At 45.8% G+C, this 70,487-nt stretch overlaps 4 protein-coding genes and 1 pseudogene across 9 annotated transcripts in view; 4 read left to right on the top strand and 1 right to left on the bottom strand.

The window, feature by feature from the left end:
* The window catches only part of plcg1 (phospholipase C, gamma 1), a 40,820-nt gene extending 35,765 nt beyond the window's left edge, over positions 1 to 5,055 (top strand). Inside the window, exons 27-33 of one of the 2 annotated variants that reach the window (XM_031803632.1) lie at positions 1 to 78; positions 223 to 371; positions 1,036 to 1,150; positions 1,465 to 1,626; positions 1,777 to 1,865; positions 2,227 to 2,498; positions 2,626 to 5,055. The exon at positions 1 to 78 is cut by the window's left edge and continues 147 nt beyond it. In XM_031803632.1, coding sequence (XP_031659492.1) covers positions 1 to 78; positions 223 to 371; positions 1,036 to 1,150; positions 1,465 to 1,626; positions 1,777 to 1,865; positions 2,227 to 2,498; positions 2,626 to 2,668 — 908 coding nt within the window. In that variant the 3' untranslated portion in view covers positions 2,669 to 5,055. Of the gene's footprint in view, positions 79 to 222; positions 372 to 1,035; positions 1,151 to 1,464; positions 1,627 to 1,776; positions 1,866 to 2,226; positions 2,513 to 2,625 lie in introns of both variants that reach the window. The other variant, XM_031803633.1, reaches the window with a different exon arrangement.
* Positions 5,056 to 5,257: 202 nt separating this feature from the next.
* Positions 5,258 to 17,508, bottom strand: zhx3b (zinc fingers and homeoboxes 3b). Of its 4 annotated transcripts, none has more exons than XM_020476723.2 (7): positions 17,232 to 17,508; positions 10,336 to 11,306; positions 10,029 to 10,145; positions 7,986 to 9,728; positions 6,972 to 7,796; positions 6,283 to 6,551; positions 5,258 to 6,166 (listed from the first exon to the last, which is right to left on the bottom strand). In XM_020476723.2, the coding sequence occupies exons 2-6, from the start codon at positions 11,122 to 11,124 to the stop codon at positions 6,288 to 6,290; spliced, it is 3,738 nt and encodes a 1,245-aa protein (XP_020332312.1). In that variant the 5' UTR covers positions 11,125 to 11,306; positions 17,232 to 17,508; the 3' UTR covers positions 5,258 to 6,166; positions 6,283 to 6,287. The 4 variants fall into 4 exon arrangements, with proteins under 4 accessions (XP_020332312.1, XP_020332314.1, XP_020332313.1 ...); XM_020476725.2 differs by lacking the exon at positions 17,232 to 17,508 and adding an exon at positions 12,213 to 12,488; XM_020476724.2 differs by lacking the exon at positions 17,232 to 17,508 and adding an exon at positions 12,300 to 12,488.
* Positions 17,509 to 20,340: 2,832 nt separating this feature from the next.
* rab5if (RAB5 interacting factor) lies at positions 20,341 to 24,373 on the top strand. The gene is made up of 4 exons (XM_020476728.2): positions 20,341 to 20,690; positions 21,341 to 21,444; positions 21,722 to 21,851; positions 22,723 to 24,373. The coding sequence occupies exons 1-4, from the start codon at positions 20,583 to 20,585 to the stop codon at positions 22,762 to 22,764; spliced, it is 384 nt and encodes a 127-aa protein (XP_020332317.1). The 5' UTR covers positions 20,341 to 20,582; the 3' UTR covers positions 22,765 to 24,373.
* Positions 24,374 to 31,139: 6,766 nt separating this feature from the next.
* Positions 31,140 to 47,526, top strand: dhx35 (DEAH-box helicase 35). Of its 2 annotated transcripts, none has more exons than XM_020476727.2 (20): positions 31,140 to 31,243; positions 31,904 to 32,031; positions 32,123 to 32,215; positions 32,743 to 32,820; positions 33,025 to 33,129; positions 33,232 to 33,293; positions 33,428 to 33,497; positions 34,042 to 34,101; positions 34,583 to 34,695; positions 35,301 to 35,397; positions 35,478 to 35,636; positions 40,376 to 40,586; positions 40,742 to 40,866; positions 41,108 to 41,353; positions 41,528 to 41,605; positions 42,482 to 42,611; positions 42,703 to 42,784; positions 42,897 to 42,968; positions 43,206 to 43,317; positions 45,102 to 47,526. In XM_020476727.2, exons 1-20 carry the CDS (start codon positions 31,183 to 31,185, stop codon positions 45,138 to 45,140), a joined length of 2,121 nt encoding a protein of 706 aa, XP_020332316.1. In that variant the 5' UTR covers positions 31,140 to 31,182; the 3' UTR covers positions 45,141 to 47,526. The 2 variants fall into 2 exon arrangements, with proteins under 2 accessions (XP_020332316.1, XP_031659789.1); XM_031803929.1 differs by lacking the exon at positions 45,102 to 47,526 and adding an exon at positions 44,926 to 45,057.
* LOC116357091 (uncharacterized) lies at positions 45,493 to 45,596 on the top strand (annotated as a pseudogene).
* Positions 47,527 to 70,487: the final 22,961 nt, after the last annotated feature.

Here is a 70,487-nt window from a genome sequence, read left to right as displayed (position 1 = left end):
TGGACTCCTCCAACTACGACCCTCTGCCCATGTGGCTCTGTGGATCCCAGCTGGTTGCGCTGAACTTCCAGACTGCAGGTACAGAGGGAAGGATGAGTTGTTACTGAGTGAGAAGGGGATTTTTCCTTTTTCTAAACTATTATTATTTTATTTTTTTACGGTGACTGGTTTTCCTTGCATTAACTTTTTGAAGATGACTGACTGAACTTCTCTCCTCTCCAGACAAGCCCATGCAGATGAACCAGGCTCTGTTCATGTTGAACGGGAGAAGTGGCTACGTCCTCCAGCCACCAATCATGAGAGACGACAACTTTGACCCCTTTGACCGACACACACTGAGGGGCCTTGAGTCAGTGACCCTGCAGATAGAGGTGTGTGGTCTTCTATCCTCGTGGAAATCCTCAGAGGTCCCCACAAGGATTGTAAAACAAGGAAAAATCTCCCTCAATGGGACATTTCCCATGTCCCCATGAGGACATCGGCTATCTTAAGCTTAGGGGTTGGGGTTAGGGAAAATGTTAGGTCCCCACGAGGACATCGGCTATCTTAAGCTTAGGGGTTGGGGTTAGGGAAAATGTTAGGTCCCCACGAGGACATCGGCTATCTTGAGCTTAGGGGTTGGGGTTAGGGAAAATGTTAGGTCCCCACGAGGACATCGGCTATCTTGAGCTTAGGGGTTAGGGAAAATGTTAGGTCCCCACGAGGACATCGGCTATCTTGAGCTTAGGGGTTAGGGAAAATGTTAGGTCCCCACGAGGACATCGGCTATCTTGAGCTTAGGGGTTGGGGTTAGGGAAATGTTAGGTCCCCGCGAGGACATCGGCTATCTTGAGCTTAGGGGTTGGGGTTAGGGAAATGTTAGGTCCCCACGAGGACATCGGCTATCTTGAGCTTAGGGGTTGGGGTTAGGGAACATGTTAGGTCCCCACGAGGACATCGGCTATCTTGAGCTTAGGGGTTGGGGTTAGGGAAATGTTAGGTCCCCACGAGAATCTAAAAACGTGTGAAGGTGTTTAAACGGTCTGTCCTCTCCAGGTGTTGGGTGCTCGTCACCTGCCTAAACACGGTCGTGGCATCGTGTGCCCCCTGATCGAGATCGAGGTGTGTGGTGCAGAATATGACAGTGCCAAGCAGAAGACTGACTCAGAGGGTGAGTAACACATCTTACACTAATACTTAATTCAACCAATCAGGTTCTTTACATCTAGTTGGTTAGTTGAACCAAGTGTTATTTCGAAGAGAAGGGTCCTAGGTTTTAGGGCCAGGGCAAGGATGTAGTGATGGGTTTGGAATTAAGCTTGTCATTTCCTGTCCAGTTATGGGAAAACAAAGTTGTACAAATAACTAAGGATTGTGTGGCAACCTGATGGACAAAACATCCCTGAGTGTCTACACACAATATATGACAATGGGGACTTGGCTGATCTAGTCTTCTCTCTCTCTCTCTCTCCATGTTCTCCTCAGCGGATAATGGTCTGAACCCCACGTGGCCTCGGAAGCCTTTCCAGTTCACCGTGTGTAACTCTGCCTTTGCCTTCCTGCGCTTTGTGGTGTATGAGATTGACATGTTCAGCGACCAGAACTTCCTGGCTCAGGCCAGCTTCCCCATCAACAGCCTCAAGACAGGTAGGTGTCATATCGCACCAACATCCACTTGGATTGACTGAGACAAGTATGATGAGCTGGCTCTCTGACTAGCAGAATAGTTTGGCATTTCAGATTATCATTCTTTTGGCATTACTAGACTCATGTCTGTGTGTCTCTGTGTGGTGTCAGGTTACCGGTCAGTCCCTCTGAAGAACAGCTGTAATGAGGATCTGGAGCTGGCCTCTCTGCTGGTGCACATGGACATCACCCGGAGCAGGGTGGGTACTGGTACACTCACTGGACTGACTCCACCACCACTGTCAGTTCCCATCAAACATTGACAGTTATTCACTAGGGCCGGGATGGTACCAGTATCACGTTACTCCTTAGTATCCTGGCAAGGAAACAAAATACAGAGGATCTAACTTCTTTAGAGGAAAACATCCCTAATGTTGGAAAAAAATCTCATTATGTTGTCATCCAGAATCACATTTATTTTCCAAGCTATAGTGCACAGTATTTTACATACAGCAGGTTTTTAAAGGACCATAGTGTTATCTTTGTGTTGGAAAACACATTACGTTACTGGTATCATCCCTGATATTCACTCCTCCAACTTATTTTCTCTCCCTCTACTAGGCTGAAAATGGGGAGGTGCTGAGCCCGTTCCTGCCGGTAGGAGGTGTCTCTGCAGCGGTGGTTACCCAGACAGGGCGTGAGCGTCTGGGGGAGACAGGCTCCACGTCCTCAGCCTCCTCCATGTCCCCTCTGCCCCAGTCCCCAGCAGCCCAGACCCAGACACAGGCCTACAGAGGCAGGGAGGGCTCCTTCGAGGCCCGCTACCAGACACCTCTGGATGACTTCAGAGTATCACAGGAGGCTCTGCTGGACCTGGACCCTCAGAACAGGAGGTATGTGTAAGGAGGTATGTGTAACTTCTATCTGTCTGTGTTGGTGCATTTCAGTTTTGAGATTTTAGCGTGTCCTTGCTTGCTCTCTCTCTCTCTCTTTCTCTTTCTCTTTTCCTCCCCCCCTCAGGATGATGCGCAGGACCAGAGTAGGCGGAGAGAACCGCGTTTAGGCCGGACCAATCAGGGCGTATTCCAACCACCCCAGCTCCTCCCCGTACCGATGATGTCACTGACTGCTGTGAACACTGTTTCTATGGAAACGCCCACCACCGCTTTGGCCTACATTTCAGGCAGCTCTCCCTTGCTCTGTTCTCTTTCTCTCCTCTGTGTCCCCCTCCTGGAGTGAGTGTGAGGTGGAGGGGGCGGGAAGGGAGAGAGAAGACAAGGATGACAAACAAAAAAAATTATACGTGAAGTTTCAGCCCTCGGCTAAGATGTCGGGAGATGGGGAATTTTGGCGTGCTCGACTCGAGCGCAAAGGTTTGCGAGGGAAAGAAGAATGGAAGAGGGATGGATGAGATGAGGGAGGGAGCTGTGAAGGTGTCAGTTTGAAACTGTTTTCCACATTAGGTTATTATTTTTCTCTTCTCTCTGGCGTATATGAGTATATATATTTATTCCTGCTGTGCTGTTGGCCAGACGACGGCAGCAGCCAACCTGCTCTTAAAGAGCTTCTGTCTCCATGGTTTTTTAATTATTTTTATTTAAACTTTTAAACATTCATGTGATTTCTTTTTTAATGTGTAAAAAATGAGGGCTCTCTGTAGAGTAACTCAAGCCTTTATATACACACATAGGCTTTTCTTATTTTGCCAAACTTGCATTCTGAAAACTACGGATCATTCCGTTGCCTGCCTTGTGATGTAAAAACAGTCACACTCTTACCCCCTATACAATCTGGAAAGCTGAAGTGTAACAGATTCCGTGATAGAAATGTAAAGGTAATTGAGCTGACAAATGCAGCATTTATAGTGAAAGCAGCCTGTGCTCACGCGAGAACATTGCCTTTAAATTCTAATCACGCTGTAAAACTGAACTTCGGCGGTGTGTCTTGAATAGAGCCAAAATTACCCCCCCCCCCCCCCCCCCCCCAATATAGAACTTTATCAAAAGTGCTACCCTATTTGGAGATTAGCATGGCATTATTTTCCTTTTTTAGGATGCCATACTGCATTGTAGAGTGCTGGAACTGTGCTAGCCTGTCTGTCCCTGAAAGCAATGCTGTGAGTTCAAATGCTAGTGATGAAGTCACATCCTTAATGTTTTATCTCTGTTTCAATGTGGATATATGGTGGAGGGAGGAGAGGCAGTGTGTTGTATTCAGTTCTGCCCACACGTTTACAAGACGGGCTTGGTATTAGCAGACATTCCGGTGCCAGCGCAGAGCCATGTTTTTGTTTTTAAATCATGTTTTACTGTAGCAAGTGTCTACAGTTTCTGCTCTGGACTTCATTACATTTCCACTTGGAATGAAAGGCATTAGTTATCTTTGTTTACCTTTGTGTTAAAGTTGTCTAAATTGTAGACCGTCATTCCTCTTAAATGTACTGTCTTAACTGGTTTTGAGGGGCTTGCATGTAGATAATCTTAGAGTAGAGCGCGCTAGGAAGTCGACTAACCTAATTAAGTGCAGTATTGCTGGCCGAGAAGGACCTAACTGAAATCCCATAGATAGTATCGATTGAAAGGCTATTCTTAAATGTTTGTAGGTCGGTGGTTCTTGTATGCATATTATTCAGCTGAGGGGATGTTTGTCTTTTCCATTCCGGAGATTCCAGATCCCCCCAAGATTTTCTGAAGATTCTTTCAGTACTGCTGATTGATAGACTTCTGTATTAGACGTGCAGAGACATGAAGGGGTTAAATCACTGGTCTATAGTGACATGACTCAGCCTGCAGGGATCATAACAGCACATTTATGTATATCGGTGTTGTTCCTGAAAGCTCAATTGATCATTCCTGACTGACAAACGCCCCCAGTCGGTGGTTTAATGGAAGTTGCTCTCAGCAACCAATCTGAGGTCATGCACTTTTGTGCTTACCCCCACAATAGTTTAGGCTGGGAGTAGGGGATGCCGGAGTGATTTCACTTGAAATGCAATGCCCCTCTTGAGCAGACCATACACTCGAAAACCAGTATTTAGAATGTTATGCCATGGAGGGAAACTCATTTTGAAGCCATATGGAACATGGGGGTTGGAACTGAATATCTAAGGTCTGAATCTTGCCACCTTTTGTTTTGCTGCCAGTGTTTCACGGTAAGGTTGGGGGAACGTGTACACACACACACTTTGTATTGCTCCTAATGCTGACCAGTGTGCTTTCTTCCATGGGCCTCGATGTACACGACTATATATCTACATTGTTCTTTCAGAAATCCTGTTATGTTTCTTTTGATCTAGACACATCACAATTGTGACTGATGGTCTCATTTACAAACCAAGCCTTTCTGTATTGTGCCTAAGCTATGGAGAAAAAGTACAAGTATTCCTTTTCATTTTGCCTTTCATATGCAACATATTCAAGCCTGAGAATTAAAGTACTTAATCAACTATGATTGGCCTGATCTTGTGCTTGTTTGATTATAATGCATCAACAGACCTATGAATAAAAAAAACTCAGTGTAGTGCACATTCACATCAGGTAACTGTAGGCCTACAGTTTACTTAGGTTTGAAGTAATGGCTCAATTATTAACTTTTCTGATCCACACTGAAACGTCAACCTCGATCATTGACTTTGAAAATAACTGACAGGAAACCAATTTGTTACATTGTTTATTCTGCAAATATCTGTAAAAAGTATACAACAGGCCTAAGTATGTTGGAACTTTTACAGTCAGTCGATGTTACAGTTTAAGAAAAAGATGACCATGACATACAGAACAGAAGCACTTGATGTTAAAACAAGGACACATCTAATATTCACCTCAAGTCTCCTTTAAAAATAAAAAAAAATAACCTGTGCAATTTCTCCTACCCCAGTACCAAAAACCTATTGTATACAGTCAGTCTCTTCCCCTCCCACTGGAGGATTGGATTGGTCGACATCTGTCCAGTCAGATTTTGATAGATTAGATTTTTAAACAACCCACATCTGCTGGAGTCAAAATCCCAACCACACCTCTCCCCTTTTCTCCTCTCCCTGCATTTGCAGGAGAGGATGGGGAGAGAGAGAAACACCCCCCTTCCTCAGCAAATTCTGCACTTGAGTCTCAACTGGAACTAGTTTTGAAGAAAATGGCAGATTAGATGATGTGGGGGTGTAGGAAAAATGGAAAGCAGGCAGGAGGCCATCTTCAGTATAGCAGAGGGTTGGGGGTTCAATGTCCATCCCCAGTAAAAGGGATGGTTGTGTGTGTGGGGGGGGGGGGGGGGGGTTCAGGGTCCATTTCTAGTGATCCAGTTACAATCACATCTGCTGTCATGCACTCAAGACCACCTGCATTGTCTCTCTGGGTTACCCCGAGACCAGGGTCTCCCAAATTCGGTCCTCGGAGGAGCACACGTTTTGGTTTTTGCCCTAGCGCTACATAGCTGATGGAAACAACCAACTCGTCAAGCTTTGATTATTTGAATCGGCTGTGTAGTGCTCGGGCAGAAACCAAAACGTGCACCGGGGGAGGGGTTTGGGAAACCCCCATCTAGACAAAGGCCCCTCAGTCTGTTCCTGTGACAGAAAGGAAAAAAGAAACACAATAAATGAACCTTGTTTGTAGTGTGCTACTTTATGACAATGTCACGTGCCAACATTCTAAATACATATACCAAGAAAAACAACACTACCTTTCTCAGGATTCACAGCCTTGGGGTCCACGCTCCTCATCTTTCGCTCCTCCACACACAGACTGTTCCATCTTCTCCTCACCTTGAACCGGCTCTGACGATCCTTCCACCATGGGTGCTGGGTTGTGTGTTATTCCCCCTGCCACGGGTGTCTCCTCTGTGGCTGCAACAGCACTGTCCTTCCCCTGCAGCAGTATAGGAGCCTGGGTAGAGAACCAGCGTCGTACCAGCTCTTCGGTCAGCCCACTGGCCTGGGCCAGCTCCAACACCTGGAGAGGACAGAGTCTTACTAATCACTACTGACAGGCAACATGATAGTAGACACTACATCCAGGTGCACAAATGCTATGTCATTTAATAATGATCATTTCTTGGTGTTATTACATGCAACTTGAACCAACTCAGTGGCCTTGTGGTTATAGTATCCGCCCTGAGTTTGGAAGTTCGATCCTCAGCGGAGTCATCCCAAAGACTAAAAATGGGACCTGAGGAGTCTGCTTGGCACGCAGCATTAAGGAGATAAATTGGGGGCAAGGCCCTGCGATAGACTAGCGTCTTGTCCACGGGGTGTACTTGTGCCTCAAGCTACAGAAACAGGATCCTGCTCCTATGAGCAGCTCGTGCAAGGGTACTTCAGAATATGAAGATTAAAAGAAAAACAATTAATCCCAGATAATTTTGAGTCCTACCTGTTCTTCCTCCAGACTCCCGTGGGCCTCCAGATGGGCCTTGAGCATCTGAGTGTCTCCCCTCTGGAAGTCCTCCTTCAGGACCATGGTCTGGTAGGCCTCCAGCCACTTAAGCTGGCCGTTCTTCTGCACGTAGCGACAGTCCCCGAACCAACGCACTACCTCAGGCCTGGGCAGCCCTGTCGAAGAGATCAGCTCGTCATACTGGGCTGCGCTGGGCCACTGGGTCCGGACAAACACCTGCTTCAGGAGATGGAGCTGCTCTAACGTCTTCTTACCCCGGATAGGGGATGGTTTGGGGGACGCGGAGGGCTTGAGAGCAGGGGTGGAAGATGGTGCTGTAGAGGGGGAGGGTTTAGGTGATGGAGATGGCTTTGGGGTTAGACTTGGAATTGTGGATGGAGCAGGGGTAAGGGTGGGGGTTGATGTTGAGTCTGTGGAGGGAGACAGGTTAGGCATGGTGGGGCTATCTGCCTGCCCTCCCTCAGACTCCAGTTTGCCATCTGACTCAGTCACTTTGAGCATCTTCAGGTTGATCTTAATGGGGTTCACCTTCAGCTCGGAGCCTGAACCATCCTCCTCTTTCTTCACCCCGACATCATCCTTACTCTTAACTCCCTCCTCCCCTCCCCCTGCTTCCATCTCATCCGCTTGCTCCGCCCTCTCCAACTCCTCTTTCTTCTTCTCAGCAGCGACTCTCTTCCTGCGTTCAGCGAACCAGCCGTGGATCTCTCTACGGGTCATTTTGGTCTCGGCCCGGAGGCGGTCCACCTCCTCTCCAGGTGGGTCAGGGTCCTGGCTGAAGCTGGCCTCTAGCGCCCTCACCTAGTGGGGTAGAGAAGAGATTAGTGTAGGGTAGACGAGCATAGGTTTCTCATGTCCCAGTGAGCAATTTGATTGGCAGTAAATAGACACTAAAGGGATACTTCACCTATAATTGAAAAAAAATTATCATCTTATGGGGAAAAAAAGGCTGTGTGCAAAGTCAATCATCACAGTCACACCACCACTCACCTGCTGAGGGTCCCTCTCTTTGTAGCGGATGGCTGTGAAGTCTGGGGAGGGTGGTCTGGGTGGCCGTCTGGACGGGGTGGTGGGGGAGGTGGGTGTCTGTGAGGGAGGGGGGCTGAGGGCTGCCAACCCCTGCTGGGAGGTTTTAGTATTCTCACTGGGAGTGGCAGTGTCCGAGAGGTCCATGGGGGTAGCACTGTTACCACGGGGAGTCCCGGGTGTGGTTGTTGCGCTAGCTGACCCGGGTGTGGTCGTTGCGCTAGCACCCCCCTGACCGCCTGTGCTCGAACGCCCCCCCTTGAGGTTGCGGAAGTGGTAGCGGCGGTCACTGAACCACTTACGGACCTCGCGCACGGTCAGGCTGGTGAAGGAGATGAGACGGTCCACCTCTTCCTGGTTGGGGAACTGGTTGTTGGTGAAGCTCTCTTTGAGCGCGCTCAGTTGCTCCACGGTCTTCTTGCTCTTGTAGAAGCCGGGGTCCAGGAAGGTGTTGGGGAGCGTTCTGGAGCTGGGAGTTCCACTGGCGTCTGTGCTCCCGCTTTGCGCCGGAGAAGATGAGGAGGAAGGTTTGGTGGCGGGGGAAGATGTCGCCTCTGTTTTGGTGGTGGTGGGGTTACTGGTAGGATTACTGGTGGTGGTGGGGTTACTGGTGGTGGTGGCAGTAGGGGTAGATGTGGCTGTGGGGCCACTGGTTGTGGTGATTGTTTTCTTGTTGCTCAAGCTGCTGCTGTTAGTATCTTTGCTGCTGTTGGGTTTGTTGTCCATGGTGCTTTTAATATCAGCGGTTACTTGACTTTCACTTATCATTTTACCAATTGTACTGCTGCTGTTGCACCTACTGTCAGTGCTGCTGCTTTTAACCATGCTGATAGCATTGCTGTTGCTTTTCCCACTGAGATTAGCAATAGCATGGTTGATTTTACCATTGGCGTTGATGACTTTTCCATTGCTATAAATGCTGTTCCCCCTGTTGTTGCCAAAGCTAAGGTTAATAACACTAGCATGGCTGCTGAAACTACTGCTATTGTAACTACTACGGCTACTACTAGTACTCCCTCCACCATTACTAGTACTACTAACACTACTCCCTGCACCATTTCTGCTATTACTAGTACTACTGATACTACTAGTACTCCCTCCACTATTACTACTACGGCTACTGATGATGATGTTTCCAATACTACTGCTCTCCACCACCATGCTGATCCCCTTATCGGCCACTAGGGCAGCAGCAGGCCGGGCCTGCATCATAGGGCGGGCTGCAGCCTGGTGCTTGGGTGTGACCGCCAGGGCCATGGGGGCACTGTTGACCTGGATGCTGTTGGCCATCATGGGCTGGGTGACAATCACCCCTCCCTGACCCACCAGAGAGCCCTGGAGGATGTGAGGGATCCCTGTAGGCCCCAGAGAGGCAGGCAGGACCCTGATGGTGTGCTGGGCTGGACTGTGGTGGGTCTGGCTCAGTGGCTGGTACTGGGTGCTAGTAGGGGGAGCTGTCTGTATGATGGTGTTGAACATCTTCTTCCTGGCCTCCTCTATCTCCTCTGGAGACCAGCTGATGCCCTGCTTCAGTCTCTGGGCGGTGAACCAGATGTTGATCTGCTCCTCTGGGAACTTGGTGACCACGGTGAGGTAGCAGAGCTCTGCCTTGGTGGGATAGGGGAACTTACTGAAGGACGTCTTGAGGAAGGAGGAAGAGTCCATAGAGGCGCTGTAGGTTGGGATGCTGCTCAGAGGGATCATCACCTGCATCACAGACAGTAGAATATATATTTCATGTCGTACCAACATCGGAATTACATAGAATTTACACTACTTCACATAAACTAGGAGAAGATTTACACTGACAGCTCAAAGGGCACTGAAACCCATGTATTTCCATGGTAAATACCATGTAATAATGTGTACATACACTAATTACACTTGAACTGCCTAGCACATCTTCATAAAGCTGGACTGACACTAGTCAATCACCGGACACAAATTGGTATGTTAAGAGCTGCTGGCCTCTTGGTAAAATGACAGGAAGTAAATCAATGTTTGTACCTTGGGCATGTTCTTGGAGGAGGTGGATGAGGAGGACGCGGAGGAGGAGAGAGCAGTGGACACTGTAATGGGAGCTGTCTGATGGTAGACGTTCCTGTTCTGGACCACTGACACCACCTGGTTCAGAGAATAGAAAAAAACGAATGTTATTGTCCACAGTCTGATATGAAATGCATTCAACTCCCCGAGGAAACTTGTACACATTCTGGCAATGTAATTCAATGAAGTTAATTGAGCACCAATTGTAATTTGCCGTAATGGACTGACCAAGACTTGAAACACAGAAAAGATTAAATGCACAAAGTACCTGTGTGATGGCAGTTTTGAGCATGGGCAGAGCCCCCGAGCCATTCACTATCTGGATAGCAGAGGGGAGCGTGACCTTGGTGGCTGTCCCGTTGTGCACTATGGTTGGAACGTGAGTAACAGTCACTGTGGGGGTCTCTTTTCTCTCCATCTCCTTGGACTTAGAGATGGGGAGGGGGTCTGGGGAGTGTTCATCAGGAGAGGAATGGGACACCACAAACCTCTTGGACTCTGACTTCCCTTTCATCATCCTCATGATGGGGGTCTTTGTGATGGTGATCTCTGTGTCCCTCCCGGTCTCTGACCCTGTCACCAGACTCTGCTCCACCACCACCCTCCTGTCCCTCCTCCTCAGCTGCAGGGTGGTGCACACTGTGCTGGGGTGGACCTGGGCATTGTGCAGGGCCAAGCCCTCAAACTTGGCCGCTGACACCCCACAGTCCACGCACTGGAAGCTGGGGTCAGCTCTGAAGTCCGGGTGGCCACTGTAGACGTGGTCCAGGAACAGGTTTAGGTCCTGGGTCTCAAAGTTACACGGCCTGCAAGTGTAGGTGCCACACCCATCTTTGACATCATTGCCCCCCTCAGGCCTGGAGGATTTGCCTGGGGATCGCTCACGGGGGCTCTGCCCGTTACCGCTCGCACCCATAGATGGGTAGCCCTGTTCCCGGGCCTGTCGGAGGAGGGAAAGAGGGTCTGACAGGCATGAGTCCTGCTCCAGCTCCTCCCGGAGGTGCATGGTCTTATGGGGGATCATACAGGGTATGGTGGATTTCCTCTTGCTGGCCATGGTTGGAGCGGATGGTATGGGGAAGGGGGGGGGGGGGGGGGGGGGGTTGTGGTAGCCGGCCAAGGAGTACAGCAGTCAGTTTGTAGTTCAGTTGGGGCCCTGACTATGGACCAGCCATTGGGAGGGGAGTGTGGGGAAACAGGACCATGAGTTGGGTTTGCTCACGTCTCAGTGTGTTTGCGCTGAAAACAAGATGGAGAGAAAAAACAAACATAATTAAGCTTCAAGTCATCATTATGAAACTATACTGTATACTATACACATGCTGTAAGAGGTCAAGCATTTTTATACTGAGTCCCAGAAGCATATTACACCACGTAATGAAATGCATTTGATACAAAGGAAATGCCAACATGCTCTGATATGAAATATGTGGTTTAAAGACGTCTTGAATTTTGGTACAATGTTCTATCATTTTCAGTGTTGTGTCTTTGTCAATAAATACAGTCTGTTCCTTTAAAAACTCAACTCACAAGCCAAGTAACTCAAGGCTGTGTTTTATTGGCCTATATTGGGTGTTTCTCTCGGCTCCCCTCCTAGTGTCTCACTCTTCTGTAAAAACGTTTTTTTAGAGAGCTATCCCAGGCCACCCCCTCTCCTCCACACCATTAACTTCCCCAGCTTCATACACAGTACACCCTCAGAGGGAACACAACCCACTCTGGACAGACGCAGCACAGCGCATGACAGATCCACACTCATAGGCTGGCCAAACAATTCACACCAAAGAAAACATTAGTGAATATTTTCAAATCTGTAGCGGGACATTCACTCCACAGGATTTTGGTAGCCTTCATTTGGGGAAAGGTGGGATTCGTATTATGCGGACCAATGGCACACACAGATTCAATCTCTACACTATCCAGACTTTTCCTATGTTATAACTTCCCCCCCAACAACAACAAAATGGCGTAGCTTCCTGTTAGGTGTGCGACTTCTCCCTTCCTTCCCCTCACTTCCTCCCTCCCAAGATGCATTGGTGAAATACTGGAGGACAGCTCTAGGGCAATTACTCCCAACGGCACCACACACACACTACCAGTCCTTCAACCCAAAGCCTCCTCCATGAACACAATGAATCCCCCTACCTTATAAGGAGCTTACACACCTCTGTCTCTCACCTCTGCCACATGGCAGACATGTCCACTGTGCAAATTAGGTCAGCGTCATCTTACCCCCTAATCCAAGTTCCCTGCATCCACACACAGGGTGGAGCAGAAACCATAGTAAGATGAAGTCGGCCCTACACACTGGTCTAAGACCCGTTGTGTTTCCCTCCTGATGGCGCCGAAGAGCAACATGTTATTTTCTAGTCCCAACTGACTGGACCCAAACTGCCGACCAAAGTTCCAGTGAGCCTCTGAGCTATGGACTAAATGGTGTAGGGGTGTAGAGTTTCAAATCTCTTAAAGGTGCAGTGGCTTTTGGAGGACTGAGGTGGCGGATGTTTTGCGAATAGGACATGGTGTTTAAATGGAGTTATGGGGAAAAGGTTGGCGTAACTTACTAATCAGCGCGTCTGTATCGAGTCTATCAATGGGGGAGTCTTGTTCAATAAAGAGAGTGGGTCATGTGTTGAAAATACACAATCACTGAAGACGATATAGCAAATGCCAATCTGAAAACAATGTTTCATCTTTTGTTGCTACTGTGAGTCTTCTATATTACGCAGCAAGCCAATGACCAGTCCCTTCCGTAACATATTCACCAACAGCAATATCTTATGTTTGTTATGCCTCAAACTTTGTGTTAAACTGTAAACCTGATTGGAAAGACTTTCCGGGCTTCTCCAAAGCATCGTACTTTTCCTCTACACTGGTGTCTGGTGTACGAGTGGTTAACAGGCAGAGCAGGCCTTTGCCACTGTGGGGGGAACGCGATCCCCCCCAGAGGGAGTAACTGCCCTCCGTTTTGGCTATTCTGCCCCCCTCCCTCTCTCTCTCTGCAACCCGCCACTCCCTCTCCCCTGCCATTCAGTTCTGCATCAGGGGGCACAGCTTTGCCAAGGCGGCCAAGTCACATGACAAACACAAAGGCTTGTGGGGGGGTGGGCAGGCCCTGCCATCCATCACGTGGGCCTGATGGGGAGAGAGGGGGGGAAAGAGGTTGGTGGGGGATGGGCAGGAGGGTTGGGTGAGAGTGGAGAAGCGAGGGGGGGGGGGGTGTTAACGGTCTCGGAGGAAGCAGTTAGGTGTTTCAGCCAGGAATTTTCTGCCCCAATACCACCCCCCCCCATCCACCCAACCCCCGCTCTCTTGCTCCCTCTGCCTCTCTTCGCACTACAATCACATCAAGTCATTTCTCCTCCCCCTCCTCGGCTGCAAAGACTGGAATGTTCCGCTGCAAGCTCGTCAGCCAGTGGACACAACCTGAGAGTTGGGCTGCAGTGTGTCTGCACATGTGTTTTTCTGAATGTGCATGATATGTGCGTGTGTGTGCCTTTGTGCCGAGTACCACACATCAGCCCCCGACTGGCTACAACGAGCAGTTAAAAGACACAAGATCACAAACTGTGTGTGAACCCCCCATTACACCTTGGAGCACCACCGTTAGGTTAACTTGACTACTGTAGGCTCACACAACAACACACACCTGGGAGGAGAGCTTATTCTCCAGGTGGACTTTTGTTAAGCAGTATTTACACCAAGTATGTCAGAGAGGAACATTTCACAGAGATTACATGAACAAAGAACCTGCTTCACAGGATTTGAATAGATACACGTATCAGTACAACACTGGTGAACCTCTCCTCTCGATCTCAGCAGATCTCAGACAAGCCCTGTTGACTTAATATGGGAGATCCGCTGAAAACTAAAATATGGGTCAGAAATGTTTTTCCATGAGCACAGCAAGACTTACCATGAAGCTTGATTGTGTGTCAGTGTGGGTGCTTGTGTGCGTGCGCACATCAGTGTGCCTATGTGTGAGCATGCGGGGTATGTGTGAGCACGGGGGAGTGTGCTTGTCTGCATGCCTGTGCGTGAGGCTTGTTTACCGAAGCAGTAGGGCAGCCATTTTCCCACACGGCGGATACTACTCGCTGTGACCCACAGACAGAATGTGGTTATTGTCCTGACACTCAAATAATCTATCAGAGGTAGAGCGCTCAAACTCACATGCCCACCCTCCGCTCTATCATACCCTGGACTTGCTTCTATACTCTCAGTGTATAGGCCAATATTAGCCCCCACACACTAGAGACCAACGCTCCAAATATTCTATGAGCGTAGCCGGCCGGGTGCGTACGCCATCCCAGCCAGCATGACATCCCTGACTATGGCTCCTGTCCCTCATCCCTGCTGTATGCCTGTCTGTCCACGTGACAGTACCCATCTGTCTGTCCTCTCTGTGTCAGAGAGACTCTCCCATATCCCCTAGCCGTCCCATGTTTGCCTCCTCACCCCCTCCCCCTTTTTATGTCCCCTCTTTCTCTCTGACCCAATCCCTTTCTGAATAAGTTCGGCCAAGAGACAGGTCGGCAGTGCCACTGGTATGTTACTGTCCCCATGGCAACTGCCCCCCTGTTCCCTCCCACTCTCCTCATTTCACTCACTCGTGCATCCACCCACAAGCTCACACACAAACAAACACACCTCAAATGCCTTCCAGGTCCTGGCTCTAGTGGGCTTGTTTTTTCCACACACTCCTGTGAGTGGTGACTGGAGAGTCCGTGCCCTGCTCCTATTTCAGTGCCTCACTCACGCGGTGTGCATGTCTTCTAGGTGTGGTCGCCCTCGCCAGCGCACGCTATTGGCTGGGGCGAATGGCGTCCTTTCCTTTCCTGCTCACACTCTGTACAGACAGACGCCTGGGTCACTGCCCAACGTTACTGAGAGACAAGCTGGGAGCACAGCAGCCAGTTCTCTTTGTTGTTTCCCTGAGATCCTCTACCATACTCCCACCATACTACCCCTACAGTTACCCTTCTACATCCCCCTCAGCTCCCTCTAAACCAGGAGTATGTGGTAGTAATCTCTCCTTCCATCACCACCTCCTCCTCCTTTTCCTCCTCTGGCACCACAGCAGAGGCTTGTGTATGTTTGTCTCTGAGGTTTCCCTTCATTCTGGCTGTATCATTTGTTCTTCACTTTTGGCAACAGAAACAAAACCCTAATGACACTGTCTCTACACATTGTCACAGTTCAGCTGCTGCTGATTCCCAATTGGGCTGTGTTCAAGTCAGGGAGCGCAAACGGCTGCAAAAAGGTTGCGAAAGCCTGCGTTGCTGTGGCCACTGGCAGTGCAGGCTTTAATGCTGGATTGTTAAGAGGGTAGGGAGAGAAAAATGGCGGAGCACCACCATGCTCTGTGCTGGCCAACCTAAAATGGCTGACATCACAGGCTGTTAGCCAGGCAGTGCTCTGCCGGTTACTGTTGACCTAAACCTGCTGGCTCTGGACACAGGCACACACGCTCTCTTCCTCTCCTTTCTCCTCTCACTTCCAATCCTCTCCTCCTATAGAAAAAGGGGTCTTACAGCAGACAGCCTTAGTGGGGTTTTGTGGAGAATAAAAGTTGAACAGTGGATAAACGAACGCAGGCCAAAACAGAAAATAGTCCAAGTTAAATTTGAAAAATGAGGATGGGCAAGAAAATGTTTAACTGCTACCCTTGCCAGACATGTTGATGAAATACAGGCAAATAGTTATGTTTTTATTTATAAACCAATAAGGGTTTGTTTAAACTACCACGTGCATGCATCAGCTAAATTATTCTGTATGGCCTACATCTCACAATAACAATGCCAATGGAGCAATTGGGGACACTTTTCAAATCTGATGGTAACAGAGTCAGTTATTAAAATGCAACCTATGCTATATTGAATTACTGTCCATATACAATCAAGCCTTTGTGCCAACACCAGGCCTGGCAGACTGTGCCACAAAGAGAGAAAGGGAGGGTGTGTGTGTGTGCGTGTGCGTGATCAGGGAGATAGGCACACCACCATGACCTCAGGCAATCAAGTCAACACAAAACACAGTTGCTGACTAAATGCACACGCACCAACAAACCATTAATAAATTATTGAATGAATCACATCTGAAACACTGAACCCACCCCTTCAAATCATAAATGACTAGTCTACCTTTTTCTCCCCAACTATTGTATGGCAATTGGTATGTCAGGGGTGAAAACTGTGACATGGCTGATGAATAGATTAGAGTTAGAGCTCTATGGCTGTTTTATCATGTGGACATCAGACACACATTAGCCTTTTGGGAACAGCTTTCAACTAATATGTATCATGCACAGAGAGCATGGCAATGTTGACATGTGGTGGGAGTAACCTAAACAGCTACTGCTGCTGCTGCTGCGTGCATACATTCATATAGCCTAGGCTAGCAGGCATACACAGTACATTAGTCGAGATATGAATGTAAATATGAAGAGACAGAATCGTGAAAATTATATTCTGAAAACATTTATCATCCAAATACATTTGATAACTATGCAGACAATTTCTGTAATATCTAGAACGGGAAAAATATAGTATATTTAGTCTTCTACTCCAATAATTGTAGATAACAATTTGCATAACAGCGTACTAAACTGCGATGGTCAAACGATTTTTATGACATCTAGATATCTTGAAGTTAAACTTTCATAGCCCATCTTCCTCAAAATCGTGCACGAGGATGCAATATGATGGACTGATTACAATAAAAACATTCTACATAACCCACAACGCCTAGAGTGCGTCAACGTAAAGCAAGTTGTTATGATAACTAACTAGATTAGTGAACTGAGAAAACTGTGATTAATTAAAATTGGGAGAGTGATTTTAAGAGGAAAGCCTGTAAATTACATCTCGTCAATGAGACAGTCAGGAAAATTAATTGATACATTGTAACAAAACTGGCGCGTGTTGTTCTTCCGCTCAATTGCGGAGTGAGCGATAAGTTAATAGGCTGGCTACATACATCTTTGTAATATTGTAACCAATTCAGAACAGGGGAAGAGACAAGCCTCCAAAAACTACTCGCCCCTTGCTGTCGCCATTTTATGCGAGCGACATGCAGCTGGCTAACATTAGCACCATAAAGGTAACGCTCGCACAACTTTGAAAAGGTAAAAACTCGTTAAGAGTAAATTCACAGAAACCTTACCTTATTTGATAGAGGTGGAGTTCAGATTGTGGAAAAAGTCAAAAAAATAAACGTAAGCATATGTAACAAAATAAATAAATAATGTGAGATTTGGGGCTTTGTTGATGCCAACTTAGGTAGGGTGGTACCCCTCTCTTCCTCGAATGGTGATAAACGTGATACTGGCCACTTGGGCTAGTGACACAATGGCCCCCGTCGTTCTTGTTTATTTCGAATGGCTCTCACAGCTTCTGGAGGCGTGTGGAGAGGGAAATACGACGCACGTAGTCAGCATAGAAACAGGCACGTGGTACAAAACGTCACTACCGACCTCTAACACCTCAGATCGTCTTGAATTTAGAGAGAGAGAGAGAGAGGTTTCATAATAAAGAAAAGTGAACTTCACCCTTCAATATGGTAGTCTAAATTACTCATGTTAAAGGCTTTCCTTTCAGTTGGTATAGGCTAGTCTATACCTCTATGCCACAGGAGGTTGGTGGCACCTTAAATGGGGAGGACTGGCTCATGGTAATGGCTGGAGCGGTTTTGGTGGAATGGTATTAAATACATCAAACACGTGGTTTGATGCCATTCCATTTGCTCTGTTCCAGCCATTATTATGAGCCGTCCTCCCCTCAGCAGCCTCCACTGCTGTACTGAGTTAGGCCTAATGTGTTTTCATACCCTAGGTTTTTAGCCTAGGTTACTTTTCTGTTATTATGTCTCATGAGGTGTGAATGCGAAACAGCTCTGATCATGCCACCACAGCCTCACGGTTATCGGACACATCAGACAATATTTCCAGTTGCACGTGAACTCATGCACACATCACTTTCAATGTGGCGGATGGGCTAGAAAATCTGTAGCACAGTAAGGTCCAGGTGATCAAATGGCTGATCATTTTTATAGGGATGTATTTAAGCCCTACTTTACTTTATCAAGATTATGCAAAGGAAAGCACACAATCTCAGATTCCCTAGTGAATTGATTGAGACCGTTCATCCATGTTGTTCTTGTAATGAAGCCTTCAAGGCTTACACTCAACCTTAGAGACTATGACATTTGTAATCTGCCTCCTTCCTAGTCTTGACCTTTATGCACAGGTGGTACAGTGCTGTGTAGTGTTTTGTTCAGTTGGTTCACAAGTGGTACAGTGCTGTGTAGTGTTGTGCATCTGTAGTGTTGTGCAGCTGTTTCACGGGTGGTACAGTGCTGTGTAGTGCAGGTGGTGTAATGGAATAACACGTTGCCTTAGACCGGCAGGACTCAAGTCTGCTCCCAGAGCCTGATGGCGGACTAACACAGTCTGAATCTGTATTTACACATACCGCACAGGTTACATACTAGATCGGCTGCTGGGGTTCATGCAAAGAGATGGAGGACAAGAGTTTACTAATGGTAGCTCCTCTGACCAAGCTTAATATCTAGGGTTAAGCTCAAGGGGCTAACACAGGCTCAAGTCCTTCAAACAACCCAAGTTTGATACCAAATTGGTCACACTAGTTTCCCTCTAACGGTGTATTGTGCCCCACTACATCAGTGGTGGTTGTAGTGGGATGTCTGCAGTCTATGTAGCAGTTCGCTTTGGGGGTTGGATGCAGACCTGTCTAAGGTATGTGAGGTCTGGACCTTTATGGCACATATGTCTTTGCCCTGTAACCACAGATCAGTGGTGGGACAGGTACCCAACTGTCATACTTGAGTAAAAGTAAAGATACCTTAATGGAAAATTGACTCAAATAAAAGTAAAAGTCACCCAGTAAAATCTACTTTAGTAAATGTATAAAAGTATTTGGTTTAAAATATACTTCAGTATCAAAATAATACTATAAATCATTTAAAAGCAGATGGTACCATTTTCTATTTTTTTTCTCTTTTTTTTCTGGAAAGCCACGGGCACACTCCAACATTCAGACATAATTTACAAACAAAGCATGTGTGTTTAGTCAGTCCTCCAGATCAGAGGCAGTAGGGATGACCAGGGATGTTCTCTGTTTAGTGAGTCCTCCAGATCAGAGGCAGTAGGGATGACCAGGGATGTTCTCTGTTTAGTGAGTCCTCCAGATCAGAGGCAGTAGGGATGACCAGGGATGTTCTCTGTTTAGTGAGTCCTCCAGATCAGAGGCAGTAGGGATGACCAGGGATGTTCTCTGTTTAGTGAGTCTGCCAGATCAGAGGCAGTAGGGATGACCAGGGATGTTCTCTGTTTAGTGAGTCTGCCAGATCAGAGGCAGTAGGGATGACCAGGGATGTTCTCTGTTTAGTGAGTCTGCCAGATCAGAGGCAGTAGGGATGACCAGGGATGTTCTCTGTTTAGTGAGTCTGCCAGATCAGAGGCAGTAGGGATGACCAGGGATGTTCTCTGTTTAGTGAGTCTGCCAGATCAGAGGCAGTAGGGATGACCAGGGATGTTCTGTTTAGTGAGTCTGCCAGATCAGAGGCAGTAGGGATGACCAGGGATGTTCTCTGTTTAGTAAGTCTGCCAGATCAGAGGCAGTAGGGATGACCAGGGATGTTCGGTTGATAAATGTGTGAATTTGACCATTTTCATGTCCTGCTAAGCATTCAAAATGTAACGAGTAGTTTTGGGTGTCAAGGAAAATGTATGGAGTAAAAAGTACAATATTTTCTTAAGAAATGTTGTGAAATAAAAGTAAAAGTAGTCAAAAATATAAATAGTTAAGTAAAGTACATATACTCCAAAAAACTACTTAAGTAGTACTTTAAAGTATTTTTTCTTCAGTACTTTACACCACTGCCACAGAGTCAACTTAACTTCAGGCATAGTCCAGTTCTGGACCTGGATGTCTAGAGAGACTACTTCAAGCATTTTTACCCATCAATTGCTACAATAGTGATACATTGTGAGTTGCATTTAAGTATCTATTCCAAAGACTATTCCAAAGACTTCCACATTGAAGAAAGTACACCCTCCATTCCATAATCTACATCAGCCATACTCAAAGACACTGAAAATACTGCTATGCATCTATGATTAGAACACAGCTCTATCATTTGAAAGGCCAGAGGAGCCGAACAACAAAACCAGAAAGACAAAAAGAAAGAGGCAAATAGCATGACTCCACCTCCAGAGGGCGCTGTCTTTTATTTTTGTGTGAAACTTGTCAGTTGGGTGAACGTAGCATTTTCTTATTGGCTCTTACCGACAGGCTAATTTCGGGTCAAGTCCTTCCTGCGCATGAAGTCTGTTGGGTCAGCAGTGCGGTGGTTCCTTTAGCCCTTTGTAAACATTTGACAATAATAATCGATTGAAATAGACGACGGAAACCGTATAATAATAACATTATTGTAAGGTGTGTTGCACGCGGAGCTAAATTTAACGTCTGCAGAGCAAGGGGGTAACAGCAGAGAATGACGAACGGTTCAAAGAGAAAAGAAGAAGTTCATTTCGCCAATGGGGGTGTAAAGCAGTCCACATGGAGCAAAGTCTTAAATAGTACCGCTGTATGGGAAGAGAAGGTTGGTTTAGCTCATCTGATTATAATGATATTGTTGTTTTTCATGTATATTTTTAACAAAGCTGGATATTTAGCGTTTTCATATTGGGCCCTCACTTGATTGGCCAGACAGCTAACTTTAACCAGCATGCTAACGGTGCTAGCTGGCTGTCACCAGGAATCAGGATCGGGTAACGTCGGGGTAGGCTAACGTTAGCTATTTAGGTTGGGGACATGGTTGAGGGATCTGATTTCCATGTCTAAAGTGCCAACGATAGTTCTGACTCGTATGACTTTGTATTTTAGCTAGCTACATTGAAATTGTGAAGATAGGGCCCGGGAGTTGCCGTGGCCTTTGTTACAGTCAAGATTAATGCAAATGGTAATCCGTCAAACCCACTGGTCTTTGAGTAGCCATTAGCTTCACCCCTCAGTGACTTCTTCAAGATTAATCAACCGTTCGCTAGGTTGTCGGCATTTAGCACAGCAGCTCTCAAACGTACCACTGTTTACACTACGCTCGTACATGAATTTGTGGAAATTTCTGGATACTGTCTGCAGGGGAAACTTGCCAGTGATGAATATAGAATAATTTATGAATGTGACTGACATTACTTGCTCCTCTTTGAAACAACTCACTTACTTTTATCCTTTTCTTCTGCTACTCTCTAGGATGAGTTTTTAGATGTGATCTACTGGATTCGACAGATTATCGCTCTCATCCTTGGCGTGATATGGGGTGTTGCACCACTAAAAGGCTTCCTAGGAATAGCCATGTAAGTATCATAACGCCTACTCTCCTTTTGCACTCATTGTGGACTGCAGGGCCAGGAGAGTACACTGGTTCGATGAATCTCTCTACGATACATCCCCTTAAAACAACTACCTCTTGCAGTGTTAATCATTTATTTTTCAACAGTAACATCTTTGTGTATAGATTCCCTCTCCCTTGTTCCCTTCCTGTTTTTTCCCAAACAACTATAACAACTGTTCCTTAACTTCAATAACAACGACGGCTCCATCTCTGTCTAACACTACCCTCTCGTCCTCCAGATTCTGTGTCATCAACGCGGGGGTCCTGTATGTGTACTTCAGCAGCTTTCAGCAGGTGGACGAGGAGGAATATGGAGGAACGTGGGAACTCACCAAAGAAGGCTTCATGACATCCTTTGCATTATTCCTGGTACGCACACATCTGTTTAACCTCTGTTGAAGTAATGTTCCAGGTAGTATTTATTTTGTGGTCAGTGGTCACCAACCCTAGTCATAGAGAGATTGTTTAGTCTGGGGACATGGCTGAGGGATCTGATTTCCCTGCCTCAAGTGCCAATGATAGTTGTGACTCCTATGATTTTGTATTTTAGCTAGCTACATTGACATTGTGAAGACAAAGCCCAGAAGTTGTTGTGGCCTTTGTTACAGTCAAGATTAATGCAAATAGTAATCCGTCAAACCCACTGGTCTTTGAGTAGCCATTAGCTTCACCCCTCAGTGACTTCTTCCTCAAGATTAATCAATCCTTTGCTAGGTTGTCGGCATTTAGCAATAGTTGTGACTCCTATGATTTTGTATTTTGTTCCTTGTTAGCAGTAGCACTAACACATGTTTTATTTAAAATAAAATAAAAACTTTATTTAACCAGGCAAGTCAGTTAAGAACAAATTCTTATTTTCAATGATGGTCTAGGAACAGTGGGTTAACTGCCTTGTTCAGGGGCAGAACAACATATTTTCACCATGTCAGCTCAGGGATTCGATCTTGCAACCTTTTGGTTACTTGTCCAATGCTCTAACCACTAGGCTACATTCCGCCCCCATCTCATTGAAGTTAAAGCCTGATACGTGATCTATTAAGAGTTCAATTGGATATTGCAGTGATGTAAAAAAGAACCTGCACAACAGCATGGATTCAGTACCCTGATATGGTTCTGAGAATTGAACAAAACACTGTTTTCACAAGAACTGAAAATAGCCAAAAGTCTCTCAATCTGTATCAGTTTCTGATACTGTATGTGAAAATGTCCTTTATCCATGGCTAACCCCTTCTCTTTCCAGGTGGTGTGGATAATATTTTACACAGCGCTTCATCATGACTGAAGACCCGAGGGGAATACAATCCATTCGAGAAAAATATGAACATTTCAGTTGAGGTTAAAATGTCAAGACATGAAGTGTTTAGAAATTGTTTTTAAGACAACTCGGAAACTCCGAACCTCTTGAGTTAAAATGTACATACGTTTTTTTTTTGCGTAGAGCTTCCTATTGGTTGATTCTGATATTTTCCAAGTGGGGAAGCTGAGCTCATTTTTTTTACAATGAGTTTCTAAGTCGGAAATGTCAGAGTTTCCGAGTTGCTTTGAAAGCGGCAAAACTCCACCGTTTCTGGTGTGTCACCACCCACACCTAGGACCCGTCTGTATGCAGTGCATTTTGGGAGCCATAGTTTGACATGAATGGCCTTGTAAGACCATCAGGTTAACATTAAGTTATGGCTCTGTTTGAATACTTTATTGGTGCATCTCAATCCTTTAACATTGCTTCTTCTCTTCATCTCCTTTCCTTTATCTGAACTGACATGTAAACACAGCACTGGTGAGGGAATGTGGAGGATGCCATTTAGAAATGCTCTCACCTGTCCAGTTATTTCATATCAATGCAGATAAAGGAGATGAGGAAAATAGGTATTTTTTGACTATTGAGATGCAACCTTTCCATCCATCTGTATTTCTCCTTAACGTTCTAGAGTTGATCACTAATCTGACAGAAATGGGTTGATGAAAGCAAGTGCTCAGCCAGATTGTTTCCACCTACCCATCCCATAGAGAGTGATAGAGGCCTCTAGTGGCCAAAAGGCTGTATTACCCTGGGCAGCACCATTGAGGGCTTCCACCATTTTAATGTAATCAACTGGGTGGGACTTTTAACTTCATTGGCTGATCCCTCCTGGTGACTCTGATGGAGTAATGTCCAACTGGGTCATCAGAAGGGATCAGCCAATTGTAAAGTAGAAATTTGACTACTTAAGAATGGAGATTGCCTCAATCGTGCTGCCCATGCTGTCACAAACGCTATAATTGCACAGATACAAAGATGAGTCCTCTGTATATCTTTGACCCAAACAGCCTAGATCAGTGTAATCTTCATGGAGAGATGGAAGGAAACCTTAATCTCTGAAGTGTTGGAACTCTGTCCAACTTTTAAGCTAAAACTGTTCTACAGCCATAATTTGTTATTGTTTTTCTTTTCACTTAGTAATGGCAGTATTTGTATCTAGCATTCAGAACTGGTTTTAATTACAACTTTTTTTGTTTGTTTTCCCTCACACATAGCTTCCAAATCAAATAGTCTTACCTAATGTTCCGAGATTATTAATTTAAAACATCTGTAAATTCTGTAAAATGTTCCCTTTTCTCAATCTGCATTGTATTAAACTGATTTATTTGTACTCCTTTGTTATATCTTGTTTGATGTAACATACATTTCAGTATTTTATAGTTCATTCAATTAATTGTTTGTGCAAGATGTCTGTAATGACTACTGTACCACGTACATGATTGGTTTTTGAGAGTAATGTATTTTCTGATTTGGGAATCACATTAAACATGGGCTTTGTTTATCATCCAATTTCAAAGAGATGCTGTGTCACTGATTTAGTATTTGTTAAGAGCATGTCAACTCTTTTGCTGAGTAAAATCTTCTGCTTTCACACAGGTGCAGTTCTTTGAATATGAATGGTACAGTACAGGTGACTCAAGTGTGTGCACATCCTTGTCTCAACAGCTAGTCACTAGTACATCATCTTGCAAGCATACAGTCTTTTGATTTTAAAATAAACTCTCCATAGCATGGACAAAAATGTCAAATTTTGGGAGACTCACTTGCAACTCATTGTGTCCTCGCCTCCTCAAAACCCATTGGAGGAGAAGGTCAGAGGGGTGAGACCAATGGGTTTTGAAAGGTGGCAATGAGTATTCATTTGAGATTAGCCCATTGTATTATTAGTATAGTATTTTATATACAGTACCAGTCAAAAATGTGGACACCTACTCATTCCAGGGCATTACTTTATTTGTACTATTTTCTACATTTGTTGAATAATTAATTATGAAAACACATTTCGAATCATGTAGTAACCAAAAAAAAAAGTTTAACTAATCAAAATATATTTTAAAATGGAGTTTCTTGAAAGTAGCCACCCTTTGCCTTGACAGCTTTGCACACACTTGGTGTTCCCTCAACCAACTTCATGAGGTAGTCACCTGGAATGCATATAAATTAAAAGGTGTGCCTTGTTAATTTGTGGAATTTCTTTCCTTAATGTGTTTGAGACAATCAGTTGTGTTGTGACAAGGTAGGGATACAGAAGATAGCCCTATTTGGTAAAAGACTAAGTCCATATTATGGCAAGAACATCTCAAATAAGCAAAGAGAAACCAAAGTCCATTACTTTAAGACATGAAGGTCAGTCAATGCGGAACATTTCAAAAACTTGGAAAGTTTCTTTGAATGCAGTCGCAAAACCCATCACGCGCTATGATGAAACTGGCTCTCATGAGGACCTTCCTTTCCACAGGAAAGGAAGACCCAGATTTACCTCTAATGCAGAGGGTAAGTTAGTTAACAGACTCAGGAATATCAGCCCAAATAAATGCTTCAGAGTTCAAGTAACACATCTAAACATCAACTGTTCAGAGGAATCAGGCCTTCATGGTCGAATTGCTGCAAAGAAACCACTACTGAAGGACACCAATAATAAGAAGAGACTTGCTTGGGCCAAGAAACACATGCAATGGACATTAGACCTTTGGTCTGATGAGTCCAAATTGGAGATTATTGGTTCCAACCGCCATGTCCTTGTGAGATGCAGAGTAGGTGAACAGATGATCTCCGCATGTGTGGTTCCAACCGTGAAGCATGAAGGAGGTGTGATGGTGCTTTGCTGGTGACACAGATTTATTTAGAATTCAAGGCACACTTCACCAGCATGGCTACCACAGCATTCTGAAGAAATACGCCACATCATCTGATTTGCGCTTAGTGGGACTATCATTCATTTTTCAACAGGACCCAACACACTTCCAGGCTGTGTAAAGGATATCTGACCAAGAAAGAGAGTGATGAGTGCTGCATCAGATGACCTGGCCTCCACAATCCCCAGACCGCAACCCATTTGAGATGGTTTGGGATGAGTTGCACTGCAGAGTGAAGCAAAAGCAGCCAATGAGTGCTCAGGAAATGTGGGAACTCTTTTGAGACTGTTGGAAAAGCATTACAGGTGAAGTTGGTTCAGAGAATAGCAAGAGTGTGCAAAGCTATTTGTTTAACACTTTTGGTTACTACATGATTCCATGTGTGTTATTTAATAGTTTTGATGTCTTCACTATCATTCTACAATGTAAAAAACAATAAAGAAAAACCCTTGAATGAGTAGGTGTGTCCAAACTCTAACCAATAAATTACACTAGTTGACTTTTTTGATTAAAATTAGATTGTGTCACTGGCATACACACATACCCTATAATGTTAGTGAAATTATGTTTGTAGACATTTTTCCAAATATTTAAAACTGAAATGTCCTAACTTAATAAGTATTCAACCCATTTGTTATGGCCTAAATACGTTCAGGAGTAAAATGTGCTTACGAAGTCACACAGACTCACTATGTGAAATAGTGTTTAACATGATTTTTGAATGACTGCCTCATGTCTGTATCCGATACATACAATTATCTGTCAGGTCCTGCAGTTGAGCTGTGAATTTCAAACAGATTCAACCTCAGAGACAAGGGAGGTTTTCAAATGCCTCGCAAAAAGGGGACCTATTGGTAGATGGGCAAAAAAACAAAACAGACATTGAATATCTCTTTGAGCAAGGTGAAGTTATAAATTACACTTTGGATGGTGTATCACACCATGTCGAAGCATCAAACAGGCAAAGCGTCAGTACAGGACTAAGATTGAATCCAACTACACCCTGGTTCTGATGCTCGTTGGATGTGGCAGGGTTTGCAAACCATTACGGACTACAAAGGGAAACTCAGCCGCGAGCTGCCCAATGATGTGAGCCTACCAGACAGGCTAAATGCCTTTTATTCTTGTTTCAAAGCAATCAACATTGAAGCATGCATGAGAGCGCCAGCTGTTCCGGACGACTGTGATCCCTCAATCCTTAGCTGATGTGAGCAAGACCAAAACCTGTTTGGGATAGGGGGCAACATTTTCACGTTCGGATGTAAAGCGTGCCCAGAGTAAACCTCCTGCTACACAGGCCCAGAAGCTAAAATCTATAGAAAACACTCTGAAGTTTCTAAAACGGTTTGAATGATGTCTGTGAGTATAACAGAACTCATATGGCAGGCAAAAACCTGAGAAGAATCCAACCAGGAAGTGGGAAATCTGAGGTTTGTAGTTTTTCAACTCATTGCCTATCGAATATACAGTGTCTATGGGGTCATATTGCACTTCCTAAGGCTTCCAATATATGTCAACAGTCTTTAGAACATTGTTTGAGGCTTCTACTCTGAAGGAGGGGGGAATGAGAGCTGATTGAGTCAGGGGTCTGGCAGAGTGGCATGAGCTGATCACTAGCACACATGTGAGAGTGACCTGCGTTCCATTGCAATTCTAAAGACAAAGGAATTCTCCGGTTGGAACATTATTGAAGATTTATGTTAGAAACATCCTAAAGATTGATTCAATACATCGTTTGACATGTTTCTACGAACTGTAATATAACTTTTTGAACTTTTCGTCTGAACTTTTTCGCCTGGACTTGCCCGCGCCTCATGAGTTTGGATTTGCTTACCAAACGCGCTAACAAAAGGAGGTATTTGGACATAAATTATGGACTTTATCGAACAAAACAAACATTTATTGTGGAACTGGGATTCTTGGGAGTGCATTCTGATGAAGATCATCAAAGGTAAGTGAATATTTATAATGATATTTATGACTTTTACTGACTCCACAACATATCTGCATGGCTTGTTTTTGTGTTGGAGCGTCGTACTCAGATTATTGCATGGTTTGCTTTTCTGTAAAGCTTTTTTGAAATCTGACACAGCGGTTGCATTAAGGAGAAGTATATCTATAATTCTGTGCATAATAGTTGTATCTTTTACCAAAGTTTATTATGAGTATTTCTGTAAATTGATGTGGCTATCTGGAAATTCACCAGATGTTTTCGAGGCACAACATTACTGACCATAAAGCACTAATGTAAACTGAGATTTTGGGATATAAATATTAACTTCATAGAACAAAACATACATGTATTGTGTAACAGGAAGTCCTATGAGTGCCATCTGATGAAGATCATCAAATGTTAGTGAATAATTTGATCTCTATTTCTGCTTTTTGTGACTCCTCTCTTTGGCTGGAAAATGGCTGTGTGTGTTTTTGTGACTAGGCTCTGACCTAACATAATCATATGTTGTGCTTTCGCTGTAAAGCTTTTTTGAAATCAGTCACGATGGGTAGATTAATAAGAAGTTTATCTTTAAGTTGGTGTATTGCACTTGTGAATTTATGAAAGTTACATATTTCAAAAAAATATTTTTGAATTTCGCTCTCTGCCTTTTCTGCGGAATGTTGACGAGGTGGAACCCCTAGCCATAAGAAGCTGCCCCTATCACCTCCAAGCCTATCTCTGACCTTTTTAACCTGTTTCTCCTCTCTGGGGAGGTTCCCATTGCTTGGAAGGCAGCCACAGCGCATCCTTTATTTAAAGGGGCGATCAAGCTGATCCTAACTGTTATAGGCCAATTTATATTTTGCCCTGTTTATCAAAAGTGTTGGAACAACTTGTCAATAATCAACTGACTGACTTTCTTATAGTATTCTCTCGGGTATGCAATCTGTTTTCCACTCAGGTTATGGATGTGTCACTGCAACCTTAACGGTCCTAAATGATGTCACCATTGCCCTTAATTCTACGAAATGTTATGCTGCTATTTTTATTGACTTGGCCAAAGCTTTTGATACGGTGGACCATTACATTCTTGTGGGTCTGCTAAGGAGAATTGGTGTCTCTGAGGGGTCTTTGGCCTGGTTTGCGAACTACCTCTCAAAGAGTGCAGTGTATGAAGTCAGAACATCTGCTGTCTCAGCCACTGCCTGTCACCAAGGTAGTACCCCAAGGCTCTATCCTAGGCACAACGCACTTTTCAATTTACATCAACAACATAGCTAAAGCAGTAGGAAGCTCTCTCATCCATTTATATGCAGATGACACAGTCTTATACTCAGCTGACCCCTCCCTGGATTTTGTGTTAAACACTCTATGACCTAGCTTTCTTTGTGTCCCACAAGCTTTCTCTGCTCTTAACACCTCCAAAACAAAGGTCATGTGGTTTGGTAAGAAGAATGCCCCTCTCCCCACAGGTGTGATTACGGTAGTCACCTTTACAAGTACTTGGGAGCATGGCTAGATGGTACTCTGTCCTTATGTCAGCACATATCAAAGCTGCAGGCTAAGGTTAAATCTAGACTTGGTTTCCTCTAACGTAATCACTCCTCTTTCCCCCCAGCTGCCAAACTAACCCTGATTCAGATGACCATCCTACCCATGCTAGATTACGGAGACAGAATTTATAGATTGGCAGGTAAGGGTGCTCTCGAGCGGCTAGATGTACTTTACCATTCGGCCATCAGATTTGCCACCAATGCTCCTGATAGGACACATCACTGCACTCTATACAATACTCATCTGTATACTGGTCCTCTCTGTATACATGTCGCAAAACCCACTGGTTGATGCATTTTTATAAAAACCCTCTTAGGCCTCACTCCTTCCTATCTGAGATACCTACTGCAGCCCTCATCCTCCAAATACAACACCCATTCTGCCAGTCACAGTATGCTAAAGGTCCCCAATGCACACACATCCCTGGGTAACTCCTCTTTTCAGTTCGCTGCAGCTAGTGATTGGAATGAGCTGCAAAAAACACTCAAACTGGACAGTTTTATCTCCATCTCTTCATTCAAAGGCTCAATCATGGACACTCTTACTGACAGTTGTGGCTGCTTCACGTAATGTATTGTTGTCTCTACCTTCTTGCGCTTTGTGCTTTTGTCTGTGTCCAATATGTTTGTACCATGTTTTGTGCTGCTACCATGTTTTGTGCTGCTACCATGTTGTGCTGCTGCCATGTTGTGTTGCTATCATGTTGTGTTGCTATCATGTTGTTGTCATGTTGTGTTGCTACTATGCTGTGTTTTTATGTGTTGCTGCCATGCTATGTTGTTGTCTTAGGTCTCTCTTTATGTAGTGTTATTGTGTCTCTCTTGTCGTGATGTGTGTTTTGTCCTATATGTGTATTTTATTTGTTATTGTTAATACCAGCCTCTGACCCTGCAGGAAGCTTTTTGCCTTCTGGTAGTCCATCGTTTTAAATAAGAATTTGTTCTTAACTGACTTACCTCATTAAATAAAAATAAAAAATAAAATAAAAAAGTTATGGAAATATATATTGATCTATTATGAATTATTATTCGGCTGTATGGATTCATGAACTTTTTTGGAGGCCTTTTTTGTCAACAATGTGGCCTCATTAACCTGGACAGTGGTCTCGAGTAGAAGGCCTCGAGCAGAGCATGGGGGGTTCTCAAGCTGAGAAAATATTTTTTTTTAAATGATTGCTAATATTATTATTTTTAAATTATGCCCAGCTCAGGAGGCCCCTTGATGATGTGAGCCCTGAGCCAATTGCCTCTTTTGGCTACTGGTAAGTCTGCCACTGCTTGACAGAGCTTGAAGAATTCAAAAAATAATATTACACAATCCAGGTGTGCAAAGTTCTTAGCGACTTACCCAGAAAGACTCATAGCTGTAATCACAGCCAAAGGTGATTCTAACATGTATTGACTCAGGGGTGTGAATACTTATGTTAATGAGATACATCTGTATTTAATTTTCAATCAATTTGCAAAAAGCTCTAAACTTGTTTTCACTTTGTCATTATGGGGTTTTGTGTGTAGATGGTTGAGAGAAAAAAAATCTTCATGCTTTAACAATAAAATGTGAAATAAGTCAAAGGGTATGATGAATACTTGCTCAAGGCAGGTATGTACTTTATAACTCATTTAAAAAATGTTATATATATATAGCATAAAGCATTGACTTAACCTATGGTCATTTGTGCCATATTGTGGTCAAAATAATAAACACTCAAGGAATCGCGCCGTAAACATGACGTCATTCACAACACCGCGTTTTATGTTTTTTTTTTCTCACTTTTTTTATGCCGCGTTCAAAACAACTAGGAACTGGGTACTCGGAAATCGAAATCTCTGACATCCGACCTTAGTGCGTTCAAGACAACTGGGAACTCGTAAAAAAACGCGCACAACCTGGATTTTTTTTTTGAACGGTCATCCAACTCGTAATTCCAAGTCATAAACTCGGGCATCTTGCTTAAACTCCGACTTTCTGACCTGAAGATCACTGACGTCATGATTTGACCTCGTATTTTTCCTTGTTCTCAGTTGTGTTGAACGCACCATTAGGCTAGAAAAAATGTGTGACGTAGAAGCCAAGATGGCGGCCCCCCTCTCCACGATGAAATTTTGGAAACCGGGTAAGCGCAATATTGTTAAATTAGACAATGATTGCATGCATTTGGTCGTTTCACGTAAAACGTGTATTAATTTGTGCATGTGAATTAGTGCGTAAGATATTTATTGCAGATAACCAACGTTTTTTTCCCGCCTGCGTTGTGTTATGATCGCTAACGTTACTACTGTGGTCCATTGTCATTGATACTAGCTAGTAATAACGTTAACTAGCTAACGGTAACATTAGTAACCAGTTACTGCTATCTTGAGGATTGTGAACGTATTTAAGTTTCCCAACATGACAAAATATACGTTGTCAAGCCACATTGGCTAGGATGTAAAGGGGTATAGCTAGCTAACTAGCTAGCTAGTTACTATCATTCGGTTCCCGCTCGGTTATGCATAAGGAGGTAAGGGGGATTTTGCACGTCCCTTTGCAGTAACAATATATCTATAGCTATATTGGCCTGTCATCATATCAGGCGTTAGTTATGTAAACGTTAGCTGAATCCAAGCTGTCAGCAGCATTTCACTATGCAGAGAAACAATCTGTGGTATTAGGTCGTCTTATCAATGTTGTATTTGTTTCATTGCGACGTTCATTATGGTTGATCATGAATTTACGCCGTTCTTTGATTATACTACATCTGATTATACTACATCATCATCGTCTGTGTCCTAAGGTTCGGAGGCCCCCGGGATATCAGAGGAGCGGCATGTCACGACAGAAACGACAGGCTCCCCCATCATTTTCAACCCTCACACCGCGCTGTCCATCGAGAAGCAGCGACAGAAACTTCCTGTTTTCAAGGTTGCTCATCAACTCTCATTAGTAAAGTGTTTTTTATTGTTTCTACTAAATCATAGGAGCCCTGTTGACATGTCTGCCATGTTGTTTTCAGCACAGAAACAACATCCTCTACTTGGTGGAGAGTTACCAGACAGTGATCATCGTAGGAGAGACAGGATGTGGGAAGACTACACAGATCCCCCAGGTTTGGATAAGCTAATATACAGTAGCCAGGCTTGACAACGACAGAGTTGGCTCAAGCAGCAGTTCATATCTGGCTAGTTGTAACTTAATATGAAAGATTTTGACCATTCTCATGAAGTAGGACAGATTAATATAGAAGTTGGGGTTGGGGAACACTCATTACTGTGGAGAATACTATGGACACCCCAGTCTTCCACTAGTGAAGCTGAGTTTTTTTCCAGACAGTAGAACAGCCTCCAGGCAGGACACTGCAGCAGTGGACTGATACCCTTCACACAGCTTCCTTCTTACAGAGCGGGAGAGTGACCTTGTCCTCTGCTTACTAGCCATTTTCTCTTCTATGCAACCAGGGTTCGGAGCAAATCAAGTGGGACTTAATTTCTGCTGAGTAGGCTGTCCTAGACTTTATATTGATGCCCCTCGCTCTCTTTCTCTCTCACACTCCCCCTTGTCCTCTGTCTTTCTCTTGCTCTTCTGCATCCCACTCTTCCCCTCTCTCTTACCCCTTCCTTTCTTTCTCTACCTCAGTATTTGCTGGAGGCTGGCTGGGCAGCTGAGGGGAAGGTGATTGGTGTGACACAGCCTCGTAGAGTGGCTGCTATCTCAGTAAGTGCTCCTATCTCCCTCACATTCTCCTTAAGCTCTGCTGGCCCTTTGGACCGCTTACTGCCCTGAATATCAAATAGTCCCCTTTTATCATTTTAAAGAGTTGCAAAAAATTATATAACTTCATTAAAATAACTGTATTTTGGCACTTTTTTAAGAGACAGTTCTGCCTGGCTGAGGTTGTTTCCCCTCTCTTCCTGTCAGGTAGCCAATCGTTTGGCAGAAGAGCGTGGAGCCCTGTTGGGGCATGAGGTGGGCTATACCATTCGCTTTGATGACTGCTCTGACCCCCATGCCACCCGCATTAAGGTACTACACACAGCCTGCCGCCATGTCCCCTGACACATAGTGGTACCATAAATTCCTTTTGTTGGCTGTTTTCCTTATGTGAATTTTCTCTTTCTCTCTCAGTTCCTGACAGATGGGATGCTGGTGAGAGAGATGATGGCTGATCCTCTACTGAAGAAGTACAGGTGAATAACTTCACTAACAAACTGACCTAGTATTGGCTACGCAATACTAGCCTCAGACTGAATATCAATGGTGGATTCATAGTCTGGGTTCATCCTGTTTTAACCCCAGGGATCTGTCTATCTTTCCTCCTCAGTGTCCTAATGCTCGACGAGGCCCATGAAAGAACCCTTTACACGGACATAGCCATCGGCCTGCTAAAGAAGGTAGCTTCTGTGCATGTCTCCTTTAATGCTGGAATCCTTCATTGAAACGATAGCAAAGTGTTTCCCGTGCCTATGTTCTGGTAAAAAGCTGAGGGATGGGCCTGGAGGAATGAAACCACTCTTCAACTCAAAGCCACAGCTATGGATCAGAGGACTGACCATCTATGATATAAAAACTTGAGTTGTGAGGCTATGCAATGTTATATTGACTGCTTTGCTTTATCTTGGCCAGGTCGCAGTTGTAAATGAGAACTTGTTCTCAACTAGCCTACCTGATTAAATAAAGGTGAAATAAAATAAATAAATATTGGAGTATAACAAGCTTATATTTTGCATTTCTGATTGGGTACGGCCATTTGTACTAAGCTCATCGGGCATTTATAAGTTATGTTCTTCAAGAATCAATGGGTGTATGTTTAATTTAGCTTTAACAGCTCTATCTACTTCACTGTAATGTATTTCCACTGACCATGCATTCAGTTAGGCTAACAATGCATCTGAAATGTATTAAATAAAGCTTTCTCCTCGTTTCATCCTTCTCTAGATTCAGAAGAAGCGCAGAGACCTCCGGCTGATAGTGGCCTCTGCCACTCTGGATGCCAAGGTGAGTCTCTGATTCATTAAGATGGACAGATATGCTTCAGTACAGAGAAACAAAGGAACTGGGAGAGATGAGCCGATGTCATGAGAGACCACAGTGCACTGACATCTGAAATGTACTACCAAGATAGTGCAGACAGATGAAGATGCAGTCGGCTCATGACTGCGTCAGTCAGCAAGCCAGATGGGACATCAGACTGTATTTTTTTGTTGTTGTCTTGCGCAGAAATGGTTTTTATGTTCGCCAGTTCAGCAATTTTTGCTTCATAGGAATTTTTCAGAATTGCTGTAGTAATTCTGTTCCCTGTGTAGCTCAGCCGAATCTCACTTTAGGTACAGTTACATTTCACATTTGCAAATACAGTTTCGATAAAATATCTATTTTGTCTTAGAAACAAACAAACAACTCCTTTGTTGTGGTCATGCCAGTGACAAGCCTGTTTACCTACATCTAACCCACTCATATGTTATCACCTTGGCTGCAGAAATTCCAAGAGTTCTTTAACCTGAATGAGACTGGAGATCCTAACAAGGACACGTGTGGAATTCTGACGGTGGAGGGACGCACCTTCCCCGTTGACGTCTTCTACACTGTCAGGTATTCCATCTCTTCTGTCTCCAAACCTGTCACATATGATCACATTCTACAGACCCACATATTTAATGTTTCATTGGTGTCAGAATTAATCAAGCTCAGGACAGACTGAGTTGAGCATCTCCTCACATTGTCTGCGCTCTCTTTCTCTCTGTCCCCAGCCCAGTCATTATACACTGTCTCCCCTATCTCTCTGTCCCCAGCCCAGTCATTATACACTGTCTCCCCCATCTCTCTGTCCCCAGCCCAGTCATTATACACTGTCTCCCCTATCTCTCTGTCCCCAGCCCAGTCATTATACACTGTCTCCCCCATCTCTCTGTCCCCAGCCCAGTCATTATACACTGTCTCCCCTATCGCTCTGTCCCCAGCCCAGTCATTATACACCGTCTCCCCTATCTCTCTGTCCCCAGCCCAGTCATTATACACGGTCTCCCCTATCTCTCTGTCCCCAGCCCAGTCATTATACACTGTCTCCCCTATCGCTCTGTCCCCAGCCCAGTCATTATACACTGTCTCCCCTATCGCTCTGTCCCCAGCCCAGTCATTATACACTGTGTCCCCAGCCCAGTCATTATACACTGTCTCCCCTATCTCTCTGTCCCCAGCCCAGTCCCAGACTATGTGAAGGCCACAGTGGAGACGGTGCTGAAGATCCATGAGACTGAGGATGATGGAGATGTTCTGGCCTTCCTCACTGGACAGGTGTGTTTCTCTTACGGTTTGATTTTGAACTGGGTACTTGTTGTCATGTGACCTGTGTGTGACCTGTGTGTGTCCTGTAGGAGGAAGTGGAGAAGGTGGTGTCTCTGCTTCAGGAGCAGGCCAGGGCTCTGGGCCGTCTCGGCATGAAGAAATACCTCAAGGTGCTGCCCATGTACGCAGGCCTGCCCTACACTGACCAGATGAAGGTGTTTGAGAGGACGCCCCCTACTGTCCGCAAGGTGAATCTGCCTCTGTACTCCGTACCAATGTCCCTACGCAGTGGTCATCAACCCCGATCAATGGAATGTTAAATTAGTTAGTTTTGTTACTGTGCTGGCACAAAAGCCTGCACATCTTCTAGTTCTCCAGGACCAGGGTTGGTGAGAGCTGGTCTAGTGGTACTGCATATGATGCATGTATCATATCAGCGTCCTAAAGAGATGCAGCGTCCAACATAAAGGCTTGTCCTCTTGTCCGGGACAAGTAAAAACAAATGGATTTATTTATTGTCGGACAAGAAGAATATAGATTTTGGTTGTCTAAATGGACGAGAGAAAAAAGATCACACACCCCAACATCAAATAATGACTCTGATCAGAGAGGCTAACATTGGAATACAGTTTTTATGTACATAAATTTAAAAAAGCCTACCGGGACTTCAAAAAGATTTCACATAGTGGTCTTCACGGATCCAAAAAGTTGGACCGGTTCTGAAATAGACCTGGGTCTTTCCCACCTGGACCCGATAAGTATACTTCAAAAAAAAAAAAAGAGCCGTTCCAAACGGACCTGAGGACATCTAGACTCCTTCCATATAGTCCTAGGTGGATCCCAGTCCGCTCCAGGTGAACAAAGCATCAGAAAAGCTACTTTATTAACCAGAGCTGATAAAGCACATGAGGAGGGAGAGAGGTACCACTAGCAGACGGGGGAGGGGGCATACTGTGAGGGAGGAGGGGGCATACTGTGAGGGAGGAGGGGGAGGAGAGACGGCAACCAACCAAGCCGACTCGCGCTATAATAGACTAAGGGCTGCCATAGCTAGGTTATTTATCATCAATTATGATTGCATAGTACCTGTCTTGGACTGCATCGAACCAGGAGAAGCTAGTTAAGCTAGTTAGCTAGGCTAACTGATGCTGCAGTTCATACACTTTCTATTGTATTTTAGTTACAAATAACTCCATTCAGAATATTAAGTAGCAGCCTGACTACCTGTTTGCTCTTGGTCGTTGTAGCCAATCCTTCTCCTTTTTACTCCGTAATTTTAATTCCATCTTTCACTGATTTAGATATCTCCTAACTTTTGCCACACACTGAGCGATGCTCTATGACTGTAGCCTATTGCCGCTTTGATGACTTATGATTGACCAAGAAAAAGTGCTGCTCCTGTGAAAAGCAAGAGCAGCAGCATAAATAATCATTTTTGAATCCGTTATTTTATCAGGTACGTTGACTGAACACGCTCTCATTTACAGCAACAACCTGGGGGATAGTTACAGGGGAGAGGGATGAAGGAACCAATTGTAAACTGGAGATTATTAAGTGACCAGATTGGGAATTTAGCCAGGACAACCGGGGTTAACACCCCTACTCTTACAATAAGTGCCATGGGATCTTTAATGACCCCAGAGAGTCAGGACACCCGTTTAACGTCCCATCCAAAAAACGGCACCTGACCCAGGGCAGTGTCCCCAATCACTGCCCTGGGGCATTGGGATATTTTTTTTGACCTGAGGAAAGAGTGCCTCCTACTTGCCCTCCAGCACCACTTCCAGCAGCATCTGGGCTCCCATCCAGGGACTGACCAGGACCAACCCTGCTTATCTTCAGAAGCAAGCCAGCAGTGGTATGCAGGGTGGTATGCTGCTGGCATAAAATGTATTTCTCTACTGCAGCAGTCGTGTTTGGATCTGTATGGGCTGGACAAGTCAGTTAAAGTCAGACCTATTGGTAAATTTAAAAAAAGCAGACATTGAATATCCCTTTTGAGCATGGTGAAGTTATTAATTACACTTTGGATGGTGTATCAATACACCCAGTCACTTCAAGGACACAGGGGCCTAACTCAGTTGCTGGAGAGGATGGAACCACTCAGGGATTTCACCATGAGGCCAGTGGTGACTTTAAAAGGTTGGTGTTTAATGACTGACAGGAGAACGCTGAGGATGGATCAAATCAACAACATTGTAGTTACTCCACAATACTATTGTAAATGACAGAGTGAAATGAAGGAAGCCTGTACAGAATAAAGATAATGCTAGTTGATTCTGTTGACATACTCGAGGCATGGTAGTGTTCAGATCAAATGGTCACGTTAGCAGAGGCGGTCGTCATTTTGAAACTATTTAACCATAAAATGATTTATTTTAAAACCTGGATGTTTTATGTCATTTTATGAAGCATGTCTTAACTTGTTTCAAAGTAGCCTAAAATACGACCATAGAAATGTTGAGGGAATTACTCTACATGGCCAAATGTATGTGGACATCTTTTCAAATGAGTGCATTCTGCTATTTCAGCCACACCTATTGCTGACAGGTGTATACAATTGAGCACACAGGCATGCAATCTCCATAGACACACTTTGGCAGTAGAATGGCCTGTACTGAAGAGCTCAGTGACTTTCAATGTTGCACCATCATAGGATGCCACCTTTCCAACTAGTTAGTTCGTCAAATTTATGCCCTGCTAGCGCCACACAAACTCGCAGAACGGGACTACTGAATGCTGAAGCGCGTAAAAATTCTGTCCTCAAGTTACAACACTTGCTACGAGTTCCTAACTGCCTCTGGAAGCAACGTCAGCACAATAACTGTTCGTTGGGAGCTTCATGAATTGGGTCTCCATGGCCGAGCAGCCGCAGCAAACCTAAAATCACCATGCGCAATGCCAAGCTTCGGGCTGGAGTGGTGTAAAACTCGCCGCCATTGGACTCTGGAGCAGTGGAAACCTGTTCTTTGAAGTGATGAATCACACTTTTCCATCTGGCAGTCCGACAGACAAATCTGCGTTTATCGGATGCCAGGGGAAAGCTACCTGCCCGAACGCATAGTGCCAACTGTGAAGTTTTGTGGTGGAGGAATAATGATCTGGGGATGTTTTTTATGGTTCCGGGAAGGAAAATCCTTTACGCTACTGCACACAATGACATTCGAGATGATTCTGTACTTCCATCTTTGTGGCAACAGTTTTGGGGAGGCCCTTTCCTGTTTCAGCATGACCATGCCCCGGTCTACAAAGTGAGGTCCATTCAGAAATGGTTTGTCAAGATGGGTGTGGAAGAACTTGACTGGCCTGCACAGAGCCCTGACCTCAACCCCGTCGAACACCTTTGGGATGAATTGGAACACCGACTGCGAGCCAGGCCTAATCACCCAACATCAGTGCCCGACCTCACTAATGCTCTTGTGGCTGAATGGAAGCAAGTCCCTGCAGCAATGTTCCAACATCTAGTGGAAAGCCTTCCCAGAAGAGGAGAGGCTCTTATAGCAGCAAAGGGGGGATCAAGTCCATATTAATGCCCATGATTTTGGAATGAGATACTTTTGGAAATGTAGTGTATTTTTTTAATATATATATATATAAAATACACTACATGTCCAAAAGTATCTCATATATATATTTTTATTTATTTAACCTTTATTTAACTAGGCAAGTCAGTTAAGAACAAATTCTTATTTTCAATGGCGGCCTAAGAACAGTGGGTTAACTGCCTGTTCAGGGGCAGAAAGACAGATCTGTACCTTGTCAGCTCGGGGGTTTGAACTTGCAACCTTCCGGTTACTAGTCCAACGCTCTAACCACTAGGCTACCCTGCTGCCCATAATGCTTAATATGACATTGAAACCAGCATTTTTCTCATGTTCTATTGGTTTTAAATCAATGTTATTTTATTGTCCAGCAGCCAAAGGCATAATCCTAGTCACATTAGTAAACCATGCTAGTTGATGATAGTCCTAGTCACATTAGTAAACCATGCTAGTTGATGATAATCCTAGTCATATTAGTAAACCATGCTAGTTGATGATAATCCTAGTCATATTAGTTAACCATGCTAGTTGATGATAATCCTAGTCATATTAGTTAACCATGCTAGTTGATGATAGTCCTAGTCATATTAGTAAACCATGCTAGTTGATGATAGTCCTAGTCATATTAGTAAACCATGCTAGTTGATGATAATCCTAGTCATTAGTAAACCATGCTAGTTGATGATAATCCTAGTCATTAGTAAACCATGCTAGTTGTTGATAATCCTAGTCATTAGTAAACCATGCTAGTTGATGACAATCCTAGTCATATTAGTAAACCATGCTAGTTGATGATAATCCTAGTCATTAGTAAACCATGCTAGTTGATGACAATCCTAGTCATATTAGTAAACCATGCTAGTTGATGATAGTCCTAGTCATATTAGTAAACCATGCTAGTTGATGATAATCCTAGTCATTAGTAAACCACGCTAGTTGATGATAATCCTAGTCATATTAGTAAACCATGCTAGTTGATGCATCATTAGATCTCCCCTTAATTTCTGATGGATATTTTAATCTGTGGGCTTTTGAGAACGGTGTTTTCCTGCCAATTGCATTTTTTAAAACATTTGCAGCAGGGTTCGCCAACTGTTGGCCCGTGGGCTGGTGTTGGAGACCCTTTTCCAGGGGTGGGGGTAACGTGACGGGGGACTTTTTAACATTTGGACAAGTAAAAAAATCTTTCCTAATTATCTGAAGGACAAGTGGCAAAAAAAGTTTGTCAAGTCTTCAGATGGCAAAGAATGCTTTTATACCTGCTCTTGGACATAGGACAACCATGGGTATACGCTAAGCTTCCTTAAGAGTACCGAGCCATGAAGACACTTTTTGCCACAGGATGAAATGATCTGAGTGGCTGAAGCATGTGCTTTATAAAAGCCCTGTATTGGATATACAGGAGTGGGTGGTCGATGTTAAAGCGCTCTCTCTGGTTCTCTAAGGTGGTGGTGGCCACTAACATAGCAGAGACGTCCATCACCATCAACGGCATCGTGTTTGTGATCGACTGTGCGTTTGTCAAGCTGCGGGCGTACAACCCTTGCACTGCCATCGAGTCGCTGGTGGTCACGCCCATTTCCAAGGCCTCAGCCAGTCAGAGGGCAGGACGAGGGGGACGCAACCGAGCCGGGAAGTGCTTCCGACTATACACAGGTGTGTATGTGTGAGGGAGGGGGTGGGGTCTCTGTGTGTGTGTGTGTTATCAGAAAAGGCCATCGGTGAGGGGGGAAAAGTGTCAAGAAAGCTCTAAGCTTGCTCAGATCAGCCCTGTACTGTGGTGTGTGTTCTGACCTGTCTGTGTGCTCCAGAGGAGGATTTTGAGAAGCTGCCTGCGTCCACGGTTCCTGAGATGCAGCGTACCAACCTGGCCCCTGTCATCCTGCAGCTCAAAGCTCTGGGCATAGACAACGTGCTGCGATTCAGCTTTCTCTCTGTGAGTCCATCCAATACAATGTGTGTACTTTGTTTTGAGCACTGTAATCTTGGGTTTACTCGGATATAAAAATTTGGTCAGATGCTTGAGTAGTCTGTACACAAAATTAAGAGCACTGTGAAAGGCTCACAATTCTAAACGATGGTGAATTGACTCAAAGAGCACCAAGACTGGTTGTCAACAAATGATTCACTTTGATAGCCTGTGTATTAAACTAACTCTATAATTGTTCCCACTCTAGCCTCCTCCAGCCCAGTCCATGGTCCAAGCCCTGGAGCTGCTCTACGCCCTGGGGGGTCTGGACCAGTATGGTCGTCTGACTGACCCTATGGGCGTGCGTATGGCAGAGTTCCCCCTCAGCCCCATGTTTGCCAAGATGCTGCTGGAGTCAGGAAACTTTGGCTGTTCCAAGGAGATCGTTACCATAGCAGCCATGATGCAGATCCAAAACATCTTCATGGTGCCAGCCAATCAGAAGAAACCAGCAGTGAGTGTTGCAGATGTCATGTTGAATGCCCAGTCTAAAATGTTCTGTTGTTCAGATCTGTATGTCTGTCTCTGTGCTTCGAGAAGCACGGCATCTACCATCCTAATCACCTCTCGTCTCCCCCTCTGTCTGCATGTTTCTCTCTCTGCTCCCATCCTCCTCCCTCCTCCATAGGCGCGGGAGCATCGCAAGTTTGCTGTGGCGGAAGGAGATCATCTCACCATGCTCAATGTCTACGAAGCCTTCATCAAGGTGGGCACTGCCACTGTATGGGCTACTGCTAGGAATGAAGCCTTCCGTTTAGCAGCGATCAACCTGAATCTTTTTATATGAACATGGTCCATGAACAGTAAAGCATTCTGCTGAATGATGAAAAATGAACATTTTAGATTGATATCTTTTCAGGACTTGGTGCTAAAGATCAGCTTTACTAAGCATTTGCATTCCTGAAAACTATACTAAACAAAAATATATGCACAAATTTTACATATAAGGAAATAAGTCATTTTAAATAAATTCATTAGGTCCTAATCTATGGATTTCACATGACTGGGAATACAGTTACGCATACAGATACCTTAAAGGTAGGGGTGTGGATCAGAAATCTGTTGTGACCACCATTTGTCTCGTGCAGCGCGACATATCTCCTTTGCATAGAGTTTTCGAAAACGATGTTGGAGGTAGCTCATGGTAGAGAAATTAACATTCAATTCTCTGGTATCAGCTCTGGTGGACATTCCTGCAGTCAGCATGCCAATTGCATGCTTCCTCAATTTGAGACATCTGGCCTTTTAGTATCCCCAGCACAAGGTGCACCTGTGTAATGATCATGTTTAATCAGCTTCTTGATATGCCATACCTGTCAGGTGGATGGATTTTCCTAGCAAAGGAGAAATGCTCACTAACAGGGACGTAAACATTTGTGCACAAAATTTGAGAGAAATAAGCTTTTTGTGCGTATGGAACATTTTCTGGGATTTCAGCTCATGAAACACAGGACCAACACTACATGTTGTGTTTATATTTTTGTTCATTGTAAGTACCCTTGTTATTTTCCAGAGGGAATAAAACCTAAATGGGTTTAACCTAAAACTGGTTTGTCTCTACCCCCCCACCTCATCCATCTAGCACCAGAAGAGCTCTCAGTGGTGTCAGGAACACTTCCTCAACTACAAGGGTCTGCAGCGAGCCATGACTGTACGAGAACAGCTCAGGCGACTCATGAATAAATTCAAGGTGCCACGCACCTCCAGCGAAGGTGTGTATACCCCACATTTCTGTCCTGTTTGTATCCTTTATGTGCACCTCTTTACGGTGTTCAAATTGAATTGGGTTTTTGTCTTGTCCAGGTGACCCGGATGTGATCCTGAGATGCATTGTGTCTGGGTTTTTTGCCAACGCGGCCCGCATGCACCACTCAGGATCCTACAGGTGACTACCAACTACCTGCAACACTATTGTCTGTTGCTCATTGCTTTTGCCTTGACTAAGCTCAATGTCTCCACAGTTAATTCATCCCTTCCTCACACCTTCTGTTTCCCAGGACTCTACGGGATGACAGAGAGCTTCACATCCATCCAAACTCCGTGCTGTTTGGAGAAAAGCCTACAAAGTGGTGAGGATTTGGCTTTTACATTGGTCCAAGGGTTCTCAAACCTCTCCCCGGGGACCCCAGAGGTTTCACTATGTTGTTGTAGCCCTAAACTAGCTCAGCTGATTCATCAAGGGCATAATGAATAGTTGACTGAATCAGGTGTTTGAGCTCTGGAATAGATCAAATATGTCTGGGTGTCAGAGGAGAGGAATGAATCTCCTAGATATATGCGTCTAACACTGCCTTGTCCTCCCCCAGGGTTGTCTTCAATGAAGTCGTGCAGACCTCTAAGTACTACATGCGTGATGTCACAGCTGTCGAGTCCTCCTGGTTGGTCGAGCTTGCTCCCCACTTTTACAAGCAGGCTAAGGTATGTGGACACCTGCTTGTTGAACATCTCATTCTAAAATCATGGGCATTAATATGGAGTTGGTCCCCCCTTTGCTGATATAACAGCCTCCACTCTTCTGGGAAGGCTTTCCATTAGATGTTGGAACATTACTGCTATAACAGCCTCCACTCTTCTGGGAAGGCTTTCCACTAGATGTTGGAACATTACTGCTATAACAGCCTCCACTCTTCTGGGAAGGCTTTCCATTAGATGTTGGAACATTACTGCTATAACAGCCTCCACTCTTCTGGGAAGGCTTTCCACTAGATGTTGGAACATTGCTGCTATAACAGCCTCCACTCTTCTGGGAAGGCTTTCCACTAGATGTTGGAACATTGCTGCTATAACAGCCTCCACTCTTCTGGGAAGGCTTTCCATTAGATGTTGGAACATTGCTGCTATAACAACCTCCACTCTTCTGGGAAGGCTTTCCATTAGATGTTGGAACATTACTGCTATAACAGCCTCCACTCTTCTGGGAAGGCTTTCCACTAGATGTTGGAACATTACTGCTATAACAGCCTCCACTCTTCTGGGAAGGCTTTCCACTAGATGTTGGAACATTACTACAGGGACTTGCTTCCGTTCAGCCACAAGAGCATTAGTGAGGTCGGGCACTGATGTTGAGTGATTAGGCCTGGCTCGCAGTCTGCGTTCCAATTCATCCTAAAGGTGTTCGATGGGGTTGAGGTCAGGGAAGTCAAGTTCTTCCACACCGTTCAAAACAAACCATTTCTGAATGGACCTCGCTTTGTGCATGGGGGCATGGTCATGCTGAAACAGGAAAGGGCCTCCCCCAAACTGTTGCCACAAAGATGGAAGTACAGAATCCTCTAGAATGCCATTGTATGCTGTAGCGTAAAGGATTTTCCTTCAATGGAACTAAGGGGTCTAGCCCGAACCATGAAACAGCCCTAGACCATTATTCCCCCTCCATCATCTGTCAGTTGGCACTATACATTTGGGCAGGTAGTGTTTTTTTTTTTCCTGGCAACCCAGATTTCGGACTGCCAGATGGCGAAGCTCGATTCATCACTCCAGAGAACGCGTTTCCACTGCTCCAGAGTCCAATGGCAGTGAGCTTTACACCTCTCCAGCCAATGCTTGGCAATGTGCATAGTGATCTTAGGCTTGTGTGCGGCTGCTCGGCCATGTCAACCCATTACAGGAAGCTCCTGACGAACAGTTATTGTGCTGACGTTGCTTCCAGAGGCAGTTTGGAACTACCACTTTGCGGCTGAGCCACTTTTGCTTCTAGACGTTTCCACTTCACAATAACAGCACTTACAGTCGACCAGGGCAGACATTTGACAAACTGACTTGTTGGAAAGGTGGCATCCTATGACAGAGCCACGTTAAAAGTCACTGAGCTCTTCAGTAATGCCATTCTACTGTCAATGTTTGTCTATGGAGATTGCATGGCGTTGTGCTCAATTTGATACACCTGTCAGCAATGGGTGGGGCTGAAATATCCGAATCCACGAATTTCACGGGGTGTCGGCCTACTTTTGTGTATATGTAGTGTAAACATGTGTGCAACTGTCCGTAGGACCTTGTTTTGGATCTAATCGTGTCTTATCCATGTAGAGCAGTCTATTGAAGACAACCCTGTGTGGACTCCAGGAAGAGTATCTGCTGCTTCAGGAACAACTAATGTGGATCCTAATAAAACACTACCATATGTTTATCTTCGTCTTTCTCTGATTCACTCTATATCCCTCTTGTTCTCTCTCTGTCTGTATCTCCTTCTCCCCATCTGTTAGCATGGGTCACTAACCAGCAAGAGATCCAGGGTCCTCTGAGCTGGTTCCTGTCCGCGCCTCTCATAACTCTGACCACTACATCCTGGTTCCAACCCCTCACCCAGAGAGGACCAGCGTTAAGGGAACAGAGTCATGGGAAGCAGGGTACTGGGTAAGACCCGAAGAGGAGAAAGGAGAACACCCCTCCTAAACCTACACTGTGCCCCCCCATCCCCATTCTGATACCCTCTTCCCCTTCATCACCCTGTACAAATCTGTATTATATATTTATTTCCCCATTCCACATGGCAGTCACTAGAGGGTCATTCTGAAAGGGACAGAACAAATGAGCATGTAAATGGGCTGTTTGTTCTGAGTTTACTGAAGGGTTAGTGGACCCCCCCCCCCCCCCCTCCCATCTGCGTTTTGGCTTAGATCAAATGTAGGATCTGTTCTTATCAGTTTAATGTCTGATAGTTCTAACATGGTTGGAGAGCTCCATAGTTCTGTCCTTTCCAGCATGACCAGCTAGACCAGGTCCCATCCACACCTGTACATATAGAGACAGAGCAGGCTCGGGTCCAGGGAATGGTGGTACCATGCCTGGTCCTTGGTTCCATGGTTATTTTTTTATGGCTTTGGGCTCAATTCAATCGAACCCTGTAGTATTTACGCAGTAGCTCTTTTTCGCCATGGTCAAATAAAATCCCTACCAACACCAGCTAGACTCCACAGGTAGATGCTTCCAGTTTAAGATAATCTGTGTGTGTGTGTATATGTGCAGTAATTTGTAAAACCAAGATGCTGTGTAAACATTGCTATGGGGGGTTTGATTTGAATCGTGGCATGGCGCGGTAAATAAATGACTGAGTGTGAGGATGTGAAAAGTTTAATTTTTTTACATTTATTTTTTGGGTGGTGGGGGGGGCGCAAAAAATGTGTATCTTATTTTGTAATAATTTGCTCCTCCCCTAGAATGGGTGCTCGTCTCATCCTACTGTAGCTGTCAGTACCAAGGCTAGCGGTCTCCTTTTTCCAATACTTGTCTCTCTAGAACAGGAATCCCCAACTCCACTCCTGGAGAGATACGGGAAAAGCAGGGTTTTGTTCCAACCCAGCCTCAACACAATCGATCAACTACTCATGGTCTTCAATCTGGATCACGTTTAGCTGAATCAGATGTGTTCCGGCTGGAACAAAAGCCAGCACACCTAATGTCTCTCCAGGACCAGAGTTGGAGAACCCTGCAATCTTCAATCATAAGTGTTTTGACTCAGTGGCACAGATCTATAAGCTTGTGCCACAGATGGAAAATCCATTTAGGATTTGATGTGTGGACCCAGAATGTAGCGTTCTGGGTCATTACTGTGAAAAAGACCTCTTTGCTTTTAGACAGCGTCTCTACAACTCTTTACTACTGTCTATCTCAAACATAGTGGCCTTTTTAACCGTTCTGTGCCAAATAATCTAACCATATTTCACATTTCATTTTGGTATGAAATGTGCAAATAACCCATCAAGCATTTTAAGTGCAAAAGAAGCAATCAAAACTGAAAAATGTAAGTGCCATTTTTCCATACGAATAAGTGCATTCAGAGATGCATATGAAGCCTAAAAAAATGTAAGCATTTTATATTTTTGAGCCATTTCTCTTTGGCCCACCACTGTTTCCCTATATCGCCATTGGTTGTGGTTTGCATAAATCAGTTGTTCTTTTGTACACCGTTGTCAGTGTCAAGACCAGTAATGTTCAACAGAAAGGAAGGCACACATTTTTATGGGTCATTGCTATCTTGGTTCCTTTGGATGTCCCTACCCATAACCTTAACATTTTACATTTTAACTTCAATGGGGGGGGCGTCAGAAGGATACCAGATAGCATGGCCCATTTTAAGTACGTTTCACCCCATATATTACAACAAACCCTGCTCCTGTCTTGATTTGCTCTTCCTTATTTTCTTAGTTTTTCTCTAGGATTGCTATTATTATTGGGTAAAAAAAATGACCCCCAAAAGCTTTAGAGTAAGAAAACAAACAAGACCATAGGACCTGCTTTCATTTCAGTAAGGTTGCTGTCCTTACTTTGACTTAAGTCTGCATGATTTTAACTTTCAATTCCTTGTCCTTTCTAGGTACAATATAACTGCCTCTGAACTCTGGAAAACTAACATACCATAGATGATCCAATGCAATCTGAATAGTAGAATGACTACAAGTGAAATACTCTTGCATGTTAAATGGTAGTCTATTAAGGACACTGCTAAGATCACAATGTAGATTTGCACAAATGTAGTTGACTGTGAGATGACTGATGTTCCTCTGCTGAGGATCTTGATGCGTCTGTCACAAAGCCACAGTGTAATCTAGTCTGTAGTTGCCCAGCTCTGATAAGCAGCTGTATCCCTCCACATCTTGAAATAAAGCCGTATGGTCATGGGCTCAACTATGCCTGTCTGTGTCTGTTAAATGGTTTCAACTTAAGCAATAAGGCCTGAGGTGGTGTGGTATATGGCCAATATACCACGGCTAAGGGCTGTTCTAAGCACGTCGCAACACGTCGGACACAGCCCTTAGCCGTGGTGTATATTGGCCATATATCACAAACCCCTGAGGTGCTTATTGCTATTATAAACTGTTTACCAACTTAATTAGAGCAGTAAAAATGTTTTGTGATGTACTGCAGCTTTCAGCCAATCAGCATTCAGGGCTCGAACCACCCAGTTTATAATGACCATTAGATCAGTGTTTAGGGGAAAGTTCATCCTACACCGGAGTCCTGGGTGAACTTACTGGTGTCCTCAAATACTGGTGCTGTAGTGTACTTGTCCAGCAGGTGTCAGTGTTGTACTGTAAACTGATCTGGAATGGTTTCCAGTCCTGCCAGTATTTCCTTTGATAGATGTTATTCCATTTAAGATTTAAAGCATATAATCAGTATTATTATGGGACACAATGCCAGCATGTTAATAATGTAGTATGCCCAGTTTTTTAAAACCCTTTTTCTGTTTTCCCTACTCATCCAACATTGTACTGACAATTCTTGAAACAACCTTGTATTGGCATTAAAGACGATCTTCACGGGACTGCTCATAATTACACTGAATGAGATGTATTGTTTCAACTTCAGGTATTTTGAGTGTTTTAAATGACTAATGTAACCAACTGGATTTATCCTCCGATTAGGCAATTGGAGATTGTGGTAGGCATATGGCTGATGTTAGGCCCTGGTTTGTTTTTGTCTGGCTGATTAGGTTACAAATGATTTCATATTGGGCGGGCATTTAGGCATCTACCTGGCGCGTTGATTGATCTCTGACAGCGGTAAAAGGGAATGTGGGTAGAGTAACTTTACAGCGGGTAGCGGAAATGTAAATAAACTCTGGGATGACAGTATGAGAGAGTGCGGCTGACTTCCTCGCTTAGCGCTCCAATCAGTTTGCAGAGTTGCGGGAAGAGCGTGCTCACGACTCTTGGGAATTGAGGGAAGCTGGCAACCTGGTCTCAGCATTTCGTATAATTCTGTATATATATCCAAAACATTGCTTTAGCATGATATGTTTCGTATGGTATGTTACGAATTACAATGGCAATTCGTATATGTTACGAATTTTCAAAACGTTTGAAATGTTACAAATGGCTAGATTATGGGTTAGGGTTAAAGGTAGGTGTTAGGTTAAAGAGTTAGGGGAAGGGTTAGCTAAAAAGTTATATGCAGTTGATAAAATCGTGAAGTTGTCCGTGATGAGATTTGAACACGCAACCTTTGGGTTGCCAGCTGTTCACATATGTCCACCCTGACCAACCACCCTCCTTTCATCTTTGCCTTAAGTAACCTTCTGTCTTACGTAACCATAAGAAACATATTGACATTTCAATATCCCGGATTTATATGTACTATGTTGTGTCTAGTCTATCAGACCAGTCTGAGGGGAAAGAGAGACAGAGTGGTGGGTCTTCTACTGAAATGTAAGAAAGAGACCTAGGACCTCTTGCGAAATTAACTTGAAATATGTTGTGACTCTTAAAAGGATGGCACTGGCAACTACTTGGTGCAGTGGAAGGAGGGAGTCATGGCACCAGGCTTTTTTGTTGTCTTGTATGGTTTTTATTTTCTTAACCCTAACACACTTTTTTTTTAAACGCCTGCTGCGTAAATGATCCTAACCTGTTATAACCTGTTATGAAAGTCACTCCTGACCTTTTTATATAGCCTAAAACGTTTCAACATGAATGCTTCCGTACAGCATTTGAAATATACCCATTTAGATTATTTATTCAATAAAGAAAAATGCTGACCATAATAGTTTTATCACCAGCAAAATAATTTGTTAACCAAAAAGATACCATACAAAGTAGTGCCTGCACAGTGAAATGGCCACTCTGTCCTGGAGAGAAACCCAGAAAACCAAACACCAGATGTAAGTTAATGGTGATGTTACACAATAATATAATGATACTTTTATAACAATGTTTAAAAAAAAAGTATTATCCTTTAAGCTACTAGTTTGATGTTTGTAGCCCACTATCACATTTCTCTAGTATAGGCTTGTTATCATAATGAACGATATCAGCACATTGCCTGCGATAAGTGACCGGTATGATGTGTCGATAGTCACTTATCGTCTCAGTTCTAGGGATTTATTATTGAGAAATGTGGGGACACGCTTTCCTGAAGGAAGGGGGTAATGTACTGACCTTAAACCAACACGTAAACACTTCATCAACAGGGACCGCTTGGCGTAATGGCGTTAACTTGACAGACCCTGTACCCAGGTTTGAGTCCTGGTCAGGGCTACCCCCCGAATTCAATAAAACAAATTAAACCGTAGCCTAACACATATCAAGAGTAAACAGGGTTCCTCCTAATGGTTAGAATTATTTAAAATTTTGACCAAACAAACAAGATGCTGTAAGGCGCTAACTGGCCACTAGCCTAATTAGAATAAGGACAATAACCATTAGCTCCAATGATCATTCTATGATGAGTAGCCTAGTTAAAAATAACTATGGTTGGCAGTCTGGCAGATGCTGTCCAAGCCAAGGTGAAGGGATAGAGCCAGTAGTCTTACAACAAACTGGTAGCCTGATGAGCCCCATGTGTGTTATCAACATTTCAAAGATGTCCACGCTCCCTCATCTAAAGAAGATTTACTGTCTCTAAAGGTATCTCACTTCAACATCACTTACAGCCCTATTGATAACAAGTTATCGCGACAGTTGTCATCCCAACCCTGTTGATGGGATATTCTACGTCGGCGAGGAAGGAGTCGCCCCTCTGTCCTTGATCTAGGCTGCATTTCTGCTTTAGCTTACATCTAGGTGTTCGGGTCTGTAAAACAGTGTTACCAAACCTGCTTTCCAGTTCCACTCAGTTGCCCATTGTAGTTCTCCAACCATGGGATGACAGGAGGAGTGACAGCCACATCTGTTAGTGATTCATAGCAGCCCATTGGACCACAGGATTTAGACGAGGCAGCAGTTTGAACAGGTTGTGTGTGTTAGGTCCACTGTCTTCCTTTCCCTGTTTTAGACCACCATTTAAACAATTATTGACGTGTTTGAGTCCATTTGAAGAATGTTTAACAGTGATCAAGTGTTCTGGAGGGGAGGCATGTCATGTTTAGATTGTAATTAAGGCCTACCCCCCCTGTTCAAAGTTTAAACATGTTTTGAAAGAAAACAATCTGGTTATTGTTTCCTATCTGTCATTCAAGCGAAGTGTCCACGTCTACACCTACATGTTTTTTTGTCACTATGAACGTGTAATTGTATAAACAATATGTCAGTTGATCAATAATATACAGCAGGTTAGTTGAGCTGTAGTCTTGGAGGGTGCTGAGATTAGTTGAATTTCATTTTAGCTTCCTATTATCAGTTTGTTTTTCATCTCTTGTAAGGAAAGGATAGCTGTTGTAAAAATGTTGATGAATTTGAGTTAAATCTGAGTTGAGGATGAGATAAGGTTCATTACAGCTGACCTGTTTCATAGGTATGGGTGTAAGTTAAGTTGTATACCGAGAGGCAGCTTGTACCCATCAGATCATTCTTCTAGGGCTATGAGAAGTGTCTAGAGGTAGGGGGGACTGACACATTTCGTTGACATCCTAGACCTAGATAGTAAACCTGTGGCAACATATTGGCAAATATAACCACTCACATGATGTTCTTCCATCCTGTTTGGCCACACATTAACCTATTCTAATAAATGGTCAGAGTCAAAGGGCCCAGACATGTGCAGAGGGTTAATACTGTTGAATAATAGTTCAAATAACATTTTACGTTCTGCTCTGTTATGACGAAGTGAGTGTGAGAGCTGTTGTTCTATTCCCAGGAAGAACTATTGACCTTTTTATTTAACATTGTGCGCAAAAAAACGTTTAGCTGAGGATTGTGTAAGATCTTACCAGTACTGCCTCATACATACTGCGTAGTCACTAATGGACACTATATTATATTCCAAATGATCTCTCTTTATAAAATATGATATAATTGAAAGATTGAATTCTTCTCACAGTTTGCATTGCTTAAAAATAAATATCTTCAAAAACGGCGAAAAATTGATATTAAATAGACAACATACACTACAAAGCAGGCTTCAGTTTCCACGGGCTTTTGGAGCATGTACAGGACATGGTGGGATGGACTGGGCGGAGGGTTTGTAACATTTTTGGCATAAATGTTAAGTAGTAGAGAATATAAAATGAAAAGGAAAAGACCAGAAAGAATTTCAACCGCGGGAGGAGTTTTTACATTTGGAATGGTGGATGCAATCAATTGTGCGAGGCTGGTTAGTGGGCTCCCCGGGTGACAAATTGAAAGTGTCTCGGTCTAGTTTATAGCCCTGATCAGGTCAAACGAAAAATATTGGAGGTCTGGGTGAGAAGACAGGCCCGCCTGGCGCAGATAAATGGACTGATCATTTCTTATTGAGAAACAATTCCTAAAAGGTAGTTTACTGTGTGACTGGGGAAGCGGGGGAGCGGAGAGCACGACGCGCATCCACTGCTCCCTCCCTGACCCTTCCTCCAGCGCCGGAATGAAATGGATAGAGAGAACGCGCGTTTCTGATGGCACTCCTCCGCCAGAGAGACACTCCATTTGTTATGAAGTAGGGGTCCTGATGAAGTGTAGGGAGCGCCTCCTTTTTTCTCTTCTTTTCCCCCCTCATCCCTCCTTTCTCAGGCACTACAAGGCCGGCCTTCAGTCTGCTACACTCGAAATGGATGGAAGGAGCCGATTGAATTTTACACTCCCTTGGTCATGATTAATGTGTCTGGAGTGGGGCGTCGCGGCAGTGTCATGCCATGAACACTAGGTGGTGGTCAAGCTCCTCTGGTTGAAGCTTGATACTTGGGTTTGGGGGCAAGTGGCGGTGAGGGGCGCATTGGTGATTGGAGATACGACTCGTCTCTTAGCAGTCGACCCCTTCAACTCCTCTCTCTAGTGTTAATAGAAAATGTGTGCTCACTCCCACTCCCTCTCGTTATTAGGCTACTTCACGGTCTGTTTCTCTGTGCTGTGCGCTGCCCTCTCTGTGTAACTTGGCAGGGTTGGCTGTAAATGTCAGTTTATCACTTAACGCATTGTAAAAGGGTGCGAGGCCTAATAAAAAGAGTCAGGTCGCATTGCTAGATTTTGTAACAGATGTTTATGGTGTCCCTTTACTCATTTACAGTTCAAGCCAGATGTCTATCAGTAGGCTTAAGTGTGTTGTGGGTTTTATTCTAGATTCACCTAAGAGGGAGCTTGTACGAGGTAATGTTTTCTTTAGTGGGTTGTGTCAGTTGATAACAGTAGCTTTTCTCTGTTTGGGTCACAGTGGGGGTCAGCTCTGATGGGGTTTGTGTATACTCATTCCAGAGAGAGGATTTCCCCACATTAATGCCAATAATCTTTCCCTGGTTAAATCCAGGAAGTCTGATATTGGGATAATATTGTGACACACATCCAGGCCCAAGCTAGCCAATGGTCCTTAAAGTGGCTGGTGATAAGGGTCTGTGTTTCATGGTATTAATGGCATTAGGGCAGGAACTACTTCAGAGATGAGGGATCAATAAAGGCCAGGGTGTGTGTGTGTGTGGCTGGTTTTCCCAGACAGGGAGCAGGTTTAATTTGGCATGAATAATGCAGACAGAGAGAGGAGGAAGATTGGACAGAGGAAGCTGAAGCCTTCAGGTAGACAGTGGCTCTTATCTTGTCCCTTCTCCCCTTCTAAATGATCTGCTACTATCTGATGCTACAGGACATCTTGTGATCGTGACTGATTTTGTGTATGTTTATCAGGTCGAACACAGCAGGTCATTGGCTTATCTTCATCTTCTTCCCAATATATTTTTTTCTGTTGATCGTCTCCTGGAAGGAAAGATTAATTTACTGATAACAACATCTTGTCAATGCATGAGGAACTCACATTCTCAAAACTCTGTCTCAATGATCGGCGAAAAATGTGGTGTTCTGCCCTAGAGGAGCTCTCGTCCTATTCTGCTCCTCCTGTCCAAACACTGCTTTCATCATCAGGACTACAGCCTGTGATGGATGGAGCTGTCCATAGCCAGGTTATCATGGCATCTGTTGCATGGCACTGCCTCTGTATACTGCTTTCTAGATGCTTTGTGTCTTCATATCCTCACACAAACACCATTACAAAGACAGACAGACAGACAGACAGACAGACACACACACACACACACACACACACACACACACACACACACACACACACACACACACACACACACACACACACACACACACACACACACACACACACACACACACACACACACACTCTCTCTGTGGATGCTTGGTGCCCAATCACCTCACTCTGGACCCAGTTCCTCTTAGGCAATACCAAACGCTTCTAGAGCAGTGAACTCTCACATACTCAAGTCCCAAATGGACTGAGTTTGAAATCGGATCATCTGCGTCCCGCAAGACTGTGTAGGCCTCTGAGCTCATTAGGCATTTGGTAATTGGTCATTTGGTAATTGGTCTCCAGGCAAGTTTACTCAGCAGGCCAGCATTGTTCACCAAACCACCTCCACTACCTGGGCTCTCCTAAAATGGCTGACAGGACCGCGGTCTCATCATGGAGGTGGAACAGAAGGATGGAGAGAGGAAGGGAGGAGATAACTGGAGATAAAAACAATGGGAGAGTGACGAAGCGAGAGATGGCGGAATGGAGGGAGAAATCAATAGGAAATCAGCGTTTGGGGAGGGCCCGCCGTTTATCAGGTGACACGGTTAAACAGCGTTAAGGCACTAAAAGTGAGAAAAATACGGGCCGTCCGGCAGGCCATATTGATCACAGCGGAATGGGCCAGCAGAAGGCCGAAACCACTAATAAAATAAGACGTATCTGAGAGGGAATCAGCCAGGGATCGATCGGCGGGGTGATCAAGGCCAAAAACATCTTCACTGGGATTTAAGCCCTCTTCCGCTGACCTGTGGCCCTCATACGCACACACGTGGATGCACACGGGGGCACAAACACCTCAGACCACGGAAGGATTTTTACCCTGTTTTTTTTTTCTCCACCTATAGCCTATCCCTGTCTTTTTGGTTCAGTGAAAATGCAGTAGAGGAGATGAGCAGAGGAATCCAAGTTGAACTATTGAGATGCACCCATAACATCTCCCCCTGTCCTCATTCCCCTTCTCTATACCTCCTCATTACCTAAGTGCCTGGATAGTCCACATTAATGGCTTTATTCACTACCCCCACAGACCTCCGGCTTAAACATGTTTTATAGCCCACGTAGCTTGTTTCAAGTGCTCATTTAAATCAGCACCAGTGAAAATGGCCCATCATTGAGGGAAAGAGAGTAGAAATCAGAACGCCATGCCATTTAACATCTGTCCATGGACACATAATGAGAGTAGTTCAGTTGGCTAGGGGGCGGGGCTTCGAGATGGAACACTTCTGGGTCTTGACCTCATGTCATAGGAATGGAGTTCGCCTTTACACACTAATCTAAGGTCAGGTCTTGCTAGAACTATCAGGTCTTGTCTACCAGAATCTCCAGTAGGACTTCTGTGGAAAGAAGGGTCATGGTAGCAGAGCAGAAGTGCTGACAGACTAACTGAGACCCCTCATCTTCAGGGACAGTCTTTCCAGTAAAATACCACAAACCCTCGCCATTCTGTCTTGTTATTTCTAGGAAAACAAACAGGTGTCATTGGGTCAGGATGACCTGACTGAGAACGTCTCCTGTTTTTCCTGGGAAAGTCACATGGTCAGGTAATAATCATTGGTGTGTTAAAGGCCTTCCCAAACACCAGAGGTTACTTAATAGACAGTTAGTGCTCCTCATTGACCCCTTCCCACAACTTCCACATTATGAGAAGCTCTTTCCTCATGTCTCTCAACAGCCCAGGCGTTCTACCAAAACACATTTGTGTTGTGTAATAACCGTTAACCAGTTAGGATGTTGTCAGTGATTCACAGAAACTCTGGGATATTTTCCTGCGTTCAGAATGGCAAGTGTAGCATAATAATTAATAATAATCATTTGGTGGCTGCTTATATTTGTCCTATTTCACACATGTACAAGTGTGTGTTAATATGAGTTTGGGAATTGGAAATGTGTTTTTTGCGTATCCCACTCTCCCTGAGAGGTCACGGGCCAGGGTCTGCCATTATCAACAGTGTGTGTATGGTGAGAATGGCAGTGCATTCAACTCAATGTTACATAATGACTGGCGGCCATTGTGAGTGTACCCATAAGAGCAAAGCAGGAAAGATGACATTTTGGACATTTTGAGCCAAGGTCAATTGTAGTTTACTGAGAACATTTCCCACAGGCCCCTTTATCTCCCCTTTCTAGTGAAGGGAACGGCAAAACAGGAAGTGTGCCAGTCTCTGACCTGTGCCTCCAACATATCTCAAACTTCCTTCCTCCCATGATGCAATGATAGGAACCAGTGGCATTGACTCAGGGAGGGAGGGACAGTCTTTCTTTCCCCATTGCGTCGTTCTGCGCTGGCATTAAGTTTAACAAGTGCTACAAGTGAGGGGCGGCTGGGGAGAGAGTCGGAGTGTGACAGATCGCAGCAGATCATGCAGAAAATATGCCATGCTAAACATCACTTACTGCACATGGGAGAAGTGGCGTGTTTGTGCAGTGTTTGCTATCCAAGGAGTTCTGGTGATGGGAGTAAAACAGAGAGAGAGGGTTGTTTGCCTTCACAGCTGGGGACTGGAAATTGAATATACAGCTTCATTTTCACAGTTTGAAAAAAACAAAACACAGAAACTCACAGGAATTATGTTTAGGAGGGCAGAAATTGTTGCTGGGGTTTTGAGTTTCGTGTGATGTGTCCTGATGACGATTATGAAATCCAATAAAAACTAATTAGGAAATTAGGAGAGGGGATCAATACAATATGCTCTAGTGGAGCGCACTCTGCGTGTGTTTTGCAGTGTGTGTGTGTGTGTGTGTGTGTGTGTGTGTGTGTGTGTGTGTGTGTGTGTGTGTGTGTGTGTGTGTAGTACGTCTCAGTGTATGTGTGATGGTCAGCCTTCAGTAACCTCCTACACCCCCAGGAGTGAGGTGCAGACCCGACCTGGCCAAAACAATCGTTAGCCTGTGGTCCTCTGCGGACTCTACCCCACTCCCACAGAAGTCATTTATATTTTGTTGACTGCCAGTTCCCTCTCCTATGTGTAATTTGATTCCAGCCAGGGCTACTCATTTCTGATTATTCCCCCCCTCTAATGTTACGCCTAATGTACTCTGGAACCTGCTTATTGCTCTTTAGTTACTTAATTTATTTATTTAGACTGTTTGGCCACCACAAAAACAAATGACGTAGTAGTGTTGGAATAGGAGCCTTGTGAAATGTCTCTCCTGCGGTGTTTCTCAGTGCCATGGCGACGGGTGGATGGTGACGGTTAGATGGTGACGGTTTGATGGTGATGGTTAGATGGTGACGGTTAGATGGTGACGGGTGGATGGCGACGGTTAGATGGTGACGGGTGGATGGTGACGGTTAGATGGTGACGGTTAGACGGTGACGGGTGGATGGCGACGGTTAGATGGCGACGGGTGGATGGTGACGGTTAGATGGTGACGGGTGGATGGTGACGGTTAGATGGTGACGGTTAGATGGCGACGGGTGGATGGTGACGTTTAGATGGTGACGGTTAGATGGTGACGGTTAGATGGCGACGGGTGGATGGTGACGGTTAGATGGTGACGGTTAGATGGTGACGGTTAGATGGTGACGGGTGGATGGTGACGGTTAGATGGTGACGGGTGGATGGTGACGGTTAGATGGCGACGGGTGGATGGCGACGGTTAGATGGTGACGGGTGGATGGCGACGGTTAGATGGTGACGGTTAGATGGCGACGGTTAGATGGTGACGGGTGGATGGTGACGGTTAGATGGTGACGGTTAGATGGTGACGGGTGGATGGCGACGGTTAGATGGCGACGGGTGGATGGTGACGGTTAGATGGTGACGGGTGGATGGTGACGGTTAGATGGTGACGGTTAGATGGCGACGGGTGGATGGTGACGGTTAGATGGTGACGGGTGGATGGTGATGGGTGGATGGTGACGGTTAGATTGTGACGGTTAGATGGTGACGGTTAGATGGTGACGGTTAGATGGTGACGTTTAGATGGTGACGTTTAGATGGTGACAGGTGGATGGGGACGGTTAGATGGGGACGGTTAGATGGGGACGGTTAGATGGTGACGGGTGGATGGTGACGGTTAGATGGTGACGGTTAGATGGTGACGTTTAGATGGTGACGTTTAGATGGTGACAGGTGGATGGGGACGGTTAGATGGGGACGGTTAGATGGTGACGGGTGGATGGTGACGGTTAGATGGTGACGGTTGGATGGTGACGTTTAGATGGTGACGTTTAGATGGTGACAGGTGGATGGGGACGGTTAGATGGGGACGGTTAGATGGTGACGGGTGGATGGTGACGGTTAGATGGTGACGGTTGGATGGCGACGGTTAGATGGCGACGGGTGGATGGTGACGGTTAGATGGTGACGGTTAGATGGTGACGGTTAGATGGTGACGTTTAGATGGTGACGGTTAGATGGTGACAGGTGGATGGGGACGGTTAGATGGGGACAGTTAGATGGTGACGGTTAGATGGTGACAGGTGGATGGTGACGGTTAGATGGCGAAGGGTGGATGGTGACGGTTAGATGGTGACGGGTGGATGGTGACGGTTAGATGGTGACGGGTGGATGGTGACGGTTAGATGGCGACGGGTGGATGGTGACGGTTAGATGGTGACGGTTAGATGGTGACGGGTGGATGGTGACGGTTAGATGGTGACGGTTAGATGGTGACGGGTGTATGGTGACGGTTAGATGGTGACGGGTGTATGGTGACGGTTAGATGGTGACGGGTGGATGGTGACTGTTAGATGGTGACGGGTGGATGGCGACGGTTAGATGGTGACGGGTGGATGGCGACGGGTGGATGGTGACGGTTAGATGGTGACGGGTGGATGGTGACGGTTAGATGGTGACGGGTGGATGGTGACGGGTGGATGGTGATGGTTAGATGGTGACGGTTGGATGGCGACGGGTGGATGGTGACGGTTAGATGGTGACGGTTAGATGGCGACGGGTGGATGGTGACTGTTAGATGGTGACGGGTGGATGGTGACGGTTAGATGGTGACGGGTGGATGGTGACGGTTAGATGGTGACGGGTGGATGGCGACGGTTAGATGGTGACGGGTGGATGGCGACGGTTAGATGGTGACGGTTAGATGGCGACGGTTAGATGGTGACGGTTAGATGGTGACGGGTGGATGGTGACGGTTAGATGGTGACGGGTGGATGGTGACGGTTAGATGGTGACGGTTAGATGGTGACGGGTGGATGGTGACGGTTAGATGGTGACGGGTGGATGGTGACGGTTAGATGGTGACGGGTGGATGGTGACGGTTAGATGGTGACGGGTGGATGGCGACGGTTAGATGGTGACGGGTGGATGGCGACGGGTGGATGGTGACGGTTAGATGGTGACGGGTGGATGGTGACGGTTAGATGGTGACGGGTGGATGGTGACGGGTGGATGGTGATGGTTAGATGGTGACGGTTGGATGGCGACGGGTGGATGGTGACGGTTAGATGGTGACGGTTAGATGGTGACGGTTAGATGGCGACGGGTGGATGGTGATGGTTAGATGGTGACGGGTGGATGGTGACGGTTAGATGGTGACGGGTGGATGGTGACGGTTAGATGGTGACGGGTGGATGGCGACGGTTAGATGGTGACGGGTGGATGGCGACGGTTAGATGGTGACGGTTAGATGGCGACGGTTAGATGGTGACGGTTAGATGGTGACGGGTGGATGGTGACGGTTAGATGGTGACGGGTGGATGGTGACGGTTAGATGGTGACGGTTAGATGGTGACGGGTGGATGGTGACGGTTAGATGGTGACGGTTGGATGGCGACGGTTGGATGGCGACGGGTGGATGGTGACGGTTAGATGGTGACGTTTAGATGGTGACGTTTAGATGGTGACGGTTAGATGGTGACAGGTGGATGGGGACGGTTAGATGGGGACGGTTAGATGGGGACAGTTAGATGGTGACGGTTAGATGGTGACAGGTGGATGGTGACGGTTAGATGGCGACGGGTGGATGGTGACGGTTAGATGGTGACGGGTGGATGGTGACGGTTAGATGGTGACGGGTGGATGGTGACGGTTAGATGGCGACGGGTGGATGGTGACGGTTAGATGGTGACGGTTAGATGGTGACGGGTGGATGGTGACGGTTAGATGGTGACGGGTGGATGGTGACGGGTGGATGGTGATGGTTAGATGGAGACGGTTGGATGGCGACGGGTGGATGGTGACGGTTAGATGGTGACGGTTAGATGGTGACGGTTAGATGGTGACGGTTAGATGGCGACGGGTGGATGGTGACGGTTAGATGGTGACGGGTGGATGGTGACGGTTAGATGGTGACGGGTGGATGGCGACGGTTAGATGGTGACGGGTGGATGGCGACGGTTAGATGGCGACGGGTGGATGGTGACGGTTAGATGGTGACGGGTGGATGGTGACGGTTAGATGGTGACGGTTAGATGGCGACGGTTAGATGGTGACGGTTAGATGGCGACGGTTAGATGGCGACGGTTAGATGGTGACGGTTAGATGGTGACGGGTGGATGGTGACGGTTAGATGGTGACGGGTGGATGGTGATGGTTAGATGGTGACGGTTAGATGGTGATGGTTAGATGGTGACGGTTAGATGGTGACGGGTGGATGGTGACAGTTAGATGGCGACGGGTGGATGGCGACGGTTAGATGGTGACGGGTGGATGGCGACGGTTAGATGGTGACGGGTGGATGGTGACGGGTGGATGGTGACGGGTGGATGGCGACGGTTAGATGGTGACGGGTGGATGGCGACGGTTAGATGGTGACGGTTAGATGGCGACGGTTAGATGGCGACGGGTGGATGGTGACGGTTAGATGGTGACGGGTGGATGGTGATGGTTAGATGGTGACGGTTAGATGGTGATGGTTAGATGGTGACGGTTAGATGGTGACGGTTAGATGGTGACGGGTGGATGGTGACGGTTAGATGGCGACGGGTGGATGGCGACGGTTAGATGGTGACGGGTGGATGGCGACGGTTAGATGGTGACGGTTAGATGGCGACGGTTAGATGGTGACGGGTGGATGGTGACGGGTGGATGGTGACAGGTGGATGGTGACGGGTGGATGGCGACGGTTAGATGGTGACGGGTGGATGGCGACGGTTAGATGGTGACGGTTAGATGGCGACGGTTAGATGGCGACGGGTGGATGGTGACGGGTGGATGGTGACGGTTAGATGGTGACGGGTGGATGGTGACGGGTGGATGGTGACGGGTGGATGGTGACGGGTGGATGGTGACGGGTGGATGGTGACGGGTGGATGGTGACGGGTGGATGGTGACGGTTAGATGGCGACGGTTAGATGGCGACGGGTGGATGGTGACGGTTAGATGGTGACGGGTGGATGGTGATGGTTAGATGGTGACGGTTAGATGGTGACGGGTGGATGGTGACGGGTGGATGGTGACGGGTGGATGGTGACGGGTGGATGGCGACGGTTAGATGGTGACGGTTAGATGGCGACGGTTGGATGGCGACGGTTGGATGGTGACGGTTAGATGGTGACGGGTGGATGGTGATGGTTAGATGGTGACGGTTAGATGGTGAAGGTTAGATGGTGACGGTTAGATGGTGACGGTTAGATGGTGACGGGTGGATGGTGACGGTTAGATGGCGACGGGTGGATGGCGACGGTTAGATGGTGACGGGTGGATGGCGACGGTTAGATGGCGACGGGTGGATGGTGACGGGTGGATGGTGACGGTTAGATGGTGACGGGTGGATGGTGACGGTTAGATGGTGACGGGTGGATGGTGACGGGTGGATGGTGACGGTTAGATGGTGACGGGTGGATGGTGACGGTTAGATGGTGACGGGTGGATGGTGATGGGTGGATGGTGACGGTTAGATTGTGACGGTTAGATGGTGACGGTTAGATGGTGACGTTAGATGGTGACGTTTAGATGGTGACAGGTGGATGGGGACGGTTAGATGGGGACGGTTAGATGGGGACGGTTAGATGGTGACGGGTGGATGGTGACGGTTAGATGGTGACGGTTGGATGGCGACGGGTGGATGGTGACGGTTAGATGGTGACGGTTAGATGGTGACGGTTAGATGGTGACGTTTAGATGGTGACGGTTAGATGGTGACAGGTGGATGGGGACGGTTAGATGGGGACAGTTAGATGGTGACGGTTAGATGGTGACGGGTGGATGGTGACGGTTAGATGGTGACGGGTGGATGGTGACGGTTAGATGGTGACGGGTGGATGGTGACGGTTAGATGGTGACGGGTGGATGGTGACGGTTAGATGGTGACGGGTGGATGGTGACGGTTAGATGGTGACGGTTGGATGGCGACGGGTGGATGGTGACGGTTGGATGGCGACGGGTGGATGGTGACGGTTAGATGGTGACGGTTAGATGGTGACGGTTAGATGGCGACGGGTGGATGGTGACGGTTAGATGGAGACGGGTGGATGGTGACGGTTAGATGGTGACGGGTGGATGGTGACGGTTAGATGGTGACGGGTGGATGGTGACGGTTAGATGGTGACGGGTGGATGGCGACGGTTAGATGGTGACGGGTGGATAGCGACTGTTAGATGGCGACGGTTAGATGGCGACGGTTAGATGGTGACGGTTAGATGGTGACGGGTGGATGGTGACGGTTAGATGGTGACGGTTAGATGGTGACGGTTAGATGGTGACGGGTGGATGGTGACGGTTAGATGGTGACGGGTGGATGGTGACGGTTAGATGGCGACGGGTTGATGGCGACGGTTAGATGGTAAACGGGTGGATGGCGACGGTTAGATGGTGACGGTTAGATGGCGACGGTTAGATGGTGACGGGTGGATGGTGACGGGTGGATGGTGACGGTTAGATGGTGACGGGTGGATGGTGACGGTTAGATGGCGACGGGTGGATGGCGACGGTTAGATGGTAAACGGGTGGATGGCGACGGTTAGATGGTGACGGTTAGATGGCGACGGTTAGATGGTGACGGGTGGATGGTGACGGGTGGATGGTGACGGTTAGATGGTGACGGGTGGATGGTGACGGTTAAGCTAGATGCCCTCAATCTCACACAAATCATCAAGGAACCCACCAGGTACAACCCTAACTCTGTAAACAAGTGCACCCTCATAGACGTCATCCTGACCAACTGGCCCTCCAAATACACCTCCGCTGTCTTCAACCAGGATCTCAGCGATCACTGCCTCATTGCCTGTATCCGCTACGGAGCCGCAGTCAAACGACCACCCCTCATCACTGTCAAACGCTCCCTAAAACACTTCTGTGAGCAGGCCTTTCTAATCGACCTGGCCCGGGTATCCTGGAAGGACATCGACCTCATCCCGTCAGTTGAGGATGCCTGGTCATACTTTAAAAGTAACTTCCTCACCATTTTAGATAAGCATGCTCCGTTCAAAAAATGCAGAACTAAGAACAGATACAGCCCTTGGTTCACCCCAGACCTGACTGCCCTCGACCAGCACAAAAACATCCTGTGGCGGACTGCAATAGCATCGAATAGTCCCCGTGATATGCAACTGTTCAGGGAAGTCCGGAACCAATACACGCAGTCAGTCAGGAAAGCTAAGGCCAGCTTCTTCAGGCAGAAGTTTGCATCCTGTAGCTCCAACTCCAAAAAGTTCTGGGACACCGTGAAGTCCATGGAGAACAAGAGCACCTCCTCCCAGCTGCCCACTGCACTGAGGCTAGGTAACACGGTCACCACTGATAAATCCATGATTATCGAAAACTTCAATAAGCATTTCTCAACGGCTGGCCATGCCTTCCGCCTGGCTACTTCAACCCCGGCCAACAGCTCCGCCCCCCCCGCAGCTCCTCGCCCAAGCCTCTCCAGGTTCTCCTTTAACCAAATCCAGATAGCAGATGTTCTGAAAGAGCTGCAAAACCTGGACCCGTACAAATCAGCTGGGCTTGACAATCTGGACCCTCTATTTCTGAAACTATCTGCCACCATTGTCGCAACCCCTATTACCAGCCTGTTCAACCTCTCTTTCATATCGTCTGAGATCCCCAAGGATTGGAAAGCTGCCGCAGTCATCCCCCTCTTCAAAGGGGGAGACACCCTGGACCCAAACTGTTACAGACCTATATCCATCCTGCCCTGCCTATCTAAGGTCTTCGAAAGCCAAGTCAACAAACAGGTCACTGACCATCTCGAATCCCACCGCACCTTCTCCGCTGTGCAATCTGGTTTCCGAGCCGGTCACGGGTGCACCTCAGCCACACTCAAGGTACTCAACGATATCATAACCGCCATCGATAAAAGACAGTACTGTGCAGCCGTCTTCATCGACCTTGCCAAGGCTTTCGACTCTGTCAATCACCATATTCTTATCGGCAGACTCAGGAGCCTCGGTTTTTCGGATGAATGCCTTGCCTGGTTCACCAATTACTTTGCAGACAGAGTTCAGTGCGTCAAATCGGAGGGCATGCTGTCTGGTCCTCTGGCAGTCTCTATGGGGGTGCCACAGGGTTCAATTCTCGGGCCGACTCTTTTCTCTGTGTATATCAATGATGTTGCTCTTGCTGCGGGTGATTCCCCGATCCACCTCTACGCAGACGACACCATTCTATATACCTTCGGCCCGTCTTTGGACACTGTGCTATCTAACCTCCAAACAAGCTTCAATGCCATACAACACTCCTTCCGTGGCCTCCAACTGCTCTTAAACGCTAGTAAAACCAAATGCATGCTTTTCAACCGGTCGCTGCCTGCACCCGCATGCCCGACTAGCATCACCACCCTGGATGGTTCCGACCTAGAATATGTGGACGTCTATAAGTACCTAGGTGTCTGGCTAGACTGCAAACTCTCCTTCCAGACTCATATCAAACATCTCCAATCGAAAATCAAATCAAGAGTCGGCTTTCTATTCCGCAACAAAGCCTCTTTCACTCACGCCGCCAAGCTTACCCTAGTAAAACTGACTATCCTACCGATCCTCGACTTCGGCGATGTCATCTACAAAATGGCTTCCAACACTCTACTCAGCAAACTGGATGCAGTCTATCACAGTGCCATCCGTTTCGTCACTAAAGCACCTTATACCACCCACCACTGCGACTTGTATGCTCTAGTCGGCTGGCCCTCGCTACATATTCGTCGCCAGACCCACTGGCTCCAGGTCATCTACAAGTCCATGCTAGGTAAAGCTCCGCCTTATCTCAGCTCACTGGTCACGATGGCAACACCCATCCGTAGCACGCGCTCCAGCAGGTGTATCTCACTGATCATCCCTAAAGCCAACACCTCATTTGGCCGCCTTTCGTTCCAGTACTCTGCTGCCTGTGACTGGAACGAATTGCAAAAATCGCTGAAGTTGGAGACTTTTATCTCCCTCACCAACTTCAAACATCAGCTATCTGAGCGGCTAACCGATCGCTGCAGCTGTACATAGTCTATTGGTAAATAGCCCACCCTTTCTCACCTACCTCATCCCCATACTGTTTTTATTTATTTACTTTTCTGCTCTTTTGCACACCAATATCTCTACCTGTACATGACCATCTGATCATTCATCACTCCAGTGTTAATCTGCAAAATTGTAATTATTTGCCTACCTCCTCATGCCTTTTGCACACATTGTATATAGACTCCCCCTTTGTTTTCTACTGTGTTATTGACTTGTTAATTGTTTACTCCATGTGTAACTCTTTGTTGTCTGCTCACACTGCTATGCTTTATCTTGGCCAGGTCGCAGTTGCAAATGAGAACTTGTTCTCAACTAGCCTACCTGGTTAAATAAAGGTGAAATAAAATAAAATAAAATAAAAAAGGTTGGATGGTGACGGGTGGATGGTGACGGGTGGATGGTGACGGTTAGATGGTGACGGGTGGATGGTGACGGTTAGATGGTGACGGGTGGATGGTGACGGTTAGATGGTGACGGTTAGATGGTGACGGGTGGATGGTGACGGTTAGATGGTGACGGTTAGATGGTGACGGGTGGATGGTGACGGTTAGATGGTGACGGGTGGATGGTGACGGTTAGATGGTGACGGGTGGATGGTGACGGTTAGATGGTGACGGTTCGATGGTGACGGCTGGATGGTGACGGTTAGATGGTGACGGTTAGATGGTGACGGTTAGATGGTGACGGGTGGATGGTGACGTTTAGATGGTGACGGTTAGATGGTGACGGGTGGATGGTGATGGGTGGATGGTGACGGTTAGATGGTGACGTTTAGATGGTGACAGGTGGATGGGGACGGTTAGATGGGGACGGTTAGATGGGGACGGTTAGATGGGGACGGTTAGATGGTGATGGTGACGGTTAGATGGTGACGGTTGGATGGCGACGGGTGGATGGTGACGGTTAGATGGTGACGGTTAGATGGTGACGGTTAGATGGTGACAGGTGGATGGGGACGGTTAGATGGGGACGGTTAGATGGGGACGGTTAGATGGTGACAGGTGGATGGTGACGGTTAGATGGTGACGGTTAGATGGGGACGGTTAGATGGGGACTGTTAGATGGTGACGGTTAGATGGGGACGGTTAGATGATGATGGGTGGATGGTGATAGGTAGATGGTGATGGGTAGATGATGGTGGGTAGATGTGATGGGTAGATGATTATGGGTAGATGATGGGTAGATGGAGACAGGTAGATGATGATGGGTAGATGGTGACGGGTAGATGGTGATAGGTAGATGTGGATGGTGATGGGTAGATGATGATGGGTAAATGGTGACGGTTAGATGGTGACGGTTCGATGGTGACGGGTGGATGGTGACGGTTAGATGGTGACGGTTAGATGGTGACGGTTAGATGGTGGATGGTGACGGGTGGATGGTGACGTTTAGATGGTGACGGTTAGATGGTGACGGGTGGATGGTGATGGGTGGATGGTGACGGTTAGATGGTGACGTTTAGATGGTGACAGGTGGATGGGGACGGTTAGATGGGGACGGTTAGATGGGGACGGTTAGATGGTGATGGTGACGGTTAGATGGTGACGGTTGGATGGCGACGGGTGGATGGTGACGGTTAGATGGTGACGGTTAGATGGTGACGGTTAGATGGTGACAGGTGGATGGGGACGGTTAGATGGGGACGGTTAGATGGGGACGGTTAGATGGTGACAGGTGGATGGTGACGGTTAGATGGTGACGGTTAGATGGTGACGGTTAGATGGTGACGGTTAGATGGTGACGGTTAGATGGGGACGGTTAGATGGGGACTGTTAGATGGTGACGGTTAGATGGGGACGGTTAGATGATGATGGGTGGATGGTGATAGGTAGATGGTGATGGGTAGATGATGGTGGGTAGATGTGATGGGTAGATGATTATGGGTAGATGATGGGTAGATGGAGACAGGTAGATGATGATGGGTAGATGGTGACGGGTAGATGGTGATAGGTAGATGTGGATGGTGATGGGTAGATGATGATGGGTAAATGGTGATGGGCAGATGATGATAGGTAGATGTGATGGTGACGGGTGTATGATGATGGGAAGATGGTGATGGGTAGATGATGATAGGCAGATGGTGATGGGTAGATGATGATGGGCAGATGGTGATGGGAAGATGGTGATGGTGACGGGTAGATGATGATGGGTAGATGTGATGGGTAGATGTGATGGGTAGATGTGATGGGTAGATGATTATGGGTAAATGATGATGGGTAGATGTGATGGGTAGATGATGATGGGTAGAAGATGATTGGCAGATGTCATGGTGGATGGTGACGGGTAGATGGTGACGGGTAGATGATAATGGGCAGATGGTGACGGATGATTGGTGATTGGCAGATGGTGGTTGGATGATGATGATGTGTAGATGATGATTGGTAGATGTCATGGTGGATGGTGTCTGGTAGATTATTATGCGGAGATGGTGATGGGCAGATGATGGCTGGGAGATGGTGACGGGTAGATGGTAATGGGTAGATGATGGATAGATGGTGATTGGTACATTATGAGGGGAAGATGGTGATGTATATGGTGTTAGGTAGATGATGATGGATAGACAATGATGGGTGGTGGTGATGGGCAGATGATGACGGGTAGGTGGTGATGGGTAGATGATGCTGGGTAGATGATGCTGGGTAGATGATGCTGGGTAGATGGTGACTGTTAGATGGGGATGGGTAGATGGTGACGGGTAGATGGGGATGAGTAGATGATGATGGGTAGATGGTGGCTGGTAGATGGTGACAGCTAGATGTGGTTGGTAGATGTTTACAGGTAGATGATGGCAGAAAGATGGTGATGGGTAGACGTTGTTGGGTAGATATGATGGATAGATGGCGATGGGTAGATGATGATGGTTAGATGGTGACAGGTAGATTTGACGGGTAGATGGTGACATGACGATGTTGACGGTTAGATGGTGATGGGTAGATGGCGATGGATAGATGGTGACGGGTAGATAGGGATGAGTAGATGATGATGGGTAGATGGGGATGAGTAGATGATGATGGGTAGATGGTGGTTAGTTGATGGTGACAGCTAGATGCGGTTGGTAGATGTTTACAGGTAGATGATGACGGCAAGATTGTGATGGGTAGACGTTGTTGGGTAGATATGATGGGTAGATGGTGATGGGTAGATGATGAACGGGGATGTTCACTGAGGGATGGGAGATGGGACAGGTAGATATGATGGGTAGATAATGATGGGTAGATGGTGAAGGGTATATAATGATGGGTAGATGGTGACAGGTAGATGATGATGGGTAGATGGTTATGGGTACATTATGACAGGTAGGTGGTGATGGGTTGATGGTGGTTGGACGATGATGATGTGTAGATGATGATTGGTAGATGTCATGGTGGATGGTGACTGGTAGATGATTATGCGGAGATGATGATGGCTGGGAGATGGTGACGGATAGATGGTAATGGGTAGATGATGGATAGATGGTGATTGGTACATTATGAGGGGAAGATGGTGATGTATATGGTGTTAGGTAGATGATGATGGGTAGATGTGATGGGTAGATGTGATGGGTTGAGGGTGATGGGTAGATGATGATGGGTAGATGTGATGGGTAGATGTGATGGGTTGAGGGTGACGGGTAGATGATGATGGGTATATGTGACGGTTAGAAGATGATGGGTAGATGTGATGAGTAGATGGTGACGTGTACATGGTGACGGGTAGATGGTTATGGGTAGATTGTTATGGGTAGATGGTTATGGGTAGATTGTGACGGGTGGATGTTGATGGGGATGGATAGATGGTGGCTGGTAGATGGTGGCAGCTAGATGTGATGGGTAGATGGTGATCGGTATAATGATGATGGTAGATGGCTCGATGGTGAAGGGTAGATGATGGTTAGATGGTGATTGGAAGTTTTGATGGTAGATGGTGATTGGTAGATGATGATGAGGAGATGGTGATGGGTAGATGGTGACGTTTAGAAGATGAGTAGATCCTGATGGGTAGATAATGATGGGTAAATGGTGAAGGGTAGGTGATGCTGGGTAGATGATGAATGGTAGATGATAATGAGTAGATTGTGATGGGTAGATGGTGATAGTAGATGATGATTGGTAGATGGTGAGGTGTAGATGGTGACGGGTAGCTTTTACGGTTACAGAAGTTATCAAATGAGAGTGCCTGGGGAATGGGAGTGGTGCGGGGGTCTGCAGGGCCTGGGTTAACCTCTACATCACCAGAGGAACAGAGGAGGAGGATAAGGGTACGGCTAAAGGCTATAAGAATTGGTCGTCCCGTGCTTTCGGAACAGAGAGTACAAGAAGCTGATTTCAGGGTGTGGCAGAATAGATTCAAGGCATAATGTACAGACAAGGGTATGGTAGGATGTGAGTACAGTGGAGGTAAACCTAGGCGTTGAGTGACGATAAGAGAGGTTTTGTCTCTAAAGGCACCTGTTAAGCCAGGTGAGGTCACCGCATGTGTGGGGTGTGTAACAAAATGGCTATCTAAGGCATATTGGGCAGGGCTCGGGGCTCTACAGTGAAATAAGACAATAATCCCTAACCTAAACAGCAGTAGACAAGGCATATTGACATTAGGGAGAGGCATGTGTAGCCGAGTGATCATAGGGTCCAATGAGCAGCAATAGGTGAGTCAGGGAGACGATTCAGTAGTCGCTACTGTCGTGTCTTTGGCTATGCCGGATTAAGTGATATTCTATATAATAATTTCTCCGTAATTAATATTACCTGATTGAGCTAATCATGTAAATGTAATAACTAGAGAGTCGGGGCACCACGAAATAATATTTATAGAGCTATTATCTTCCGAATAAACTCTTAAAGACCTAGTAATATTTTACATCAATAGCAGTCAATATCAATCGTCATCTTAATTCAGTCTCAAGTTGTAAATTCTTGGTTATCTGCACGAACCCTGGCTAACAAGTTGAATCAGCAATACAAAATTGGGTTTAATTATTTATTTACTAAATACCTAACTAATCACACAGAATTACACGTACACATAATTAAATCATAACTTGATTACAAATTACGCCATAAAGGAAAACGTCCCTAGCGGGCGGAACAGATATGACAGCTTGTTACACAAAAGACAAGGGGCTGGAAAAGAGCGGGAAGACTGAGGAACAAAGGGAGAAGCTATGCTATCGTAAATACAGTATCCTATGCATTCTAAGTTACCGGCCATTTGGAAAAAGAAAATGCAATAAATATTTACTCTGAGCAGCGCTTCGGTAGGTTGGTGGTAGATGGAAGGCCGTGTTGCCAAACTGAGTCCTTTGTCCTTTGAAGAATGTCTCATCTTGGAATTCAAATAGTGATGGGTAGATGAAAATGGGTAGGTGGTGATTTGTAGATAT

The sequence above is a fragment of the Oncorhynchus kisutch genome, linkage group LG24, assembly GCF_002021735.2.
Source record: "Oncorhynchus kisutch isolate 150728-3 linkage group LG24, Okis_V2, whole genome shotgun sequence".
NCBI classification, from domain to species: domain Eukaryota; kingdom Metazoa; phylum Chordata; class Actinopteri; order Salmoniformes; family Salmonidae; genus Oncorhynchus; species Oncorhynchus kisutch.
Note: the sequence above shows the minus strand (reverse complement) of the source record. Positions and strands in the feature narration are given on the sequence as shown.

What these genes read in the sequence shown, in the direction of transcription:
- zhx3b (XM_020476723.2), bottom strand. Translation starts at nt 11,124, where the DNA reads ATGGCCAGCAAGAGGAAATCCACCATACCCTGTATGATCCCCCATAAG. An exon ending in TCAAAACTGCCATCACACAG is followed by an intron (nt 10,146 to 10,335) that starts GTACTTTGTGCA and finishes TCTCTGAACCAG; the next exon opens with GTGGTGTCAGTGGTCCAGAA. An exon ending in CCTCCAAGAACATGCCCAAG is followed by an intron (nt 9,729 to 10,028) that starts GTACAAACATTG and finishes TCTGTGATGCAG; the next exon opens with GTGATGATCCCTCTGAGCAG.
- rab5if (XM_020476728.2), top strand. Translation starts at nt 20,583, where the DNA reads ATGACGAACGGTTCAAAGAGAAAAGAAGAAGTTCATTTCGCCAATGGG. An exon ending in GGCTTCCTAGGAATAGCCAT is followed by an intron (nt 21,445 to 21,721) that starts GTAAGTATCATA and finishes CTCGTCCTCCAG; the next exon opens with ATTCTGTGTCATCAACGCGG. An exon ending in CATCCTTTGCATTATTCCTG is followed by an intron (nt 21,852 to 22,722) that starts GTACGCACACAT and finishes TTCTCTTTCCAG; the next exon opens with GTGGTGTGGATAATATTTTA.
- dhx35 (XM_031803929.1), top strand. Translation starts at nt 31,183, where the DNA reads ATGTGTGACGTAGAAGCCAAGATGGCGGCCCCCCTCTCCACGATGAAA. An exon ending in TGGCCTTCCTCACTGGACAG is followed by an intron (nt 35,398 to 35,477) that starts GTGTGTTTCTCT and finishes TGTGTCCTGTAG; the next exon opens with GAGGAAGTGGAGAAGGTGGT. An exon ending in CGCCCCCTACTGTCCGCAAG is followed by an intron (nt 35,637 to 40,375) that starts GTGAATCTGCCT and finishes TGGTTCTCTAAG; the next exon opens with GTGGTGGTGGCCACTAACAT.